This window comes from Oncorhynchus mykiss, chromosome 2, assembly GCF_057628025.1.
Source record: "Oncorhynchus mykiss isolate SJ-2025 chromosome 2, ASM5762802v1, whole genome shotgun sequence".
NCBI lineage: Eukaryota > Metazoa > Chordata > Actinopteri > Salmoniformes > Salmonidae > Oncorhynchus > Oncorhynchus mykiss.
In genome coordinates, this window is record NC_143023.1 from 103,104,013 (window position 1) to 103,176,101 (window position 72,089).

Consider the following 72,089-nt stretch of genomic DNA (forward strand, 5'->3'; position numbering starts at 1 on the left):
ATAATGGCAGGAATAGATGAGGTCTTTATCCTAGTGAGATTGCTAAGGCGAACACCGCCATGTTTAGTTTTGCCCAACCAAGGTCGAGGCACAGACACGGACGGTCTCAATGGGAAAGCTGAGCTGACTACACTGACTGTGCTAGTGGCAGACTCCACTAAACTGGCAGGCTGGCTAACAGATTGCTGCCTGGCTTGCACCCTATCTCATTGTGGAGCTAGTCCTTTCTTTCAACACTACATTTGGTCATTGGTAAACATAGGAAGACCCCACTGCTGAAGGAGACAAGAAAGCCTGATTTGAACTTCTCAAAAACCTAAACAAGCCTAAATCCTGGGGAAAATGTTCTCTGGACCAATGAAACAAAATGAGAGTTATTTGGCAATACAGATCTCCGCTGTGTTAATTTACTGACGACCAAATTAAGCATTCAAAGAAAAGAACAGCCTCCCTACAATCAAAGATGGAGAGGTTTGATAATGGTTTGCTGCGGGTGTTGCTTTGCTGCCTCTGGTACTGAGGGCCTTGACATGGGCAAGACATCTTGAAATTCGCAGATTATCAAGTGTTTTGGAGTCCAATTTGCAGTGCTAGAGGCATCACTACAGACCCGGGTTCGAACCCGGGCTGTATTACAACTGGCCATGATCGGGAGTCCCATTGGGCGGCGTACAATAGCCCAGCGTCGTCCGGGTTAGGGGAGTGTTGCATAGAGCCGCTCAAATATTTCCTTAGGTAAGGGCATACTTAAGGGTTTTTACAGTGGCATGTATGGCATAAAGATTGACTACCTGGTTACCATGGAGATCGCATTTATTTTGTGAGAAAGCAACATTTTATAATTTCTATCAAGATAACCAAATAGCTTCAGAAGATAAACCATTTTCCTGTAGTTACTTTTCTCATCTCGTTTCTTTTACTTTCTAGCAAGGCAAGCTAACTTACAGAGTAGCTAACTTACAGAGTAGCTAACTTGCTGAGTAGCTAACTTGCTGAGTAGCTAACTTGCTGAGTAGCTAATTTACAGAGTAGCTAACTTGCTGAGTAGCTAATTTACAGAGTAGCTAATTTACAGAGTAGCTAACTTGCTGAGTAGCTAATTTACAGAGTAGCTAACTTGCTGAGTAGCTAATTTACAGAGTAGCTAACTTGCTGAGTAGCTAATTTACAGAGTAGCTAACTTGCTGAGTAGCTAATTTACAGAGTAGCTAACTTGCTGAGTAGCTCATTTACAGAGTAGCTAACTTGCTGAGTAGCTAATTTACAGAGTAGCTAACTTGCTGAGTAGCTAATTTACAGAGTAGCTAATTTACAGAGGAGCTAATTTGCGGAGTAGCTCATTTACAGAGTAGCTAACTTGTTGAGTAGCTAATTTACAGAGTAGCTCATTTGGTGAGTAGCTAACTTACAGAGTAGCTCATTTGGTGAGTAGCTAACTTAGAGTAGCTCATTTGGTGAGTAGCTAATTTACAGAGTAGCTAACTTACCAGCTGTGTCATTCCTACAATGCTGTGCCATTTCTGTCCCCTGGAAATGTCACTTGTTATTTTAGTGTAAAAAATGTGCATTCCAAAAGGCTTTAAATATAAGATCAGGTGTCCTTTACCTTAAAAGAGAATTGTATTAATTAAAAAATATATTTTCCCAATGGATGTATACGTTCTTGCCATGACCCGGGTATTAACTTCCACGTCATAATTTTATATTCCTAGGGGTGCGTTCACTCTGGCTATCTACTCCGATTTCAGAGCCCTCGTCTGTGTGCCAGAGTGCACAATAACCGGTCAATTTACAAACCCTCGACACCCGTTGAATATGGCCGGTGTCTGTAAACGTTGGCAAAAATGCGTAATTAAATTGTTGCCAGCAACACAGTTAGTCACCAACGCTCTGGATAACATGTAAACAGCCTAAACAGCTCTGTTAGGGAGAGTAAAATCAAATCAAATGTATTTATAAAGCCCTTCTTACATCAGCTGATGTATCAAAGTGCTGTACAGAATGGTCAAAGTGGGGTGTTCTCTCATTTGTGTCTGGAAGTAGCTAGCCAGCAAGCCAACGTTATCTTGGGTGCTTGACTGCAGCTGAGGTCAGAACGCTCGGATCAACCCTAGTCCCTGGACAGAGCGTCCAGTGTGGTCTGAACACTCAGATCAACCCTAGTACCTGGACAGAGCGTCCAGTGTGGTCTGAACGCTCGGATCAACCCTAGTCCCTGGACAGAGCGTCCAGTGTGGTCTGAACACTCGGATCAAACCTAGTCCCTGGACAGAGCGTCCAGTGTGGTCTAAACGCTCGGATCAACCCTAGTCCCTGGACAGAGCGACCAGTGTGGTCTGAACGCTCGGATCAACCCTAGTCCCTGGACAGAGCGACCAGTGTGGTCTGAACGCTCGGATCAACCCTAGTCCCTGGACAGAACGACCAGTGTGGTCTGAACGCTCGGATCAACCCTAGTCCCTGGACAGAGCGACCAGTGTGGTCTGAACGCTCGGAACAACCCTAGTCCCTGGACAGAGCGACCAGTGTGGTCTGAACGCTCGGAACAACCCTAGTCCCTGGACAGAGCGACCAGTGTGGTCTGAACGCTCGGAACAACCCTAGTCCCTGGACAGAGCGACCAGTGTGGTCTGAACGCTCGGAACAACCCTAGTCCCTGGACAGAGCGACCAGTGTGGTCTGAACGCTCGGATCAACCCTAGTACCTGGACAGAGCGTCCAGTGTGGTCTGAACGCTCGGATCAACCCTAGTCCCTGGACAGAGCGACCAGTGTGGTCTGAACGCTCGGATCAACCCTAGTCCCTGGACAGAACGACCAGTGTGGTCTGAACGCTCGGATCAACCCTAGTCCCTGGACAGAACGACCAGTGTGGTCTGAACGCTCGGATCAACCCTAGTCCCTGGACAGAGCGTCCAGTGTGGTCTGAACACTCGGATCAAACCTAGTCCCTGGACAGAGCGTCCAGTGTGGTCTAAACGCTCGGATCAACCCTAGTCCCTGGACAGAGCGACCAGTGTGGTCTGAACGCTCGGATCAACCCTAGTCCCTGGACAGAGTGACCAGTGTGGTCTGAACGCTCGGATCAACCCTAGTCCCTGGACAGAACGACCAGTGTGGTCTGAACGCTCGGATCAACCCTAGTCCCTGGACAGAGCGACCAGTGTGGTCTGAACGCTCGGAACAACCCTAGTCCCTGGACAGAGCGACCAGTGTGGTCTGAACGCTCGGAACAACCCTAGTCCCTGGACAGAGCGACCAGTGTGGTCTGAACGCTCGGAACAACCCTAGTCCCTGGACAGAGCGACCAGTGTGGTCTGAACGCTCGGAACAACCCTAGTCCCTGGACAGAGCGACCAGTGTGGTCTGAACGCTCGGAACAACCCTAGTCCCTGGACAGAGCGACCAGTGTGGTCTGAACGCTCGGATCAACCCTAGTCCCTGGACAGAACGACCAGTGTGGTCTGAACGCTCGGATCAACCCTAGTCCCTGGACAGAACGACCAGTGTGGTCTGAACACTCGGATCAACCCTAGTACCTGGACAGAGCGTCCAGTGTGGTCTGAACGCTCGGATCAACCCTAGTCCCTGGACAGAGCGACCAGTGTGGTCTGAACGCTCGGATCAACCCTAGTCCCTGGACAGAACGACCAGTGTGGTCTGAACGCTCGGATCAACCCTAGTCCCTGGACAGAACGACCAGTGTGGTCTGAACACTCGGATCAACCCTAGTCCCTGGACAGAGCGACCAGTGTGGTCTGAACACTCGGATCAACCCTAGTCCCTGGACAGAACGACCAGTGTGGTCTGAACACTCGGATCAACCCTAGTCCCTGGACAGAACGACCAGTGTGGTCTGAACACTCGGATCAACCCTAGTCCCTGGACAGAACGACCAGTGTGGTCTGAACACTCGGATCAACCCTAGTCCCTGGACAGAACGTCCAGTGTGGTCTGAACGCTCCGAAACTCTCTGAGTTTAGAAAGGACAATCTGACAACACTCTGAATTGCTTCGTTTTGGCCTTTCTAGGGAGTTTTTCCTAGCCACCGTGCTTCTACACCTGCATTGCTTGCTGTTTGGGGTTTTAGGCTGGGTTTCTGTACAGCACTTTGAGACATCAGCTGATGTAAGAAGGGCTATATAAATACATTTTATTTTGAATTTACGTACGCCCAGAGCGCACTCTGGCACTCCAGATTGAATTTACGAACACACCCCTAGTTAAAATGATCTCATCAAAAGTTACATTTTTTCATGATGATTGTTTTTATTTTATCAAAAATGTTCTGTGTCCCTGATATCACTTTCCGCCCTGTTAGTTTTTTGTAATTCTCCATTTAAGAAAACCCCCCTCTCTAAAACGACACCACATTCAGGAAGTATCATCATTTATTCGGTGGGAAAACAATGGTTTAAAAAGGTACATAAATATAAACCCTTAGTTGTATCGATTTGTCGATGATGTCCACCCTGCTAGGCTAAAATAAAGGAGAAAATTAACCACATTCCAAAACGTTAAAATATGTTTGATAGAGAATCCTGTTCCAAGTGTTCACCATTATGCTAGCTCAATCTTGCTCACTCACAGAGCTATGGCTGATTTGGGCTCCAAATGTCCACCTTGTTATGTTCCACCCTGTTAGGATTATGCACCTAACCGGTTAGAAAATGCACCTTTAAAAAAGTGCCCGAGTTTTAACCAATATTCATTTTTTTAGAAAGAATACTAAAATAAAATATAATTTTCCCCCCAAAAGCGATGAGGTCCAAAAGGCACCACACCGTAAAAATGTCCCATTCTAGATCCTTCCATTGTTCAGTTAAGTACCCATCTAGCTGGCTGGTGGATGTTTCCCTTCTGAACCAGGCCAGAGGAAAGCAACATTCACCTCCACAAAATGCTGTTTACATTGCTATCCATATTGAATGAAGCAGTTAAGAGACCTCATGGCCAACCTGAAACTTTTTTTTCCACTTAATTTAAGGGGTAAATTCACCTTAAAAAAGCTTTGTGCAACTAACTTAAAGTGAAGGAAACTTTCAGGGAAAATATAAGGGGTACATTAAACATAGGGGGTTTTATGCAACCGGGCTAGGTTGCTATGCAGGAGCCGGGACTTCAGGCTCCGTATCGGACACCGGGGACCTGGCCACTAGCTGGCGAGCTAGAAAATAGCGGTCTCGCCTATGTTACTAGCCATCTTTTGGGGGCAATCTGGGATCTTTCAGCCAAAGATTTGATTTAACTAGTTAGTTAACAAGACATTTATTGCGTTTAGCCGTGCTAGATAGCTGTGTATCTTATGCTAATCTCAGCTATGGATGGTTGTCACAGAACATGGATGGTTAGTTATATATTTGTAGTTGTTTACAATGAGCCAGCAGCGCCCACCTGCCGTGCACTGCCTTAACAGACCCAGAGCGATTTAACTCTCTAAATATCACATTTAGGGGCTCCTTACCATCTTGACATTTAGGTTAAGGGTCCTGTTTTGATGCCATTCACTTAACCTATTAAAATATCTGAAAACTCTAATCCAGGCATCGCCAAGCTCGTATTTCATTCAAAACAGTAAAGGTCAGCAAAGCGTCATGGCGACACCATCATCTGAACAGGCAGCATTCAAGAAAAGACGGTTGCACAAAAAACATGCTTCACGTCCGAAGAGCATTCAAGAACAGGAACATAAATGACTTCTGAAAAAGCACCTCGATTCAACCCCTCGTACACAGTGATTTATTGACTAGCTCTACTTCTTGCAGAGGCCAGAGCATACCATTACTTGTCTGTCGTCTTGCTGTATCTATCGGTTTAATTCATACAATTATCAAACAACACAGTAGAGCCCAGAGACCATCAAAATGCTCCAGGCCTCTGTTGTGATATTGACATCATTCAATAGCACAACAGACAGAAGGGGAAAAAAAACTAAAACAGAATTGGTTTGTTACAATGATGCAGATCAAGCGACAATGACCTCTTAAATAGCATGAATCATATAATTACTAAAGAAATATCATAGGACAATAGCAATGCATATTCATGAATCATAGAATTACTAAAGAAATATCATAGGACAATAGCAATGCATATTCATGAATCATAGAATTACTAAAGAATTATCATAGGACAATAGCAATGCATATTCATGAATCATAGAATTACTAAAGAAATATCATAAGACAATAGCAATGCATATTCATGAATCATAGAATTACTAAAGAAATATCATAAGACAATAGCAATGCATATTCATGAATCAACCAAAACTAAGAGAGGAAATAATAAATAATACTAACTGTGTACACAGGAAGAGAACAGAAGGCTAATAGAACGAAGGACAGGATAATGGTATCAAAACCACTATGGCCCATTCCACACTATAGGGCCTAACTGAGCCACGCTGTACTGGGCTGGCCTGGTTCCACATCCACAAAAGTTCTGGAAAGAGCCAAAGAAAACCCCCAAGCCATCACAGTACCGTTCGGGTCGGCCCTTTAGTGTGGATGCGGTGCGTGATGCTGCTGTCACAGACCGTCTCTGTCAGGCATTCAACAGGAACTCTAGCACAGTCACACTGACCACTCTAAATCAGACCACACATTATAGAGCTACTGGACTCTGGTGAGTGAGAGGAGAGCGAGGAGAGACTGACAGAGATAGCAGGCATGAAAAGCCATGCAGTTTGTTCTCTGTTCCAAATGCAACTTCAATATACTTGGGGTTTTGTTTTCCTTGGATGACTCGGTGAAAAAGTGAGTCAAAGATACACCCCGCATGAAAATAGAAGTGCTTACATTTATCAAGGTGCCGTAGTAATACATTGGATTGAAATCATTTTGTCCCCCCCCCCCATAATGAAAATTTGCTGTGTGTAACTATGATGCCAATTTCAATACTATTTTAATAATATTTCTTTAATGTGAAAACAACTAAGGAAGGACGCTGCAGTAAAGTTTCCTCAGCTAAATGAAAGAGATGAGAGAGGGAGCACACCAACCAGAGAAACCACAGTAGTGGATCTATAACCAGCCTGGGTACCAGTCTGTCAGTGCTACCATTCCACGACAACAGACAGACAGCAGCCAGGCTAGCCTGTGTGATCCTAGTGACATCAACAACATGGAGCATAGGGAATGCTTTTTACACAGCACACATGGATCCAACAGAACTTGAAAGCATATTAATAAATAATACCTTGAAAATAATTAAATACAATATTATTGACCACAGTAAGAATGAACGTTTAAAAAAAAGGAAAAATAACTCTACAGTGATGAGGAAACAAACGGACAGATCCCTCTTCTCGCTCCGAAGCACACGGACAGATCCCTCTTCTCGCTCCGAAGCACACGGACAGATCCCTCTTCTCGCTCCGAAGCACACGGACAGATTCCTCTTCTCGCTCCGAAGCACACGGACAGATCCCTCTTCTCGCTCCGAAGCACACGGACAGATTCCTCTTCTCGCTCCGAAGCACGCGGACAGATCCCTCTTCTCGCTCCGAAGCACACGGACAGATCCCTCTTCTCGCTCCGAAGCACACGGACAGATTCCTCTTCTCGCTCCGAAGCACACGGACAGATTCCTCTTCTCGCTCCGAAGCACACGGACAGATTCCTCTTCTCGCTCCGAAGCACAAGTCCAAACATGTTTTGAGACAAAAATAATGCCGTTGACGTGGAATATTGAAATAAAACAGTAGGAACGAAGTACAAAAGGTCAGGGGGGGGTCAGGGGCACGTGAAGGAAGAGGCTGTGAAAAAATCTTCAGTATCCACAGAAAAATATCAACTGAAGTTACTCATCATCATCATCGTCATCATCGTCATCGTCAGGAGCTTATATATAATAAGTCAAATTGAAAATAGAATTTTCCTCTCTGTACATAGCATTGTTTTCTCCTACTTTTTATTTATTATTTATTTGTCCCCTTCCGTTTCTATTTCCTCCCTCAAGTTGTTTTTCCGTTCTGTGTGGACGATCCCCCGCCTCCCTTCAGTCTAACGAGATCACGTCTGGTATGGAGCCATATATGACCGCTGCCGCTGCATCAGACCTGCTCGACTGGCTGTCCCGGTCTCCATCTCTATCCCGCTCTCCATCCCTCTCTACATCCCTCTCTCTTAAACTATTAGATGAAACAAGACTGGAGCTGCTCCCGCTGTTGCTGCCCCCATTGGCTGCTGGCAGGGCGCTGCTCCCGCCCCCGGGGGTCCCTGGTTGGTCCAGAAACATCTGGGAGGAGCTATACGGCAGGAAGCGGTTGAGGAGAAGGTCATGGTCTTCTGAGGCAGAGGCCGCCGCTGCCATCACCATGTTGTAATGCTACAGAGAGAGAGAGAGGAGGGAGGGTCACCACCATGTTGTAATGCTACAGAGAGAGAGAGGAGGGAGGGTCACCACCATGTTGTAATGCTACAGAGAGAGAGAGGAGGGAGGGTCACCACCATGTTGTAATGCTACAGAGAGAGAGAGAGAGAGAGAGAGAGAGAGAGAGAGAGAGGGGGTCACCACCATGTTGTAATGCTACAGAGAGAGAGAGAGAGAGAGCGAGAGAGAGAGGATCACCACCATGTTGTAATGCTACAGAGAGAGAGAGCGAGAGAGAGGAGGGAGGGTCACCACCATGTTGTAATGCTACAGAGACAGAGAGAGAGGAGGGTGGGTCACTACCATGTTGTAATGCTACAGAGAGAGAGAGAGAGAGAGAGAGAGAGAGGAGGGAGGGTCACTACCATGTTGTAATGCTACAGAGAGAGAGAGAGAGAGAGAGAGAGAGAGAGAGAGAGAGAGAGAGAGAGAGAGAGAGGAGGGAGGGTCACCACCATGTTGTAATGCTACAGAGAGAGAGAGGGGAGGGAGGGTCACCACCATGTTGTAATGCTACAGAGAGAGAGAGGAGGGAGGGTCACCACCATGTTATAATGCTACAGAGAGAAAGGAGGGAGGGTCACCACCATGTTGTAATGCTACAGAGAGAGAGAGAGAGCGAGAGAGAGGAGGGAGGGTCACCACCATGTTGTAATGCTACAGAGACAGAGAGAGAGGAGGGTGGGTCACTACCATGTTGTAATGCTACAGAGAGAGAGAGAGAGAGAGAGAGAGAGAGAGAGGAGGGAGGGTCACCACCATGTTGTAATGCTACAGAGAGAGAGAGAGAGAGGAGGGAGGGTCACCACCATGTTGTAATGCTACAGAGAGAGAGAGAGAGAGAGAGAGAGAGGAGGGAGGGAGGGTCACCACCATGTTGTAATGCTACAGAGACAGAGAGAGAGAGGAGGGAGGGTCACCACCATGTTGTAATGCTACAGAGACAGAGAGAGAGAGAGAGGAGGGAGGGAGGGTCACCACCATGTTGTAATGCTACAGAGAGAGAGAGAGAGAGAGAGGAGGGAGGGAGGGTCACCACCATGTTGTAATGCTACAGAGACAGAGAGAGAGAGGAGGGAGGGTCACCACCATGTTGTAATGCTACAGAGACAGAGAGAGAGGAGGGTGGGTCACTACCATGTTGTAATGCTACAGAGAGAGAGAGAGAGAGAGAGAGAGAGAGAGAGAGAGGAGGGAGGGTCACCACCATGTTGTAATGCTACAGAGACAGAGAGAGAGAGAGAGAGAGAGAGAGAGAGAGAGAGAGAGAGAGAGAGAGAGAGAGAGAGGAGGGAGGGTCACCACCATGTTGTAATGCTACAGAGACAGAGAGAGAGAGAGAGAGGAGGGAGGGTCACCACCATGTTGTAATGCTACAGAGACAGAGAGAGAGAGAGAGAGACAGAGAGACAGAGAAAGAGGAGTTGCCAGGTCATATTCATCATCATCAGGTCAATCCTGTGAAGTCATTACCTGATGGTTCTATTCTGTGAAGTCATTACCTGATGGTTCTATTCTGTGTAGTCATTACCCGATGGTTCTATTCTGTGTAGTCATTACCTGATGGTTCTATTCTGTGTAGTCATTACCTGATGATTCTATTCTGTGTAGTCATTACCTGATGATTCCATTCTGTGAAGTCATTACCTGATGGTTCTATTCTGTGTAGTCATTACCTGATGATTCCATTCTGTGAAGTCATTACCTGATGGTTCTATTCTGTGTAGTCATTACCTGATGATTCTATTCTGTGAAGTCATTACCTGATGGTTCCATTCTGTTATAGTCATTACCTGATGATTCTATTCTGTGTAGTCATTACCTGATGATTATATTCTGTGAAGTCATTACCTGATGGTTCCATTCTGTTATAGTCATTACCTGATGATTCTATTCTGTGTAGTCATTACCTGATGATTCTATTCTGTGAAGTCATTACCTGATGGTTCTATTCTGTGTAGTCATTACCTGATGGTTCTATTCTGTGAAGTCATTACCTGATGGTTGTCTCCTGTGAAGTCATTACCTGATGGTTCTATTCTGTGTAGTCATTACCTGATGATTCTATTCTGTGAAGTCATTACCTGATGGTTGTCTCCTGTGAAGTCATTACCTGATGATTCTATTCTGTGAAGTCATTACCTGATGGTTCTATTCTGTGAAGTCATTACCTGATGGTTGTCTCCTGTGAAGTCATTACCTGATGGTTCTATTCTGTGTAGTCATTACCTGATGATTCTATTCTGTGAAGTCATTACCTGATGGTTGTCTCCTGTGAAGTCATTACCTGATGGTTGTCTCCCTGGAGGAATGAGAAGAAGTTGAGGTCCAGGTCATTGGGGGTGTGGTAGTAGTGGCTGTAGTCCTGTATGAGGGGGGGTGGAGGGGGGATATAGCTGGTCTCAACAGGAGGCATGCTGGGAGCTCTGGCCATCGGAGACGCCTGGCTGTGGAGGTTCAACACGCTGTGGGGAGAACACCAGGTCAGAACAGGGTGTAAAAGGCCGACATAAGAGAGACAAGAAAACAGAACAGTCCGGCTGGTGTCCAGTCGCCCCAAAACAGACAGCGGACAGATTGTATTTGTAGGATTTTGTGATTGGACATACCCCTTGCTGACAGGCGGCGAGGCAGGGGACAGCGAGGAGGAGGGACAGGCCCTCTTGAGAGGAGGCTCATCATCCAGATCGTCATCCGAAGAGCTATCTAGAGTCAGATCAATCACCACCACCTTATTGGTACTGCTGTGGGATGAGCTGTTCCTGTGGTGCTCTGATTCTACTGTCCGACACGAGTCTATAGCAGAAAGAGAGAGAGAGAGAGACAGAGACAGAGAGACACGAGACAGACAGAGAGAAAGACAGGGACAGAGAGAGACAGAGAGAAAGACAGAGACAGGGAGAGGTATGTACATAGTCAATGGTAGGCTTCGAGGGGACTCCTATGGTAGGTACACCTACAGCTCGTCTCTTGGCAGTAGTACTGTAGACTACTTTATCACTGACCTCAACACAGAGTCTCTCAGAGCGGTTCTCAGTCACTGACACCCCTATCAGGCCACAGCAAAATCACAGTCTACTTGAACAGAGCAATACTTAATCATGAGGCATCAAAGCCAAATGAACTGAGTAACATTAAGAAATGCTATAGATGGAAGGAATGCAGTTTGGAAACCTACCAATTTACAGCTGTGAGTGTTTCTGGGTAAGTCTCTTAGAGTGATCACAGCTGTGAGTGTTTCTGGGTAAGTCTCCAAGAGTGATCACAGCTGTGAGTGTTTCTGGGTAAGTCTCTAAGAGAGAAACACTCCCAGCTGTAAATCAAAGTCTCTGAGTTTTCCACACCTGGATTGTACAATATTTGCACATTATTCAATTGAACAATTATTGAAGCTCTGTCAAGTTGGTTGTTGCTAATTTCTAGACAGCCATTGTTATGTCTTGACATAGATTTTCATGCAGATTTAAGTCAAAACAGTAACTAGGCCAGCAACATTCAATGTCATCATGGTAAACAACTCCAGTGTATATTTGGCCTTGTGTTTTAGGTTATTGTCCAGCTGAATGGTGAATTAGTCTCCCAGTGTCTGTAGGAAAGCAGACTGAACCAGGTTTTCCTCTAGGATTTTTCTTGTGCTTAGCTCCATTCCATTTATTTTTAACATAGAAAACTCCCTAGTCCCTGCTGATGACAAGCATACCCATAACATGATGCAGCCATAACTGTGCTTGAACATATGGAGAGTGGTACTCAGTAATGTGTTGTATTAGAGAGTGGTACTCAGTAATGTGTTGTATTGGAGAGTGGTACTCAGTAATGTGTTGTATTGGAGAGTGGTACTCAGTAATGTGTTGTATTGGAGAGTGGTACTCAGTAATGTGTTGTATTGGAGAGTGGTACTCAGTAATGTGTTGTATTGGAGAGTGGTACTCAGTAATGTGTTGTATTGGAGAGTGGTACTCAGTAAAGTGTTGTATTGGAGAGTGGTACTTAGTAATGTGTTGTATTGGAGAGTGGTACTCAGTAATGTGTTGTATTAGAGAGTGGTACTCAGTAATGTGTTGTATTGGAGAGTGGTACTCAGTAATGTGTTGTATTGGAGAGTGGTACTCAGTAAAGTGTTGTATTGGAGAGTGGTACTTAGTAATGTGTTGTATTGGAGAGTGGTACTCAGTAATGTGTTGTATTAGAGAGTGGTACTCAGTAATGTGTTGTATTGGAGAGTGGTACTCAGTAATGTGTTGTATTGGAGAGTGGTACTCAGTAAAGTGTTGTATTGGAGAGTGGTACTTAGTAATGTGTTGTATTGGAGAGTGGTACTCAGTAATGTGTTGTATTGGAGAGTGGTACTCAGTAAAGTGTTGTATTGGAGAGTGGTACTTAGTAATGTGTTGTATTGGAGAGTGGTACTCAGTAATGTGTTGTATTGGAGAGTGGTACTCAGTAATGTGTTGTATTGGAGAGTGGTACTCAGTAAAGTGTTGTATTGGAGAGTGGTACTTAGTAATGTGTTGTATTGGAGAGTGGTACTCAGTAATGTGTTGTATTAGAGAGTGGTACTCAGTAATGTGTTGTATTGGAGAGTGGTACTCAGTAATGTGTTGTATTGGATTGGAGAGTGGTACTCAGTAATGTGTTGTATTGGAGAGTGGTACTCAGTAATGTGTTGTATTGGAGAGTGGTACTCAGTAAAGTGTTGTATTGGAGAGTGGTACTTAGTAATGTGTTGTATTGGAGAGTGGTACTCAGTAATGTGTTGTATTAGAGAGTGGTACTCAGTAATGTGTTGTATTGGAGAGTGGTACTCAGTAATGTGTTGTATTGGATTGGAGAGTGGTACTCAGTAATGTGTTGTATTGGAGAGTGGTACTCAGTAATGTGTTGTATTGGAGAGTGGTACTCAGAAAGGTGTTGTATTGGAGAGTGGTACTCAGTAATGAGTTGTATTGGTGAGTGGTACTCAGTAATGTGTTGTATTGGAGAGTGGTACTCAGTAATGTATTGGATTGGAGAGTGGTACTCAGTAATGTGTTGTATTGGAGAGTGGTACTCAGTAATGTATTGGATTGGAGAGTGGTACTCAGTAATGTGTTGTATTGGAGAGTGGTACTCAGTAATGTGTTGTATTGGAGAGTGGTACTCAGTAATGTATTGGATTGGAGAGTGGTACTCAGTAATGTGTTGTATTGGTGAGTGGTACTCAGTAATGTGTTGTATTGGAGAGTGGTACTCAGTAATGTGTTGTATTGGAGAGTGGTACTCAGTAATGTGTTGTATTGGTGAGTGGTACTCAGTAATGTGTTGTATTGGAGAGTGGTACTCAGTAATGTGTTGTATTGGAGAGTGGTACTCAGTAATGTGTTGTATTGGAGAGTGGTACTCAGTAATGTGTTGTATTGGAGAGTGGTACACAGTAATGTGTTGTATTGGATTGGAGAGTGGTACTCAGTAATGTGTTGTATTGGATTGGTGAGTGGTACTCAGTAATGTGTTGTATTGGAGAGTGGTACTCAGTAATGTGTTGTATTGGATAGCGGTACTCAGTAATGTGTTGTATTGGAGAGTGGTACTCAGTAATGTGTTGTATTGGAGAGTGGTACTCAGTAATGTGTTGTATTGGAGAGTGGTACTCAGTAATGTGTTGTATTGGAGAGTGGTACTCAGTAATGTGTTGTATTGGAGAGTGGTACACAGTAATGTGTTGTATTGGATTGGAGAGTGGTACTCAGTAATGTGTTGTATTGGATTGGTGAGTGGTACTCAGTAATGTGTTGTATTGGAGAGTGGTACTCAGTAATGTGTTGTATTGGATAGCGGTACTCAGTAATGTGTTGTATTGGAGAGTGGTACTCAGTAATGTGTTGTATTGGAGAGTGGTACTCAGTAATGTGTTGTATTGGAGAGTGGTACTCAGTAATGTGTTGTATTGGAGAGTGGTACTCAGTAATGTGTTGTATTGGAGAGTGGTACACAGTAATGTGTTGTATTGGATTGGAGAGTGGTACTCAGTAATGTGTTGTATTGGATTGGTGAGTGGTACTCAGTAATGTGTTGTATTGGAGAGTGGTACTCAGTAATGTGTTGTATTGGATAGCGGTACTCAGTAATGTGTTGTATTGGAGAGTGGTACTCAGTAATGTGTTGTATTGGAGAGTGGTACTCAGTAATGTGTTGTATTGGAGAGTGGTACTCAGTAATGTGTTGTATTGGAGAGTGGTACTCAGTAATGTGTTGTGTTGGAGAGTGGTACTCAGTAATGTGTTGTATTGGAGAGTGGTACTCAGTAATGTGTTGTATTGGAGAGTGGTACTCAGTAATGTGTTGTATTGGATTGGAGAGTGGTACTCAGTAATGTGTTGTATTGGAGAGTGGTACTCAGTAATGTGTTGTATTGGATTGGAGAGTGGTACTCAGTAATGTGTTGTATTGGAGAGTGGTACTCAGTAATGTGTTGTATTGGAGAGTGGTACTCAGTAATGTGTTGTATTAGAGAGTGGTACTCAGTAATGTGTTGTATTGGAGAGTGGTACTCAGTAATGTGTTGTATTGGAGAGTGGTACTCAGTAATGTGTTGTATTGGATTGGAGAATGGTACTGATTAATGTGTTGTATTGGAGAGTGGTACTCAGTAATGTGTTGTATTGGAGAGTGGTACTCAGTAATGTGTTGTATTGGAGAGTGGTACTCAGTAATGTGTTGTATTGGAGAGTGGTACTCAGTAATGTGTTGTATTGGAGAGTGGTACTCAGTAATGTGTTGTATTGGAGAGTGGTACTCAGTAATGTGTTGTATTGGATTGGAGAATGGTACTGAGTAATGTGTTGTATTGGATTGGAGAGTGGTACTCAGTAATGTGTTGTATTGGATTGGAGAGTGGTACTCAGTAATGTGTTGTATTGGAGAGTGGTACTCAGTAATGTGTTGTATTGGATTGGAGAGTGGTACTCAGTAATGTGTTGTATTGGAGAGTGGTACTCAGTAATGTGTTGTATTGGAGAGTGGTACTCAGTAATGTGTTGTATTAGAGAGTGGTACTCAGTAATGTGTTGTATTGGAGAGTGGTACTCAGTAATGTGTTGTATTGGAGAGTGGTACTCAGTAATGTGTTGTATTGGATTGGAGAATGGTACTGATTAATGTGTTGTATTGGAGAGTGGTACTCAGTAATGTGTTGTATTGGAGAGTGGTACTCAGTAATGTGTTGTATTGGAGAGTGGTACTCAGTAATGTGTTGTATTGGAGAGTGGTACTCAGTAATGTGTTGTATTGGAGAGTGGTACTCAGTAATGTGTTGTATTGGAGAGTGGTACTCAGTAATGTGTTGTATTGGATTGGAGAATGGTACTGAGTAATGTGTTGTATTGGAGAGTGGTACTCAGTAATGTGTTGTATTGGAGAGTGGTACTCAGTAATGTGTTGTATTGGAGAGTGGTACTCAGTAATGTGTTGTATTGGAGAGTGGTACTCAGTAATGTGTTGTATTGGAGAGTGGTACTCAGTAATGTGTTGTATTGGATTGGAGAGTGGTACTCAGTAATGTGTTGTATTGGAGAGTGGTACTCAGTAATGTGTTGTATTGGAGAGTGGTACTCAGTAATGTGTTGTATTAGAGAGTGGTACTCAGTAATGTGTTGTATTGGAGAGTGGTACTCAGTAATGTGTTGTATTGGAGAGTGGTACTCAGTAATGTGTTGTATTGGATTGGAGAATGGTACTGATTAATGTGTTGTATTGGAGAGTGGTACTCAGTAATGTGTTGTATTGGAGAGTGGTACTCAGTAATGTGTTGTATTGGAGAGTGGTACTCAGTAATGTGTTGTATTGGAGAGTGGTACTCAGTAATGTGTTGTATTGGAGAGTGGTACTCAGTAATGTGTTGTATTGGATTGGAGAATGGTACTGAGTAATGTGTTGTATTGGAGAGTGGTACTCAGTAATGTGTTGTATTGGAGAGTGGTACTCAGTAATGTGTTGTATTGGAGAGTGGTACTCAGTAATGTGTTGTATTGGATTGGAGAATGGTACTGAGTAATGTGTTGTATTGGAGAGAGTAGGACCATGCCTCAGGACTACCTGACATGATGACTCCTTGCTGTCCCCAGTCCACCTGGCAATGCTGCTGCTCCAGTTTCAACTGCCTGTGATTATTATTATTTGATCATGCTGGTCATTTATGAACATTTGAACATCTTGGCCATGTTCTGTTATAATCTCCACCCGGCACAGCCAGAAGAGGACTGGCCATCCCACATAGCCTGGTTCCTCTCTAGGTTTCTTCCTAGGTTTTGGCCTTTCTAGGGAGTTTTTCCTAGCCTCCGTGCTTCTACACCTGCATTGCTTGCTGTTTGGGGTTTTAGGCTGGGTTTCTGTACAGCATTTTGAGATATTAGCTGATGTACGAAGGGCTATATAAATAAATTAGACATTTTGAATTTGACATTTGGTACTGAGTCATGTGTTGTATTGGAGAGTGGTACTCAGTAATGTGTTGTATTGGAGAGTGGTACTCAGTAATGTGTTGTATTGGAGAGTGGTACTCAGTAATGTGTTGTGTTGGAGAGTGGTACTCAGGAATGTGTTGTATTGGAGAGTGGTACTCAGTAATGTGTTGTATTGGAGAGTGGTACTCAGTAATGTGTTGTATTGGAGAGTGGTACTCAGTAAAGTTTGTACTGGAGAGTGGTACTCAGTAATGTGTTGTATTGGAGAGTGGTACTCAGTAATGTGTTGTATTGGAGAGTGGTACTCAGTAATGTGTTGTGTTGGAGAGTGGTACTCAGTAATGTGTTGTGTTGGAGAGTGGTACTCAGTAATGTGTTGTGTTGGAGAGTGGTACTCAGTAATGTGTTGTATTGGAGAGTGGTACTCAGTAATGTGTTGTATTGGAGAGTGGTACTTAGTAATGTGTTGTATTGTAGAGTGGTACTCAGTAATGTATTGGATTGGAGAGTGGTACTCAGTAATGTGTTGTATTGGAGAGTGGTACTCAGTAATGTATTGGATTGGAGAGTGGTACTCAGTAATGTATTGGATTGGAGAGTGGTACTCAGTAATGTGTTGTATTGGATTGGAGAGTGGTACTCAGTAATGTGTTGTATTGTAGACTGGTACTCAGTAATGTGTTGTATTGTAGACTGGTACTCAGTAATGTGTTGTATTGTAGACTGGTACTCAGTAATGTGTTGTATTGTAGACTGGTACTCAGTAATGTGTTGTATTGTAGACTGGTACTCAGTAATGTGTTGTATTGTAGACTGGTACTCAGTAATGTATTGTATAGGATTTGCCCCAAACATAACACTTTGTATTCGGTCATAAAGTGAAATGCTTTGCCACATTTTTTTGAATATTTGTATTCTGTACAGGCTTCCTTCTTTTCACTCTGTCAATTATTATTATTATTTTTTAATTTCACCTTTATTTAACCAGGTAGGCCAGTTGAGAACACCTTTATTTAACCAGGTAGACTAGTTGAGAACACCTTTATTTAACCAGGTAGACTAGTTGAGAACACCTTTATTTAACCAGGTAGGCTAGTTGAGAACACCTTTATTTAACCAGGTAGACTAGTTGAGAACACCTTTATTTAACCAGGTAGGCCAGTTGAGAACACCTTTATTTAACCAGGTAGGCTAGTTGAGAACACCTTTATTTAACCAGGTAGGCTAGTTGAGAACACCTTTATTTAACCAGGTAGACTAGTTGAGAACACCTTTATTTAACCAGGTAGGCCAGTTGAGAACACCTTTATTTAACCAGGTAGACTAGTTGAGAACACCTTTATTTAACCAGGTAGACTAGTTGAGAACACCTTTATTTAACCAGGTAGGCCAGTTGAGAACACCTTTATTTAACCAGGTAGGCCAGTTGAGAACACCTTTATTTAACCAGGTAGGCCAGTTGAGAACACCTTTATTTAACCAGGTAGGCCAGTTGAGAACACCTTTATTTAACCAGGTAGGCCAGTTGAGAACAAGTTCTCATTTACAACTGCGACCTGACCAAGATAAAGCAAAGCAGTGTGACACAAACAACACAGAGTTACACATGGAATAAACAAACGTACAGTCAATAACACAATAGAAAAATCTGTATGCAGTGTGTGCAAATGCAGTAAGGAGGTAAGGCAATAGGCCGTAGTAGCGAAGTAATTACAATTCAGCAGATTAACACTGGAGTGATAGATGAGCAGATGATGATGTGCAACTAGAGATACTGGTGTGCAAAAGAGCAGAAAAGTAAATAAAAATAGTATGGGGATGAGGTAGGTAGTTGGATGGGCTATTTACCGATGGACTATGTACAGCTTCAGCGATAGGTTCGCTGTTCAGATAGCTGATGTTTAAAGTGAGCAATTTTTGCAATTCGTTCCAGTCACTGGAAGCAGAGAACGGGAAGGAAAGGCAGCCAAAGGAGGTGTTGGCTTTGGGGATGACCAGTAGGATATACCTGCTGGAGCGCGTGGTACGGGTGGGTGTTGCTATGGTGACCAGTGAGCTGAGATAAGGCGGAGCTTTACCTAGCAAAGACTTATAGATGACCTGGAGCCAGTGGGTTTGGCGACGGATTTGTAGTGAGGGCCAGCCAACGAGAACATACAGGTTGCAGTGGTGGGTAGTATATGGGGCTTTGAGTAGAGTGTTGGAGGCTATTTTGTAAATTACATCGCCGAAGTCAAGGATCGGTAGGATGGTCAGTTTTACGAGGGTATGTTTGGCAGCATGAGTGAAGGAGGCTTTGTTTGCGAAATAGGAAGCTGATTCTAGATTTAATTTTGGATTGGAGATGCTTAATGTGAGTCTGGAAGGAGAGTTTACAGTCTAACCAGACACCTAGGTATTTGTAGTTGTCCACATATTCTAAGTCAGAACCGTCCAGAGTAGTGATGTTGCTGGGCAGGTGCTGGTAGCGATCAGTTGAAGACGATGCATTTAGTTTTACTTGCATTTAAAAGCTGTTGGAGGCCACAGAAGGAGAGTTGTATGGCATTGAAGCTCATTTGGAGGTTAGTTAACACAGTGTCCAAAGAAGGACCAGAAGTATACAGAAAATTGTGTCGTCTGCGTAGAGGTGGATCAGAGAATCACCAGCAGCAAGAGCGACATCATTGATATATACAGAGCCCGAGAATTTAACCCTGTGGCACGCTCATAGAGACTGCCAGAGGCCCGGACAACAGGCCCTCCGATTTGACACACTGAACTTCATCAGAGAAGTAGTTGGTGAATCAGGCGAGGCAGTCATTTGAGAAACCAAGGCTGTTGAGACTGCCGATAAGAATGTGGTGATTGATGGAGTCGCAAGCCTTGGCCAGGTCGATGAAGACTGCTACACAGTAATGTATTTTATTGATGACGGTATACCAGACAGACGGGACATACCTGACTAACAGAGACTATAAGCATATACCAGCTACATGAGCTGATATTAATTTTCGGTCTCTGTGGATGTTAAAGGATCCCTGTCGCCCCAAGGTGTTTGACAGGTAAAAGACAAGGCAAGGCTGTTGAGTCTGCCGATAAGAATAAGGTGATTGAGAGAGTCGAAAGCCCTGGCCAGGTCGATGAAGACGGCTGCACAGTACTGTCTCTTATCGATGGCGGTTATGATATCGTTTAGAACCTTGAGCGTGGCTGAGGTGCACCCATGATCAGCTCTGAAACCAGATTGTATAGTGGAGAAGGTACGGTGGGATTCGAAATGGTCAGTGATCTGTTTATTAACTTGGCTTTTGAAGACCTTAGAAAGGCAGGGCAGGATGAATATAGGTCTGTAACAGTTTGGGTCTAGAGTGTCTCCCCCTTTGAAGAGGGGGATGTCCGCGGCAGCTTTCCAATCTTTGGGGATCTCAGACGATACGAAAGAGAGGTTGAACAGGCTGGTAATAGTGGTTGCAACAACGGCGGGGGACAATTTTAGAAAGAGGGTCCAGAATGTCAAGCCCAGATGATTTGCAGGGGTCCAGGTTTTGCAGCTCTTTCAGAACATCTGCTATCTGGATTTGGGTGAAGGAGAAGCTGGGAGGCTTGGGCAAGTAGCTGCGGGGGGTGCAGTGCTGTTGACCGGGGTTGGGGTAGCCAGGAGGAAAGCTTGGCCAGCCGTAGAGAAATGCTTGTTGAAATTCTCAATTATAGTGGATTTATCGGTAGGAATCACCACCTACCGTCCTCCCCGTTGAATGAAGCAGATACCTCTGTGACCTCCTTCTTCGACCTCATGGGATACCAGTTCCCGTCCTCTTTAAACTGGATCTCATCACAGTCCTCACAGCTGTTCAGGATCTCCATGAACAACCTGCAGAGACAGGCAGACAGGCACACACGCACACACACACACACACACACACACACACACACACACACACACACACACACACACACACACACACACACACACACACACACACACACACACACACACACACACACACACACACACACACACACACACGGGGGTTCAGAAACAGTGTGTGATACTGTACTGCAATGCAATACAATACAACGTGTAGCATCCCCAGAGAGGTGAAGCAGAACGAACCCGTCGATGATGAGGTGTTGGTAGGGGGCCTTCTGATCACAGACAGGACACACCCACGTGGGTTTCTTCTCATTCATCTGGATGTAAAGCGTAGCGTCGAAACACTGGAGGTGGGAACACGTCAGCGCTCTGCACGGGATCATCAGACGCATCTTCCCCAGCTAGACAGGAAACAGGAAACGGAAGGATGAGTATTGTGCTGTTTGTAGCAGAACTTCTGATTGTGATGTGGTTGTTTTACCTAATCTACCTACTTTTACCCAAGTTGATCACTGATTGATCGATTCTGATTAAGAACGTCTGCTAAATTACTCAAACGTAAATGAGTGTACGTACCGGACAGAGTAGAGAGACTCGTAGACTGGTGGTCGCAATCTCACTGTCAGGGTCTGCTGTTAACTTCTCTTTGACTGTAGAGAGAGAGAGACAACACAATCTCACTGTCAGCTGTTAACTTCTCTCTGACTGTGGAGAGAGAGAGAGACAACACAATCTCACTGTCAGCTGTTAACTTCTCTGACTGCAGAGAGAGAGACAACACAATCTCACTGTCAGCTGTTAACTTCTCTCTGACTGTGGAGAGAGAGAGAGACAACACAATCTCACTGTCAGCTGTTAACTTCTCTTTGACTGTGGAGAGAGAGAGACAACACAATCTCACTGTCAGCTGTTAACTTCTCTGACTGTGGAGAGAGAGAGAGACAACACAATCTCACTGTCAGCTGTTAACTTCTCTGACTGCAGAGAGAGAGACAACACAATCTTACTGTCAGCTGTTAACTTCTCTTTGACTGTAGTAGAGAGCGAGACAACACAATCTCACTGTCAGCTGTTAACTTCTCTGACTGCAGAGAGAGAGACAACACAATATCACTGTCAGCTGTTAACTTCTCTGACTGTGGAGAGAGAGAGAGACAACACAATCTTACTGTCAGCTGTTAACTTCTCTTTGACTGTGGAGAGAGAGAGAGACAACACAATATCACTGTCAGCTGTTAACTTCTCTGACTGCAGAGAGAGAGACAACACAATCTCACTGTCAGCTGTTAACTTCTCTTTGACTGTGGAGAGAGAGAGACAACACAATCTCACTGTCAGCTGTTAACTTCTCTGACTGCAGAGAGAGAGACAACACAATCTCACTGTCAGCTGTTAACTTCTCTTTGACTGTGGAGAGAGAGAGACAACACAATCTCACTGTCAGCTGTTAACTTCTCTGACTGTAGAGAGAGAGAGACAACACAATCTCACTGTCAGCTGTTAACTTCTCTTTGACTGTAGTAGAGAGAGAGACAACACAATCTCACTGTCAGCTGTTAACTTCTCTTTGACTGTAGTAGAGAGAGAGAGAGACAACACAATCTCACAGTCAGCTGTTAACTTCTCTTTGACTGTGGAGAGAGAGAGAGACAACACAATATCACTGTCAGCTGTTAACTTCTCTTTGACTGTGGAGAGAGAGAGACAACACAATATCACTGTCAGCTGTTAACTTCTCTTTGACTGTGGAGAGAGAGAGACAACACAATATCACTGTCAGCTGTTAACTTCTCTTTGACTGTGGAGAGAGAGAGAGACAACACAATCTCACTGTCAGCTGTTAACTTCTCTTTGACTGTGGAGAGAGAGAGAGACAACACAATCTCACTGTCAGCTGTTAACTTCTCTTTGACTGTGGAGAGAGAGAGACAACACAATCTCACTGTCAGCTGTTAACTTCTCTTTGACTGTGGAGAGAGAGAGAGACAACACAATATCACTGTCAGCTGTTAACTTCTCTGACTGCAGAGAGAGAGACAACACAATCTCACTGTCAGCTGTTAACTTCTCTTTGACTGTGGAGAGAGAGAGAGACAACACAATCTCACTGTCAGCTGTTAACTTCTCTTTGACTGTGGAGAGAGAGAGACAACACAATCTCACTGTCAGCTGTTAACTTCTCTTTGACTGTGGAGAGAGAGAGAGACAACACAATCTCACTGTCAGCTGTTAACTTCTCTGACTGTAGAGAGAGAGAGACAACACAATCTCACTGTCAGCTGTTAACTTCTCTTTGACTGTAGTAGAGAGAGAGAGAGACAACACAATCTCACTGTCAGCTGTTAACTTCTCTTTGACTGTGGAGAGAGAGAGAGACAACACAATCTCACTGTCAGCTGTTAACTTCTCTGACTGTAGAGAGAGAGAGACAACACAATCTCACTGTCAGCTGTTAACTTCTCTGACTGTAGAGAGAGAGAGACAACACAATCTCACTGTCAGCTGTTAACTTCTCTTTGACTGTAGTAGAGAGAGAGACAACACAATCTCACTGTCAGCTGTTAACTTCTCTTTGACTGTGGAGAGAGAGACAACACAATATCACTGTCCGGGTCAGCTGTTAACTTCTCTGACTGTAGAGAGAGAGACAACACAATATCACTGTCAGCTGTTAACTTCTCTGACTGTAGAGAGAGAGACAACACAATAACACTGTCAGCTGTTAACTTCTCTTTGACTGTGGAGAGAGAGAGACAACACAATCTCACGGTCAGCTGTTAACTTCTCTGACTGTAGAGAGAGAGACAACACAATCTCACTGTCAGCTGTTAACTTCTCTGACTGTGGAGAGACAGACAACACAATATCACTGTCAGCTGTTAACTTCTCTGACTGTGGAGAGACAGACAACACAATCTCACTGTCAGCTGTTAACTTCTCTGACTGTGGAGAGACAGACAACACAATCTCACTGTCAGCTGTTAACTTCTCTTTGACTGTGGAGAGAGAGAGACAACACAATTTCACTGTCAGCTGTTAACTTCTCTGACTGCAGAGAGAGAGACAACACAAAATCACTGTCAGCTGTTAACTTCTCTGACTGCAGAGAGAGAGACAACACAAAATCACTGTCAGCTGTTAACTTCTCTGACTGCAGAGAGAGAGACAACACAAAATACCTGTCAGCTGTTAACTTCTCTGACTGCAGAGAGAGAGACAACACAAAATCACTGTCAGCTGTTAACTTCTCTGACTGCAGAGAGAGAGACAACACAAAATACCTGTCAGCTGTTAACTTCTCTGACTGTGGAGAGAGAGAGAGACAACACAAAATCACTGTCAGCTGTTAACTTCTCTGACTGTGGAGAGAGAGAGACAACACAATATCACTGTCAGCTGTTAACTTCTCTGACTGCAGAGAGAGAGACAACACAATCTCACTGTCAGCTGTTAACTTCTCTGACTGCAGAGAGAGAGACAACACAATCTCACTGTCAGCTGTTAACTTCTCTGACTGTGGAGAGAGACAACACAATAACACTGTCAGCTGTTAACTTCTCTTTGACTGTGGAGAGACAGACAACACAATCTCACTGTCAGCTGTTAACTTCTCTGACTGTGGAGAGACAGACAACACAATCTCACTGTCAGCTGTTAACTTCTCTTTGACTGTGGAGAGAGAGAGAGACAACACAATCTCACTGTCAGCTGTTAACTTCTCTTTGACTGTGGAGAGAGAGAGACAACACAATTTCACTGTCAGCTGTTAACTTCTCTGACTGCAGAGAGAGAGACAACACAATCTCACTGTCAGCTGTTAACTTCTCTGACTGCAGAGAGAGAGACAACACAATCTCACTGTCAGCTGTTAACTTCTCTGACTGTGGAGAGAGACAACACAATAACACTGTCAGCTGTTAACTTCTCTTTGACTGTGGAGAGACAGACAACACAATCTCACTGTCAGCTGTTAACTTCTCTGACTGTGGAGAGAGAGAGACAACACAATCTCACTGTCAGCTGTTAACTTCTCTTTGACTGTGGAGAGAGAGAGACAACACAATTTCACTGTCAGCTGTTAACTTCTCTGACTGCAGAGAGAGAGACAACACAAAATCACTGTCAGCTGTTAACTTCTCTGACTGTAGAGAGAGAGACAACACAAAATCACTGTCAGCTGTTAACTTCTCTGACTGTGGAGAGAGAGAGACAACACAATCTCACTGTCAGCTGTTAACTTCTCTGACTGTAGAGAGAGAGACAACACAATCTCACTGTCAGCTGTTAACTTCTCTGACTGCAGAGAGAGAGACAACACAATCTCACTGTCAGCTGTTAACTTCTCTGACTGCAGAGAGAGAGACAACACAATCTCACTGTCAGCTGTTAACTTCTCTGACTGCAGAGAGAGAGACAACACAATCTCACTGTCAGCTGTTAACTTCTCTTTGACTGTGGAGAGAGAGAGAGACAACACAATATCACTGTCAGCTGTTAACTTCTCTGACTGTGGAGAGAGAGAGACAACACAATCTCACTGTCAGCTGTTAACTTCTCTTTGACTGTGGAGAGAGAGAGAGACAACACAATATCACTGTCAGCTGTTAACTTCTCTGACTGTAGTAGAGAGAGAGACAACACAATATCACTGTCAGCTGTTAACTTCTCTGACTGTGGAGAGAGAGAGACAACACAATCTTACTGTCAGCTGTTAACTTCTCTGACTGTAGAGAGAGACAACACAATATCACTGTCACAATCTCACTTGGTTTATGGGACCATGCAGCACCATCTAATATCAGAGAGCCACCTACTGAGAGCTCTGGAGTGGTCTGGGTTGCGGATGCCTTTGGCTCGTAGTCTCTGTAGCAGGGTTGTGGATGTCTGCTGTCTGACCAGGTAGACTGCCATGGAGAAACTCTGAGAGAGGAGACAACAGGAGGGTCACAACAAACCATGATGACTCAACACCATACATGAAACCCATGATTTACCCTTCATACTACTGACTGGGGTTATTTTGGGCATTGAATTGAGAAAAAAATAAATGCTCCCAAATACTCTTGACCACCCGCCAAAATGGCTGGTATGAATATTGTTCTACCAGCCAATGCCAAAATATACCCCCCTGGTAAAAACCTGTATCCGTGATTTTGATCTGATAGATCATCTGCAGAGATGAACACACAAGTACTTTTCTATACCACGTATCGTATGACTATACAAAAATCAACTCATTTTTCTACATATCAAAAATTGGCAAATGGTATACAAACTCTGCCAATGGTATAAATATTTGATTCAACTAAAATATAGAACTCAGATCCACCCCACATTAGGACTGACCCAATATAGAACTCAGATCCACCCCACATTAGGACTGACCCCATATAGAACTCAGATCCACCCCACATTAGGACTGACCCCATATAGAACTCAGATCCACCCCACATTAGGACTGACCCCATATAGAACTCAGATCCACCCCACATTAGCACTGACCCCATATAGAACTCAGATCCACCCCACATTAGGACTGACCCCATATAGAACTCAGATCCACCCCACATTAGGACTGAACCCATTTAGTTGACTGGACCATTGTTTGATTGAAAGGTTGTTGGTCGACCAAGATATTTTTACTTGAGCAGTGGCAAATATATACAATAATTTATGAGCACTAGTTTTGGCCCAGACCAAGTTAATAGTTGATACAATGTTTCATGTTCATTGCAGACTGGCCATGCGTAGCCACTCTGATTTATAGGATATTTATTTTTAAAAATCAGGATATTTTCTACCTGCAGGATGCAATGTTTTACATATTGGCAATAGAAGTTACTTTTAGATTTGTATAATTTTCCATTTAGATATACAGCGCATTCAGAAAGTATTCAGACCCTTTGACTTTTTCCACATTTTGTTATGTTACAGCCTTATTCAAAAATGTATTAAATTGTTTATTTCCCTCATCAATCTGCACACAATACCCCATAATGACATCACAATACCCCATAATGACATCACAATACCCCATAATGACATCACAATTCCCCACTGTGAGTAGAAGCATCCTGCCATAGGCCCTCCCACTCCCATTGTTTCATTAGCAGCCATGATAATGCTGTGGCTTGAATAAAGAAAACTAAGCCATACCTTTGGTCATTGTTTCACTAGCAGCCATGATAATGCTGTGGCTTGAATAAAGAAAACTAAGCCATACCTTTGGTCATTGTTTCACTAGCAGCCATGATAATGCTGTGGCTTGAATAAAGAAAACTAAGCCATACGTTTGGTCATTGTTTCACTAGCAGCCATGATAATGCTGTGGCTTGAATAAAGAAAACTAAGCCATACCTTTGGTCATTGTTTCATTAGCAGCCATGATAATGCTGTGGCTTGAATAAAGAAAACTAAGCCATACGTTTGGTCATTGTTTCACTAGCAGCCATGATAATGCTGTGGTGTGAATAAAGAAAACTAAGCCATACGTTTGGTCATTGTCTTTCAGGATCAATGGATGAAACACTGTCAATAAAATTACAGAAAGTATTCACACTAACTTATTCCACATTTTGTTGTGTTATAGCCTGAATTATAAACAGACTTAAAAAAAAGAAAAATAAGGTCTTACCCATCTACACACAATAGCCCATAAAAACAAAGTGAAAACATGTTTTTAGAAATGTTTTCAAAAGTATAGAAAATGTTAAATGAAATCTAATTTACAGTACATTTACATTTACTCATTTACAGAACCAGTCAACAGTTTGGACACACCTACTCAGGGTTTTTCTTTATTTTTACTATTTTCTACATTGTAGAATAGTTGATGAAGACGTTAAAAACTATGAAATAACACATATGGAATCATGTAGTAACCAAAAAAGTGTAAACAAATCAAAATATATTGTATATTTGAGATTCTTCAAAAGCCACCCTTGCCTGGATGACCGCTTTGCACACGCTTGGCATTTTCTCAACCAGCTTCACGAGGTAGTCACCTGGAATGCATTCTAATTAACAGGTGTGCCTTTTTAAAAGTCAATTTGTGGAATTTCTTTCCTTCTGAATGCATTTGAGCCAATCAGTTGTACTGTGATAAGGTAGGGATGGTATACAGAATATAGCCCTATTTGGTCAAATACAAAGTCCATATTATGGCAAGAACAGCTCAAATAAGCAAAGAGAGACTACAGTCCATCATTACTTTAAGACATGAATGTCAGTCAATCTGGAACATTTCAAGAACTTTTAAAGTTTCTTTAAGTGCAGACACAAAAACCATCAAGCGCTGTGATGAAACTGGCTCTCATGAGGACCGCCACAGGAAAGAAAGACCCAGAGTTACCTCTGCTGCAGAGGATAAGTTCATTAGAGCTACCAGTGTCAGAAATTACAGCCCAAATAAATGCTTCACAGGGTTCAAGTAACAGACACATCTCAACATCAACTGTTGAGAGGAGACTGCTTGAATCAGACCTTCATGATCAAATTGCTGCAAAGAAACACTACTAAAGGACACCAATAAAAAGAAGAGACTTGTTTGGGCCAAGAAACACGAGCAATGGACATTAGACCGGTGGAATTAGAATTAAAGGCACACTTAACCAGCATGGCTACCACAGCATTCTGCAGCGATACGCCATCCCATCTGGTTTACAGTTTTTCAACAGGACAATGACCCAACACACATCCAGGCTGTGTAAGGGCTATTTGACCAAGAAGAGTGATGGAGTGCTGCATCAGATGACCTGACCTCCACAATCACCCGACCTCAACCCAATTAAGATGGTTTGGGATGAGTTGGACCGCAGAGTGAAGGAAAAACAGCCAACAAGTGCTCAGTATATGTGGGAACTCCAAACGCATTCCAGGCGAAGCTGGTTGAGAGAATACCAAGTGTGTGCAAAGATGTCATCAAGGCAAAGGGAGGCTACTTTGAAGAATCTCAAATATAAAATACATTTTGATTTGTTCAACACTTATTTGGTTACTACATGTTTCCATATGTGTTATTTCATAGTTTCGATGTCATCAGTATTATTCTACAATGTAGAAAATAGTAAAAATAAAGAAAAACACTGGAATGAGTAGGTGCGTCCAAACTTGACTGGTACTGTAAGTAGTCACACCCCTTTGCTGTGACACTCCAAATTGAGCTCAGGTGCATCCAATTTCCTTTGATCATCCTAGAGATGTCACTACAACTTGATTGAAGTCCACCTGTGGCCAAGTCAATTGTTTGGACATGATTTAGAAAGAAACACACCTGTCTATATAAAGTCCCAGAGTTGACAGCGCATGTCAGAGCACAAACTACAGTATATACCATGAAGTCCAAGGAACTGTCCATGCAGCTCCGAGATAGAATTATGATGAGGCATATATCTGGGAAAGGGTATAAAACTATTCCTAGAGTGTTGAAAGCTTCCAAGAGCACCGTGGTCTCTTCATCATAGGGAAATAGAACAAATATGGAACTACCCAGACTCTTGCCTAGAGCTGGTCGTCTGACCAAACTGGGCAACGGGGCAAGAAGGGCCTCGGTCAGGGAGGTGACCGAGAACCCAATGACCACTCTGACAGAACTCCAGATTCCCTTGGCTGAGATGGGAGAACCTGCCAGAAGGACAACAGTCTCTACAGCATTTCACCAATCTGGGCATTATGGGAGAATGGCCAGACGGAAGCCACTCCCGAGAAAAAGGCACATGACAGCACGCCTGGAATTTACAAAAAGGCAGGTGAAAGTCTCACAGCACAAGGCAAATGATTGTGATCTGATGAGACATTCAATTGAACTCTTTGGCCTGAATGCAAAGAGCTACGTCTGGAGGAAACCAGGCATTACTCGTCTAACACCCTCCCTACTGTGAAGCATGGTGGTGGCAGCATCATGCTATGGGGATGCTTTTCAGCAGCGGGGACTGGGAGACTGGTAAGGATAGAGGGAACAATGATTAGAGACAGAAGCAAATTCTTGATGAGAACCTGCTTCAGAGTGCAAACAACCTTAGACTGGGGGGTGAAGATTTACGTTCCAACAGGACAATGACCCCAAGCATACACCCAAAGCAATGCTGGAATGGCTTCAAACAAGAATGGGAAAGTCCTTGAGTGGCCTAGCGAAAGCACAGACTTGAATCCCATTGGAAATCTGTGGAAAGGCTAAGATTGCTGTTCACCACCACTGACTTAACAGACCTTGAAAAAATCTGCAAGAAATAATGGAAGAAAATCCCCAAATCCAGATGTGCAAAGCTGATACAGACATACCCAAGATGACTCAGAGCTGAAACAGACACACCCAAGACGACTCAAAGCTGATAGACATACCCAAGATGACTCAAAGCTGATACAGACATACCCAAGACGACTCAGAGCTGATACAGACATACCCAAAAGGACTCAACGATGATACAGACATACCCAAGACGACTCAGAGCTGATACAGACATACCCAAAAGGACTCATAGCTGATCCAGACATACCCAAGATGACTCAAAGCTGTAATCCCTGCCAAAGGTGCTTCTACAAAGTACTGACTCAGGGGTGTGAATACTTACGTAAATTAGATATGTTTGTATTTCAAATTCAATAAATTTGCAAAATGCTCTAAAAACCATGTTTGTCATTATAGGGTATTGTGTGTAGATGACAGAGAAAAAAAACGATCAAAAAGCGATTTTGAATTCAGGCTGTAACAACAAAAGTCATGAATACTTTCTGAAAGCACTAAGTATATTTCACAGTTTGGTGTTCAACCCTTTTAAACGGCAGATGGTTTTACTTCAGAAATATGATCATTTATAGTTACTTAAAAATTCTAAAAACAAAATGATACTAAAAATCGAATTATGGTAAATCAACGTTTTAGTACTAATGTGGATTGAAAAAAGCTAGACTGTTTATATATATATATATATATATATATATATATATATATATATATATATTGCAAATTAACAGTTGGTATTCCATGGTCATAAAATATATTGGTAGTAGAAGGGTTAATAAGGATAAAATGGAAATTTTTTTATCCATGCAATCTGGAAATGTGCCTTTGGATTCACAGTGGCAAATACCTACAACACAACCTATCATGTTCTCATGCCACAGCTCTCCTTCACAGTGGCAAATACCTACAACACAACCTATCATGTTCTCATGCCACAGCTCTCCTTCACAGTGGCAAATACCTCAAACACAACCTATCATGTTCTCATGCTACAGCTCTCCTTCAACAGTCAGTCAATCAGCCAGTCATCTTCAGGGAGCCAAAATTATGGGAACTTTACAAAAAATCCTTGTTGGAGGATTCTGGATGTCCTGCTTATTTCATTCCCTTTTGATTACGTGAATCTACCAACCAGATTTGTTTATTTGTTTCATTATTTAACCTTCATTACCCTGTCAATCTATTACATCACCCTCCATTACATCACCCTCACCCCTATCTAATACATCACCCCCCATTCATTACCCTGCATGTCCATGACATCACCCTCCATTCATTACCCTGCATGTCCATGACATCACCCTCCATTCATTACCCTGCATGTCCATGACATCACCCTCCATTCATTACCCTGCATATCCATGACATCACCCTCCATTCATTACCCTGCATGTCCATGACATCACCCCCCATTCATTACCCTGCATGTCCATGACATCACCCCCCATTCATTACCCTGCATATCCATGACATCACCCTCCATTCATTACCCTGCATGTCCATGACATCACCCTCCATTCATTACCCTGTCCATCCATGACACCACGATAGATTCCTTATACCCTGCCTATCTCTGAGGTCCATGACACCACGATTAGATTCCTTACCCTGCCTATCTCTGAGGTCCATGACACCACGATTAGATTCCTTACCCTGCCTATCTCTGAGGTCCATGACACCACGATTAGATTCCTTACCCTGCCTATCTCTGAGGTCCATGACACCACAATAGATTCCTTATACCCTGCCTATCTCTGAGGTCCATGACACCACGATAGATTCCTTATACCCTGCCTATCTCTGAGGTCCATGACACCACGATTAGATTTCTTACCCTGCCTATCTCTGAGGTCCATGACACCACGATAGATTCCTTAAACCCTGCCTATCTCTGAGGTCCATGACACCACGATAGATTCCTTAAACCCTGCCTATCTCTGAGGTCCATGACACCACGATTAGATTTCTTACCCTGCCTATCTCTGAGGTCCATGACACCACGATAGATTCCTTATACCCTGCCTATCTCTGAGGTCCATGACAGCACGATAGATTCCTTATACCCTGCCTATCTCTGAGGTCCATGACACCACTATAGGTTCCTTATACCCTGCCTATCTCTGAGGTCCATGACACCACGATAGATTCCTTACCCTGCCTATCTCTGAGGTCCATGACACCACGATTAGATTCCTTACCCTGCCTATCTCTGAGGTCCATGACACCACTATCTCTGATGTCCATGACACCATGATAGATTCCTTACCCTGCCTATCTCTGAGGTCCATGACACCACTATAGGTTCCTTATACCCTGCCTATCTCTGAGGTCCATGACACCACGATAGATTCCTTACCCTGCCTATCTCTGAGGTCCATGACACCACGATTAGATTCCTTACCCTGCCTATCTCTGAGGTCCATGACACCACTATCTCTGATGTCCATGACACCATGATAGATTCCTTACCCTGCCTATCTCTGAGGTCCACGACACCACGATAGTGTTGGGTACTGTGGTGGACAGTCTGACCAGTGACGTGATGTTGATGGGGCGACTCGGCCGTTTGGGTTCCACTCCGTTTTTGGTTGGAGGAAGGTAGCCCTGAGGAGGAAGAAGAGACAACAGGGTCAACGTCAGTTGGTTTAAGTTGACGCAAGCAACTCCAAGGTTGTGGGTTCAATTCCCGCGAAGGGATCACAAACATACAAAAAAAATGTACGTACTGTAAAACCCTTTGGATAACAGCGTCTGTAGTTATAACAGTGATATTATACAGAGCATTCAGAAAGTATTCAGACCCATTGACTTGTCCCACATTTTGTTACGTTACAGCTAGAGGTTGACCGATTAATCGGAATGGCCGATTAATTAGGGCCAATTTCAAGTTTTCATAACAATCAGAAATCGGTATTTTTGGACACCATTTTTTAATTTATTTTTTACACCTTTATTTAATCTTTATTTAACTTGGCAAGTCAGTTAAGAACATTCTTATTTTCAATGACGGCCTAGTGGGTGGGTTAACTGCCTTGTTCAGGGGCAGAACGACAGGTTTTCACCTTGTCAGCTCGGGGGATCCAATCTTGCAACCTTACAGTTAACTAGTCCAACGCAATAACGACCTGCCTCTCTCTCGTTGCACCCCACAAGGAGACTGCCTGTTACGCGAATGCAGTAAGCCAAGGTAAGTTGCTAGCATTAAACTTATCTTATATAAAACAATCAATCATAATCACTAGTTAACTACACATGGTTGATGATATTACTAGAAATGATCTAGCGTGTCCTGCGTTGCATATAATCTGACTGAGCATACAAGCATAGAAGTATCTAAGTATCTGACTGAGCGGTGGTGGGCAGAAGCAGGCGCGTAAACATTCATTCAAACAGCACTTCCGCGCGTTTTGCCAGCAGATCTTCGTCGTGCGTCAAGCATTGCGCTGTTTATGACTTCAAGCCTATCAACTCCCGAGATGAGGCTGGTGTAACCGAAGTGAAATGGCTAGCTAGTTAGCGCGCGCCAATAGCATTTCAAACGTCACTCGCTCTGAGCCTTGGAGTGGTAGTTTCCCTTGCTCTGCATGGTTAACGCTGCTTCGATGGTGGCTGTTGTGTTGCTGGTTCGAGCCCAGGGAGGAGCGAGGAGAGAGACGGAAGCTAGTGTTACACTGGCAATACTAAAGTGCCTATAAGAACATCCAATAGTCAAAGGTTAATGAAATACAAATGGTATAGAGGGAAATAGTCCTATAATTCCTATAATAACTACAACCTAAAACTTCTTACCTGGGAATATTGAAGACTCATGTTAAAAGGAACCACCAGCTTTCATATGTTCTCATGTTCTGAGCAAGGAACTGAAACGTTAGCTTTCTTACATGGCACATATTGCACTTTTACTTTCTTCTCCAACATTGTTTTTGCATTATTTAAACTAAATTGAACACGTTTCATTATTTATTTGAGGCTAAATTGATTTTATTGATGTATTATATTAAGTTAAAATAAGTGTTCATTCAGTATTGTTGTAATTGTCGTTATTACAAATAAATCAAATATAAATTGGCCGATTAATCAATCAATCAAATGTATTTATAAAGCCCTTTTTACATCAGCTGATATCACAAAGTGCTGTACAGAAACCCAGCCTAAAACCCCAAACAGCAAGCAATGCAGATGTAGAAGCACGGTGGCTAGGAAAAACTCCCTAGAAAGGCAGGAACCGAGGAAGGAACCAGGCTCTGAGGGGTGGCCAGTCATCTTCTGGCTCATGGTTGTAGAGGGTGCAATAGGTCCGCACCTCAGTAGTGTCAGTTGGCTTTTCATAGCCGATCATTCAGAGGTAGAGACAGCAGGTGCGGTAGAGAGAGAGTCGAAAACAGCAAGTCCGGGACAAGGTAGAATGTCCGCTGAACAGGTCAGGGTTACATAGCCGCAGGCAGAACAGTTGAAACTGGAGCAGCAGCATGACCAGGTGGACTGGGGACAGCAAGGAGTCATCAGGCCAGGTAGTCCTAAGGCATGGTCCTAGTGTAACGGTTTTCTTGAGTTGAAGGAGAGGCGGACCAAAATGCAGCGTGGTTACTTGTATACATCTTTAATAAAGATGAAAACACAAACAGTATACAAAAACAATAACCGTGAAAAACCCTAAACAGCCTATCTGGTGCAAACAAACACAGGGACAGGAACAATCACCCAATCGGCATCGTCTTTTTTGGTCCTCCAATAATCGGTATGGGCGTTGAAAAATCATAGTTGGTAGACCTCTAGTTACAGCCTTATTCTAAAAAGTATGAGGGGGGGAAATAAGGCCGTAACGTAATAAAATGTGGAAAAAGTGAAGAGGTCTGAAAACTTTCCACATGCCCTGTATATTATATTAGTACATTTTCCTAGAGTATTTCTTAATGCAGCGTTTCCTATCCTGGTCCTAGGGAACCTAAAGGGTTGATTCAACTAACGGCTTGATGAGGAGCTGATGAGTGAAATCAAACCCAACAACGCGCAGCCCTTTAGGTCCCCAGGACCAGGATAGGAAACACCGGCTTAATGAGTAGTACTTAGCGGTTGGCTGTCAGACAGACTCACCGGGAGGTTGCAGGGCTTGCTGTTGACTTTAACACACAGGTTGGACGGGAAATGATCCTCCTGGGTACAACTCGTCTCTGATAAACAAAACCTGGGACAGAAAATACAGAGATCAATAACTAATAGAACAGAACAATATGACACATCCCATAACCAATTCAGATGACAGACCCAGGAATACACAGTAGTCAGTCAGTAGTCAGTCAGTAGTCAGTCAGTCGTCAGTCATCTCATGAAGCCGCTTATTAGTGCAGGCATGTCTCAATTTTACTTAGTGAACACGAGTCCTACTGTGAACACGAGTCCTACAGTGAACACGAGTGCTACAGTGAACACGAGTGCTACAGTGAACACGAGTCCTACAGTGAACACGAGTCCTACAGTGAACACGAGTCCTACAGTGAACACAAGTCCTACAGTGAACACGAGTCCTACAGTGAACACGAGGTCTACTGTGAACACGAGGTCTACTGTGAACACGAGGTCTACTGTGAACACGAGGCCTACTGTGAACACGAGGCCTACTGTGAACACGAGGCCTACTGTGAACACGAGCCCTACAGTGAACAGAGGTGAAATAAAGAACAGGCTAGAACACCAAAGGAGCCTTACCTTAACTGAACCTGGACCGCAAAGTCACACTTGGTCCCAGAGATATCCCTGTAGACAGAGACAGACAGACAGACAGACAGACAGACAGACAGACAGACAGACAGACAGACAGACAGGCAGGCAGAGAGACAGACAGACAGGCAGAGACAGACAGAGACAGACAGGCAGACAGACAGACAGAGACAGACAAGCAGACAGAGACAGACAGACAGAGACAGACAGGCAGAGACAGACAGGCAGAGCCAGACAGACAGACAGACAGACAGGTAGAGTTAGGTGAGAAGTCCAGCAAAGTGAGAAAAATAAACATGACTTCCAAATAGAACATGCATTATCCAATCGACTTGCAGTTTATAAACTGTATTTCTTCCATGTCTATGTTATTTTTCATAAGGAGAATAACTCCTAGTGCGAGTATGAATTGAAACCAGTCACATCCTTATCTGAGGGAGATACTGTAAAGACAGACACGCTCTGTGGTTCTGTGTGTTTTATTGCTTTAGATAGGGGCATCATGTACAGCGGTCAGTCCTTAGTTCTCCTTTCCCCCTCCCCCACTCTCTTATTCTCTCCCCCTCCCCCATTCTCCCCGCCACTCCCTTCCCCCCTCCTATTCTCTCTCCTCCCGCCCCCCCCTCAACTCTCTTTCCCTTTCCTCCCGGTCCCCACTCCTCCCCTCTCCTTCCTGTCCCCTATCCTCTAACCCCCCCTCCCCAATCCTCAAACTATTCTCCACTCCCCTCCCCCTTCCACTCCCCTATTCTCCCCACCACCCTCCACTCTCCTATTATCTCTCCTCCCGCACCCCCCCCCCTTCCACTCAACTCTCTTTCCCTTTCCTCCCCTCCCGTCCCCTCTCCTATTCTCTCCTCACCTTCCCCTAATCCCTTCCACTCTCCTTCATGTCCCCATCCTCTAAGCCCCCCATCCTCTAACCCCCCCAATCCTCTAACTCTCCCCCATCCTCTAACCTCCCCCCCATCCCCTAACCCCCTATCCTCTAACCTCCCCCCATCCCCTAACCACCCCCCTCCGCCATCCCCAAACCACCCCCATCCCCATCCTCTAACAACCCTCTCCCCCATTCTCTAACCTCCCCTCCCCATCCTCTAACCCCCCCTAACCATCCTCTAACCCCCCCCTCCCCATCCTCTAACAACCCCACATCCTCTAACGGCAGGTAGCCTAGTGGTTAGAGCGTTGGACCAGTAACCAGCAGGTAGCCTAGTGGTTAGAGCGTTGGACCAGTAACCAGCAGGTAGCCTAGTGGTTAGAGCGTTGGACCAGTAACCAGCAGGTAGCCTAGTGGTTAGAGCGTTGGACTAGTAACTGAAAGGTTTCTAGATAGAATCCCGAGCTGACAAGGTAAAAATCTGTCGTTCTGCCCCTGAACAAGGCAGTTAACCCACTGTTCCTAGGCCGTCATTGAAAATAAGAATTTGTTCTTAACTGACATGCCTAGTTAAATAAATAAAATAAATCACCCCTCACCCATCCTCTAATCACCCCCTCCCCCATATTCCCCTCCCCCAGTCTTACATGGAGCTGCTGATCTGCTGGACCTGCTGAGGTGTCAGTGCAAAGGCATAACACGTCTCCTGAAACCGCTGACTGTTGTCTGAGGCTGGGGACAAAAGCACACAGAGAGAGGATGAAGACTCAGCCAACTCACCATACCAAGACAGACAATGACATGGAAGCACATTTAGTCCATCCACTTAATTGCAGGTGCAGAGTACAAACGGTAAATTGATTAAAGAAAGATACCTGCACACTGTTGAATTCTATCACATGAGAAGCCGACCCAATGATGGCCTAACAGACAGACATGCACCAGACTACTCACCCAGGCTGGTGGGTTTGATGAGCTCATCCAGCATGTCATAAAAGGGCAGTCTCTGCAGCTTGACGTCAGGGTGTACGGGGTGAAGGGAGGAGGGCAGGTGGGGCAGGCCCAGCTCGTGTTTGGGCCCAAGCAGGGAGAGGGGCGAGGGGGACCCGTGGCTGTCAAACCCCAGTGACGTGAGGCCTCCAGACAGGGTGGAGTGGACACTGGGCAGGGCCATGTCCACCGGAGACACCATCTTGGTGGGGAAGCGGCGTCTGTACAGCTCCTTCACCTTCATCTGGACAGCGGGGCTGCAGCCGGCCTTAAGGAGGTGCAGGGCTTTGGTCAACAGTTCGTGTTTGCGGCCGTGTTTGTTGCGTCCTGCGTAGCCTAGTAACACTTGTAGCTCTGAAACACGAAGGCTCATCACCATTTGCTTTGGGAGGAAGGAAATGATAAGTATTATTGCAGGATTAGGACAGATCAACAGAACATGCTGGCATTACACTCTGGCTTTGTCTCACTGCAAAGCTACATTTTGGGGAACACAACTTGTGTGAGTAAAGGGACAATCAACAGGTATTTTACAACTTCTGAAATAGTCAATTATGTTGTGGTGGCAAGTATGTTTTATTTCACCAGCGACAGCTAGGCTGGCAGGCTCTAGACACCATAGGAGTCTACAGTCTTGTCTCTAGGCTGGCAGGCTCTAGACACCATAGGAGTCTACAGTCTTGTCTCAAGGCTGGCAGGCTCTAGACACCACAGGAGTCTATGGTCTTGTCTCTAGGCTGGCAGGCTCTAGACACCATAGGAGTCTACAGTCTTGTCTCAAGCAGCACTCCTACACTAAGATGCTTCATGGATAGATTTATTCGGTGGTGATCTGAGGGCAAGGGTCTCTCTTCTACACAAATTACAACCGGAACCTAGCCTTCACTAGACAAAATAGCATTCACTCAAAAAGCAACCGGAAAGAGATTTGACACCGACCATCTCAGATTGTTCTGAAATCCTTTATGTAGTTAGAAACAGATTAGCATTCCAGAGAGACAATTTGCACTCAAATTGGCCATCTTCATTTATAGGATAATCTTCATTAAATATAGTAATTAACATCCAAGTTATTGTTATCATGAGCTATTCTACCCAAAGTTGCAAAGAGAACATTAAAATTGATAAAAAGGTGTGGTTGCCACAGTAACAGGAACAGAGCCATGTAGTTGGCAAAACATGGTACTTTCACAGTCATTTACCCATAAAGAATGAAATAAATGGCCAATTTCTCTGAACAGGGGAAGAAAATCATCACCAGACTCAAAGGGAATTACATTACAGAGGATGAAGGAGCAATACTCTTAGCAACAGTTCCATAATACAGTTTATTTAACTAGGATAGTCAGTTAAGAACATTAAGAACAAATTCTTATTTACTATGACAGCCTACCGGGTAACTGCCTGGTTCAGGGGCAGAAGGACAGATTTGATCTAGCAACCTTTCAGTTACTGGCCCAACGCTCCTACCACTAGGCTACCTGCCTGTCAGTCATGGAAAACTGATACTGTCTACTGGTTGGTTGGGTTGGGGTGTGCCGGGGTCTGTGGGTGGCTATTGATCATTTTATTTGATTCCTCATGTCTTACTCATTGTTAGGAAGAATTATGGTCCAAAATCAGATGTTATGTACTATATTTATTGAAGATTATATGAATCCTATAAATTAAAATTGTACAAAATAACAAAATAATGTTTCAGGAATGCTAATATTATGTTTCTAAATGACATGGAAGTGAAGTGAATACATGGAAAAATAAGTGCTGCGGTAGCCTACAAAGTATATAGCTTTACATTAAAATAGGTTGGTGTTGACCGGCATCCGTGTTAAATAAAAGGCTAAATCAAATTTGAAAAAAGTATCACTCACAAACACCAAATCATTACAGGTGTACAGACGCTTCTGTGTTATTTGGTTTCACTGTACAGGCAAAAGCATGGAGAGTGCTTCTGATCACACATTAACTGGCCTACTAATAGTTCTGCCATTGTCACTCCGTAATTCATATTTCACGGCTAACCGTGATAGCCACTCCAGTTAGCTACGGCTAACCGTGATAGCCACTCCAGTTAGCTACGGCTAACCGTGATAGCCACTCCAGTTAGCTACGGCTAACCGTGATAGCCACTCCAGTTAGCTACGGCTAACCGTGGTAGCTACACCAGTTAGCTAGATACGGCTAACCGTGGTAGCTACACCAGTTAGCTAGTTACGCTACGGCTAACCGTGATAGCCACTCCAGTTAGCTACGGCTAACCGTGGTAGCTACACCAGTTAGCTAGCTACGGCTAACCGTGGTAGCTACACCAGTTAGCTAGTTACGGCTAACCGTGGTAGCTACACCAGTTAGCTAGTTACGGCTAACCGTGGTAGCCACTCCAGTTAGCTACAGCTAACCGTGGTAGCCACTCCAGTTAGCTACGGCTAACCGTGGTAGCCATAGCTACGGTAACCACCACCCACCTGTAGTGACCAATCTTTGACGTCACCATCGTCATTCTAAATCAGCTGATTATCAAAACTGCTTAAAAAGTCGACACGTTCAACTGTTATCAGCTAACTACACATTCTTTAAGGCCGTCTGGTCCAGGACCAATGCTACAGAGCTAGCTTATTAGCTAACCTTACATTGGGGCCGAGCAATGGCTCCTTGGTTTGGTTGGAAAATGCTGACTGGCGGGAAAAACATATGCAGTTCTGGCTGGTATAACAAGGTTCTGGCAATGTATTACACATTTATGTGAAATATTAACTGGCGAAATTGGTAAGCTAACCACACAACAACTAGTTAGCTAGCTAGTTTACTACTGTAATTCGCTAGCATCAAGCTGCGAGGCAGGCAATACTCAATCGTAGCTAGCTAACAATAACAATGCTACCTACGACTTCCACTGAGTTTTCTACAAAAATGAAAAACATAACCAATAGCTAATAAAGTAAATACATCAAATAAAGAAGATTCCAACTACATGTAACCCACGGGTATGACTTAAAAACAAAATACAGCCTTTTTTTGTCAAATGTAATTTTGGCCTACGCTTTACCTTCAGTTCCGCACTCTCCGCCATCTTGTAACTCTGAGCGCAGGCGTGAAAGCGAGGAGACTAGGAGGCAGACTAGTCCGCAGAGTGAATCTCAATAGTTGTTTTGATACCTTGACTCTACTATTTAAATTGCTCTCACAATTGACCTGTAGATGGCAATCTCGCACTACATAAATCCATTGACTTTATATTTAAATACATCCCTTACAACCATTATACAATATTTGCGACTTAATTTCAAATGATGAAGAAACGCATTAGGTTACAAGTGTGTAAAAAGTTACATTTGAGGATAAAATCACCAGTCTGTCTATATCTGTCTGTCTATATACCCACTATTAACAGTCTGCCACCACTATGACAAGCTATAGCCCCGCTATTACCAGTGCATTAGAGTAATTCTCATCAGTAGGCTTTGTCGCTGCCCGCACCCGCCCGCCCATCCAGCATCACTATGACTTAGAATATGTGGACAACTACAAATACCTAGGTGTCTGGTTAGACTGTAAACTCTCCTTCCAGACTCACATTAAACATCTCCAATCCAAAATTAAATCTAGAATCAAACATACCTTCGTAAAACTGACCCTACTATCGATCCTCGACTTCGGCGATGTCATTTACAAAATAACCTCCAACACTCTACTCAATAAATTGGATGCAGTCTATCACAGTGCCATCCGTTTTGTCACCAATGCCCCAAGTACTACCCATCACTGCGACCTGTACTCTCTCGTTGGCTGGCCCTCGCTTCATACTCGTTGCCAAACCCACTGGCTCCAGGTAATCTACAAGCCTTTGCTAGGTAAAGCCCCGCCTTATCTCAGCTCACTGGTCACCATAGCAGTACCCACCTGTAGCACGCGCTCCAGCAGGTGTATCTCACTGGTCACCCCCAAAGCCAATTCCTCCTTTGGCTGCCTTTCCTTCCAGTTCTCTGCTGCCAATGACTGGAACGAACTGCAGAAATCACTGAAGCTGGAGACTCTTGCCTCCCTCACTAGCTTTAAGGACCAGCTGTCAGAGCAGCTCACAGATCACTGCACCTGTACATAGCCCATCTGTAAATAGCCCATCCCCATACTGTATTTATTTATTTATCTTGCTCCTTTGCACCCCAGTATCTCTACTTGCACATTCATCTTCTGCACATCTACCATCTAGTGTTTAATTGCTACATTGTAATTACTTCGCCACCATGGCCTATTTATTGCCTTAACTCCCTTATCTTACCTCATTTGCACACACTGTATATAGACTTTCTTCAACTGTATTATTGACTGTATGTTTGTTTTACTCCATGTGTAACTCTGTGTTGTTGTATGTGTCGCACTGCTTTGCTTTATCTTGGCCAGGTCGCAGTTGAAATGGTTAAATAAAGGTGAAATAAAAAATAAATAAAATAAAAACCACTATGACAAGCTATAGCCCCTCTATTAACAGTCTGTCACCACTATGACATTCTATATACCCACTATTAACAGTCTGTCACCACTACGACAAGCTATAGCCCCACTATTAACAGTCTGCCACCACTATGACATTCTATATACCCACTATTAACAGTCTGTCACCACTATGAAATTCTATATACCCACTATTAACAGTCTGTCACCACTATGACATTCTATATACCCACTATTAACAGTCTGTCACCACTATGACATTCTATATACCCACTATTAACAGTCTGCCACCACTATGACAAGCTATATACCCACTATTAACAGTCTGCCACCACTATGACAAGCTATAGCCCCTCTATTAACAGTCTGTCACCACTATGACATTCTATATACCCACTATTAACAGTCTGTCACCACTATGACATTCTATATACCCACTATTAACAGTCTGTCACCACTATGACATTCTATATACCCACTATTAACAGTCTGCCACCACTATGACAAGCTATATACCCACTATTAACAGTCTGTCACCACTATGACATTCTATATACCCACTATTAACAGTCTGTCACCACTATGACATTCTATATACCCACTATTAACAGTCTGTCACCACTATGACAAGCTATAGCCCCACTATTAACAGTCTGCCACCACTATGACATTCTATATACCCACTATTAACAGTCTGTCACCACTATGACATTCTATATACCCACTATTAACAGTCTGTCACCACTATGACATTCTATATACCCACTATTAACAGTCTGTCACCACTACGACAAGCTATAGCCCCACTATTAACAGTCTGCCACCACTATGACATTCTATATACCCACTATTACCAGTGCATTAGAGTAATTCTCATCAGTAGGCTTTGTCTATGATGTTGTGCAATGTTATTGTTTTACAAAAATAGCAACAAATGAATCCCAAACCACAGATTTTAATACACATATAAATAATTTAGGGTGCTACTTTAAAGTGAATTACATATACAAAGTTGCTGATTAGCAGAGAGCGAACAATGGTAATTAGTTGACAACATTGAGAAATGAAATCAAACAAACTACTTACATTAAGATAATAGCACTTAAATAGCAACATTGAAATAACAAAACTATCACAGGATATATATTATTCAATGCACTTTTGCCACCAAATATATACAGAACCAGTCAAAAGTTTGGAAACACCTACTTCTTCAAGGGATTTTCATTATTTTTTAAAACTATTTTCTACATTGTAGAATAATAGTGATGACATCAAAACTATGACATAACACATATGGAATCATGTATTAACCAAAACGTGTTAAACAAATCAACATTTATTTTACATTTGAGATTCTTCAATGTAGCCACCCTTTGCCTTGATGACAGATTTGCACACTCTTGGCATTCTCTCAACCAGCTTCACCTGGAATGCTTTTCCGACAGTCTAGAAGGAGTATATCCCATATATGCTGAGCACTTGTCGGCTCACTCTGCGGTCCAATTCATCCCAAACCATCTCAATTGGGTTGAGGTCGGGTTATTGTGGAGGTCAGGTCATCTGATGCAGCACTCCATCACTCTCCTTCTTGGTCAAATAGCCCTTACACAGCCTGGAGGTGTGTTGGGTCATTGTCCTGTTGAAAAACAAATGATAGTTCCACTAAGCGCAAACCAGATGGGATGGCGTATCGCTGCAGAATGCTGTGGTAGCCATGCTGGTTAAGTGTGCCTTGAATTCTAAATAAATCACTGACAGTGTCACCAGCAAAGTACCCCCAAACCATCACACCTCCTTCTCCATGCTTCACAGTGGGAAACACACATGCAGAGATCATCCATTCAACTGCTCTGCATCTCACAAAAACACGGCAGTTCGAACCAAAAATCTCAAATTTGGACTCATCAGAACCAAGGACATATTTCCACCGGTCTAATGTCCATTGCTCGTGTTTCTTGGCCCAAGCAAGTCTCTTCTTATTATTGGGGTCCTTTAGTAGTGGTTTCTTTGCAGCAATTCGACCATGAAGGCCTGATTCAAGCTGTCTCCTCTGAACAGTTGCTGTTGAGATGTGTCTGTTACTTGAACTCTGTGAAGCATTTATTTGGGCTGCAATCTGAGGTGTTGTTAACTCTAATGAACTTATCCTCTGCAGCAGAGTTAACTCTGAGTCTTCCTTTCCTGTTCTCATGAGAGCCAGTTTCATCATAGCCCTTGATGGTTTTTGCAACTGCACTTGAAGAAACTTTCACATGTTTTGACATTTTACAGACTGACTGACCTGAATTTCTTAAAGTAATGATGGACTGTCGTTTCTCTTCACTTATTTGAGCTGTTCTTGCCATAATATGGACTTGTTCTTTTACCAAACAGGGCTATCTTCTGTATACCACCCCTACCTTGTCACAACACAACTTGTTGGCTCAAATGCATTCAGAAGGAAAGAAATTACACAAATTAACTTTTAACAAGGCACACCTGTTTACTGAAATGCCTTCCAGGTGACTACCTCATGAAACTTGTTGAGAGAATGCCAAGAGTGTGCAAAGCTGTCATCAAGGCAAAGGGAGGCTACTTTGAAGAATCTCAAATATAAAATATATTTAGATTTGTTAACACTTTTTTGGTTACTACATGATTCCATGTGTTATTTCATAGTTTTGATGTCTTCACTATTATTCTACAATGTAGAAAATATAAAAATAAAGAAAAACCTTTGAAGAAGTAGGTGTGTCCAAACTGTTGACTGGCACTGTATATTAATGATTTATAAAAGTTATGGTCATATTTTCATTTAAACATATAATATTTTTCATGTTGTACTTTATAACTTTATATAAATTATACACAGAGTCTGAAGACACACTCTCTCATATGTTACAATTAATATCATTAAATGCAGTGGCTAATGACGGCTCTAGGTTTTTTTATGCAGTGGCTAATGACGGCTCAGGGTTTTTTTATGCAGTGGCTAATGACGGCTCTAGGTTTCCTTCACGCCAAGGCATTGCTCTGGTACAATGATGTGTTCATTTGATAGAGGCCAGGTGTCGGATTCCTAAAGCCTCTCAGAGTAAAACAGTGCTGACCTAGGATCCGGTTCTCCATGTCCATATAATATAATGTATTATGATCTCAAATGCTGATCACATCATTTCTCAGACAAGGTTTGCAAAATTCCGGTAGCTTTCCCAAAATGTCCAGCTTTCCCAGAAATCCTGGGTTTCCTGCTTATTCCTTTCTGATTCTAGGAATCTTCCAACCAGGATTTCTGGAAAAACTTTTGGAAAGTTACTGGGAATAGTCTACCCTAACTCCTACCCTGCCTCTCTTGTGTTAAATTGTCTACCCTAACTCAGACCCTGCCTCTCTCGTGTTAAATTGCCTACCCTAACTCAGACCCTGTATCTCGTGTTAAATTGTCTACCCTAACTCAGACCCTGCCTCTCTCGTGTTAAATTGTCTACCCTAACTCAGACCCTGCCTCTCTCGTGTTAAATTGTCTACCCTAACTCAGACCCTGTCTCTCGTGTTAAATTGTCTACCCTAACTCAGACCCTGTCTCTCGTGTTAAATTGTCTACCCTAACTCAGACCCTGTCTCTCTCGTGTTAAATTGTCTATCCTAACTCAGACCCTGCCTAGAATTTTGGATACTGTACGCCTAGTCTTCAGGGTGGTAGTAGTCCTGATTTCCAGACTGATGGGGCTCCACGGTGGACTGTGGGAAGGGACTAGGGTGGTAGTAGTCCTGCTTTCCAGACTGATGGGGCTCCACAGTGGACTGTGGGAAGGGACTAGGGTGGTAGTAGTCCTGCTTTCCAGACTGATGGGGCTCTACAGTGGACTGTGGGAAGGGACTAGGGTGGTAGTAGTCCTGCTTTCCAGACTGATGGGGCTCTACAGTGGACTGTGGGAAGGGACTTAGGGTGGTAGTAGTCCTGCTTTCCAGACTGATGGGGCTCCACGGTGGACTGTGGGAAGGGACTAGGGTGGTAGTAGTCCTGCTTTCCAAACGGATGGGGCTCCACGGTGGACTGTGGGAAGGGACTAGGGTGGTAGAAGAGGAGGTTTGAAGGAGCAGGTTCCAGTGCAGTGACGAGGAGTCAGCATCTTACAGGAGAATTGGTGTAGCGCGTCGTGAGCTTCTGGGAAGAAAGGGAATAGACACTAAATAGATCCACTAGATGTGTGTGTGTGTGTGTGTGTGTGTGTGTGTGTGTGTGTGTGTGTGTGTGTGTGTGTGTGGTCCTCACAATGCACAATTACTTTCTGTTGATGTGTTTTCAAAACGCATTTAAGTTCATTCTCTTTTTCCTCAGTAAATGTAACTTGACAAACCTATTTGAATTCAAAAGTGGTTAAAGGCAGTTGTGGGTCAACTTGAATCAAGGCCATGCTCTAAAATGTAATACAACTTCATTAACAGCTTGCATGTTTATGGACAGGAGCCTTCGGGAAGCATTCAGACCCCTTGACTTTTTACACATTTTGTTACGTTACAGCCCAATTCTAAAATAGATTCAATAGTTTGTTCCTCCTCATTAATCTACACACAATACCCCATAATGACAAAGTAAAAACAGTGTTTTTGAAATGTTTGCTAATTTATAAAATAAAATAATAAAAAAAGAAGAAATATTACATTTACATTAGTATTCAGACCCTTTACTCAGTACTTTGTTGAAGCACCTTTGGCAGCTATTACATCCTCGAGTCTTCTTGGGTATGACGCTACAAGCTAATCACACCTGTATTTGGGGAGTTTCTCCCATTCTTCTCCGCAGATCTTCTCAAGCTCTGTCAGGTGGGGAGCGTCGCTGCACAGCTATTTTCAGGTCTCTCCAGAGATGTTAGATCGGGTTCAAGTCCGGGCTCTGGCTGGGCCACTTAAGGACTTGTTCCAAACCCACTCCTGCGTTGTCTTGGCTGTGTGCTTAGGGTCATTATCCTGTTGGAAGGTAAACCTTCACCCCAGTCTGAGAGTTCTGAGCACTCTGGAGCAGGTTTTCATCAATGATCTCTCTGTACTTTGCTCCGGTCATCTTTCCCTTGATCCTGACTAGTCTCCCAGTCCCTGCTGCGGAAAAACATCCCCACAGCATGATGCTGCCACCACTATGCTTCACCGTAGGGATGGTGCCAGGTTTCCTCCAGACGTGATGCTTGGCATTCAGGTCAAAGAGTTGAATCTTGGTTTCATCAGACCAGAGAATCTTGTTTCTCATGGTCTGAGAGTCCTTTAGGTGCCATTTGGCAAACTCAAAGCAGGCTGTCATGTGCCTTTTACTGAGGAGTGGCTTCCGTCTGGCCACTCTACCATAAAAGGCCTGATTGGTGGAGTGCTGCAGAGATGGTTGTCCTTCTGGAAGGTTCTCCCAGCTCCACAGAGGAACTCTGGAGCTCTGTCAGAGTGACCATTTGGGATGTTGGTAACTTCCCTGACCAAGGCCCTTCTCCCCCGATTTCTCAGGTTGTCTGGGCAGCCAGCTCTAGGAAGAGTCTTGGTGGTTCCAAACTTCATCCATTTAAGAATAATGGAGGCCCGTGTGTTTTTGGGGACCTTCAATGCTGCAGACATTTTTTGGTTCGCTTCCCCAAATCTGTGCCTCGACACAATGCTGTCTCTGAGCTCTATGGACCTCATGGCTTGGTGTTTTCTCTGACATGCACTGTCAACTGTGTGATCTTATATAGACAGGTGTGTGCCTTTCAAAATCATGTCCAAACAATTTAATTTACCACAGGTGAACTCCAATCAAGTTGTAGAAACATCTCAAGAATTATCAATGGAAACAGGATGCACATGAGCTCAATTTCGAATCTCATAGCAAAGAGTCTGAATACTTATGTAAATAAGGTACTTCCGTTTTTTTTTATTTTTGTTATAAATGTCCAAGAAATAAAAACCTGTTTTCGTGTTGTCATTATGGGGTGTAGATTGACAAGGCACACATGTAATTGAATCTATTTCAGAATAAGGATGTAACATCACAAAATGTGGTAAGGTCAAGAGGTGTGAATGCATTGCATGTCTGAAGAATACAAACCCTTTAGCCACAGCAAGACTGTCTGTTCACAGGTTCACATTCCTATGTGTGTCCCTTGTGTATGAAAACTGCAGTAAAGATGTTTTTTTAGATATATTTTTTTATATTTTATGTAAACTGCAGATTTCATTCAAAAGGACACACCTAGTTCGGAATGTTTACCTATGAACAGGCAGTTTTGCTGTGGCTAAAGGGTTAGATGTCTTCACATGTTGCGTTATAATTTTTGTTCAGCGTATATATATATATATATATATATAGCACCAGTCAAAAATGTGGACACACCTACTCATTCAAGGGTTTTTCTTTATTTTTTACTATTTTCTACATTGTAGAATAATAGTGAAGACATCAAAACTATGAAATAACACAAAAAAGGGTTAAACAAGTCTAAATATATTTTATAGCCACCCTTTGCCTTGATGACAGCTTTGCACACTCTTGGCATTCTCTCAACCAGCTTCACCTGGAATGCTTTTCCAACAGTCTTGAAGTAGTTCTCACATATGCTTTTCCTTCACTCTGCGGTCCAACTCATCCCAAACCATCTCAATTGGGTTGAGGTCAGGTAATTGTGGAGGTCAGGTCATCTGATGCAGCACTCCATCACTCTTATTGGTCAAATAGCCCTTAAACAGCCTGGAGGTGTGTTTGGTCATTGTCCTGTTGAAAAACAAATGATAGTCCCACTAAGCACAAACCAGATGGGATGGAGTATCGCTGCAGAATGCTGTGGTAGCCATGCTGGTTAAGTGTGCCTTGAATTCTAAATAAATCACTGACAGTGTCACCAGCAAAGCACCCCCAAACCATCACACCACCTCCTCCATGCTTCACGGTGGGAACCACACATGCGGAGATCATCCATTCAACTGCTCTGCATCTCACGAAGACACGGCGGTTGGAACCAAAAATCTCAAATTTGGACTCATCAGAACCAAGGACAGATTTCCACCGGTCTAATGTCCATTGCTCGTGTTTCTTGTCCCAAGCAAGTCCCTTCTTCTCATTGGTGTCCTTTAGTAGTGGTTTCTTTGCAGAAATTCGACCATGAAGGCCTGATTCAAGCAGTCTCCTCTGAAAAGTTGACGTTGAGATGTGTCTGTTACTTGAGCTGTGAGAAGCATTTATTTGGCCTGTAATCTGAACTTATCCTCTGCAGCAGAGTTAACTCTGTGTCTTCCTATCCTGTCCTCATGAGAGCCAGTCTCCTCGTAGCGCTTGATAGTCTTTAAAACTGCACTTGAAGAAACTTTTAAAGTTCTTGAAATGTTCCGGATTGACTGACCTGACTTTCTTAAAGTAATGATGGACTGTCATTTCTCTTTGCTTATTTTGAGCTCTTCTTGTCATAATATGGACTTGGTCTTTTACCACAGGGCTACCTTCTGTATAGGCACACCTGTTAATTTAAATGCATTCCAGGTGATTACCTCATGAGCTGGTTGAGAGAATACCAAGAGTGTGCAAAGCTGTCATCAAGGCAAAGGGTGGCTACTTTGAAGAATCTCAAATATAAAATATATTTTGATTTGTTTAACACTTTTTTGGTTATTTCATGATTCCGTATGTGCAATTTCATAGTTTTGATGTCTTCAATATTATTCTACAATGTAGAAAATAGTCCAAATAAAGAAAAACGCTTGAATGAGTAGGTGTGTCCAAACTTTTGACTGGTATTGTATATATACACACTGAACAAAAATAATAACACAACATGTAAAGCGTTGTTCTCGTGTTTCATGAGCTGAAACAAAAGATCCCAGAAATGTTCAATATGCACAAAAAGCTGATTTCTCTCAATTTTTTTTGCACAAATGTGTTCACATCTGTTAGTGAGCATTTTTCCTTTGCCAAGATTATCCAACCACCTGACAGGTATAGCACATTAAGAAGCTGATTAAACAGCATGATCATTACACAGGTGCACCTTGTGCCATGGACAATAAAACTTCTCTGTCTCAGAGCTCTACGGACAATTGCGTCGACCTCATGGCTTAGCATTTGCTGAGACATACACTGTCAACACTGTAGACTATGTGACCTTATATAGACAGGTTTTTGGCTTTCCAAATCATGTCCAATCAATTGAATTTACTACAATTAGACTCCAATCAAGTTGTAGAAACATCTCATGGATGATCAATGGAAACAGGATGCACCTGAGATCAATTATCATGTCTCATAGCAAAGGGTCTGAATACTTTCCGAATGCACTGCATATTTATTTATTAGCATATTCCTACAAGCTTCATATCAGTTACCTTTCAACTTGTGTTGAATAGCATAGCAAGCCTTTTTCTCTCGCTCCAGCTCACTGCATAATGTGTCTATATGTAAGGGACAGAAGAATATATTAAGAGCTAGGATTTACATCAGTGGCTTTCAAACTTTGGGGACAGTTCACCATGTTGTTTTAGCCCTGAACTAACTCACGTGATTCGCCTAGTCAAGGGTTTGATGATTAGTTGACAAGTGGAATCAGGTAGGGTAGCTGTGGAATAGACCAAATGTATTGAATTGCTGGGAGTGCACGAGGAGAGGTTGGGGAACCCCTGATTTACATCACTCTTTTAGTGATGTAAATTTACAGTTATGGCCACATACAGTGGGGCAAAAAAAGTATTTAGTCAGCCACCAATTGTGCAAATTCTCCCACTTATAAAGATGAGAGAGGCCTGTAATTTTCATCATAGGTACACTTCAACTATGACAGACAAAATGAGAAAAAATTATCCAGAAAATCACATTGTAGGATTTTTAATGAATTGATTTGCAAATTATGGTGGAAAATAAGTATTTGGTCACCCACAAATAAGCAAGATTTCTGGCTCTCACAGACCTGTAACTTCTTCTTTAAGAGGCTCCCTTGTCCTACACTCATTACCTGTATTAATGGCACCTGTTTGAACTTGTTATCAGTATAAAAAGACACCTGTCCACAACCTCAAACAGTCACACTCCAAACTCCACTATGGCCAAGACCAAAGAGCTGTCAAAAGACACCAGAAACAAAATTATAGACCTGCACCAGGCTGGGAAGACTGAATCTGCAATAGGTAAGCAACTTGGTTTGAAGAAATCAACTGTGGGAGTAATTATTAGGAAATGGAAGACATACAAGACCATTGATAATCTCCCTCGATCTGGGGCTCCACGCAAGATCTCACCCCGTGGGGAGAATGTCATATGGTCTGATGAAACCAAAATATAACTTTTTGGTAAAAACTCAACTCGTCGTGTTTGGAAGACAAAGAATGCTGAGTTGCATCCAAAGAACACCATACCTACTGTGAAGCATGGGGTGGAAACATCATGCTTTGGGGCTGTTTTTCTGCAAAGGGACCAAGACGACTGATCCGTGTAAAGGAAAGAATGAATGGGGCCATGTATCGTGAGATTTTGAGTGAAAACCTCCTTCCATCAGCAAGGGCATTGAAGATGAAACGTGGCTGGGTCTTTCAGCATGACAATGATCCCAAAACTCCACCCGGGCAAAAAAAGGAGTGGCTTCGTAAGAAGCATTTCAAGGTCCTGGAGTGGCCTAGCCAGTCTCCAGATCTCAACCCCATAGAAAATCTTTGGAGGGAGTTGAAAGTCCATGTGAAACAGTGTGTGACAACATTGTGTGAAAACCTTGTGAAGACTTACAGAAAACGTTTGACCTCTGTCATTGCCAACAAAGGGTATATAACAAAGTATTGAGATAAATAAGTATTTGGTCAATAACAAAAGTTTTCCACCATAATTTGCAAATAAATTCATAAAAATCCTACAATGTGATTTTCTGGATTTTTTTTTCTCATTTTGTCTGTCATAGTTGAAGTGCACCTATGATGAAAATGACAGGCCTCTCTCATCTTCTTAAGTGGGAGAACTTGCACAATTGGTGGCTGACTAAATACTTTTATGCCCCACCTCCATATGTTCTGAGTTTATCGAGATACAATTAGAGGATAGATTATTCATCAATTTATTTATTTAGCAAACAATTACATTTGATCAATCAACCAATTATATGTATTCATATAACCCTTTTTACATCAACACTTGTTGATGTTGTTTAATGGTCCCACTTTACTAACAAAGTTGTTTTATACCAGTATGGCTCCGTGTGAATGTTTGGTATGTTCTCACCTCTCACAATATGAAGCTGCTGAACCATCTCCTCCCTGTAGGACAGCTCCCTTTTCATCTGATGATTGAAATTATCTGGGGAGAAATTACAATAGCTTAGTCATCTTTAGTATAGCCAAAAAAGTAGCCTACTTGGCTATTCTTTTAATATGCCAGCCTATACACTCTGGCATCCTACTCGGGCAAAATGGAATCTAGCTTCCTAAATTACCCCCCCCCCCCCCCCCCCTTAGCACGACACAACGCCGAGTGCCTGGATACAGCCCTTAGACGTGATAAATAGCTAAATTACCATTGCAGCCATATGCGTTTGACAGCAACATCAATTATAATCGAACCATGCAATACAAAATTAGCATGTACTAATGCCGCGTTCACATGCTAGTCGTAAAAAAAAGGAAACTCAGAAATGTCCGACTTGCTAACTAGTTGAACACGGTACGTATATAACTACAACCAGATAGCAAGTCAAAATGTCAGAGTTTCCTAGATCCGACTAGCATGTGAACGCAGCATGTCAAATATAACGCAGTGCAAAACCTACTCGAACTGTTTTTGTTCAGCGTTCAAGATGCTGATCACGACAAGCATGACATTAAGAGAAACTCTCTCTAACCCGTTGGAATCAAAAAACTATAAACCTGTGACATTTGATCACAATAGCTATGTTTCCATTAACTTGCCCAGTGATTTATTTTTTTGTCGACATTTAGAAAGTTCGCATTGAAAATAGATGCGACATTTGCCTGCTAGGATGCATTTACAACCATTTAACTACATTGTGTCAATAAAAACGGGGCGGGCGCAATGACGTCACAAAAAGATACAACCTTTTCGCAAAAGCCATACAATGTCGAATAAAAATTTAGTGGTTGAAGTGTTTCCATTACCTAGTTAGGCAAATTGCGCATTAATAAATTGGCGACAGCCTGTTTGCCCTCCCACCTATCCAGCCCAATTTGCTGAAATGCAGTTTGCACATATATGCACGAATTGATTGTGAGACTGTGTTGACCTATCTGTTTCATGTCTCAGGTAGCCCGTGAAAGTCAGCATGGATAGAATGCAATAGTTGACTAATATTTGCCACATTCTAATAATGGTCATGTGTCTAACGTATCGCCACAGATCTAGAGCCCATTCACTCCGTATTCGGCAATCATCATTTATCCGAAAACACCGTTTCCGCCATCATTTGTATGATATAAAGTTAGTTCGACAAAAAGAGAAATAAACCGTCGAACGGATAAAAATGTTGTTGATTTTTATAAAATGTCTCCTATATCTGCCGTTTCCATTACACATGTCGCAATTAGATATTTTGTTTGCGACATTGCTTTTGTCCAGCCAGCCAGCAGCCAGCCAGCGTCGAATAAACCTGGATCAATGGAAACATGCCTGCTGAATTATACCTTTTAAATGTTGGAATTCTCGTTCCAATTTCTTCCTTAGCTCCACTTGCTCCATGAGTTGTTTCTGCAATTCGTCTGTAGAAAAGGAACGAAACAACGTGTTAAAAATAGAATATTAATACGGGTTTGAAAATTGCTTCGGGGTTTAGACTAAATGGTATAGAGTAAATGTTGTAGGTTAAATGGTATAGACTAATTTATGTTAAACGATTCATGTTAAGCGATTTGGTAAATGGCCTCGGGGGAAGCTGTTCTAATTCTTCTAACCTATTCTGTAGGGATCAATCCAATTATTAAAGAAAGTATATAATAAACAATAACATATTTAAACTAAATAGACCAACATGTATTATTAATAATAATATTAATATTAATTATAATTGTTATTTAATGGTCTTATATTTAGCCAGTGTTCTATGTTTGTCTGAGATTATGCTAACATTGTGTGTAGCTTCCTCGCCTGAATGCACACAGAGACAACATTTATAACAGTACAAAAAAAAGATACAAATAGGCAATAAAATATAGGCTTAAATACTTGTATATTTAAAGTTCTGACAGAAAATGTAAAATTATCGTATTATCAACTGACAAGTGTAGCGCTTAAACGTACCCTCGTTCAGTGCTTCTCTCGGGCCCTCCTCCCGACTTTGGCCCTTATACGACTTCGTTTCAACCTCCTTCACTGTCGAAGATGGCTCCTCTCTACTGGCACAGTCATCTGAATAAACAACAAATAAGTGTCATTCCTTTTCACAACATCTATTTTATTATTTTTAAAAAATATATTAACAGAACAACATCCAACCTTTCGATTTCACATTGTCTGTCTGGTAATTCGTTGCTGAACCAAAAGCATATGGACTGCTCCTGTCCGGTGAACACACCTAGATAAATCAGACAGGATAATTGGTCATTTGCATACAATAACGCTCTGTGACATTGGGAACACATTCTCCTATTGGACAGTGTATTTGAACGGCCTTTTATTCTCTGCTATTCACACAAACAAAACAAACATGCGCATACAAGTGAAAAAATAAGCCCAATATGTGTGTAAAAACAAGAGGATGATGAATTTTTAATGAATCAATGAATTGATCACAATTAAATAGTATATTCCTTAGTATGTAAATAGCCATCTAATAGAATGAGACGGACCATATCAATCACTCACTTCATCAAAAGACGTGGTCTTATTGCAGACCGGCAGCTGTATGCCCTGTCTATCTCTATTTGAAGACAGCACCACCTGTATAGGTAGGTTCATTCTCTGTGACTCGACCACAGCGGCCTGCTCTGACTCAGGTATGGATTCAAGACCGTTTGGTGAACCTGCACCGCGCGACAGGCTTAGAACAGGGACAGAGGGGCTCCTGCAGTCCTCAATGGAGTGCGGAAGTGACTCCTCATCCTCCTGTGACTTATTGGTCTCCACGTCCACATCTGTCTCGCCAACGCTCTCCACGCTGCCTGGCGATAAGGACCTGTAGCTCGAGCTCTCGCTTAGGAAATCAGGTGTCAGATACCCAGCTCGAGCCCTGTTGTACTTCACCCGGTTACCGTATAGTTTGGCTATACTCTCCGCGTCTTTGATGACGGGTCTGAATGCGGAGACATAGCTAATCTTCCGGGGTAGAACGGGCATTTTACCGTCCATTGACCTCGCCTCATCCCCGGACTTGTCATCCTCATTCCGGGTGGACTGAGTGCTGGAGCACCGCTCACTATCCCCCACACTGTCCTTTGGAGTGTTGCTATTTCTGTCACTCTGCTCGGATGCGTCCTGCTCACTCTGTCTGGCGCACAGGACCTCCGATGGCTGTTTGGGCTGGGCCTGGTGCTGTGGCTGGGCCTGGTGTTGTGGTTGGGGGTGGGGGAAGGACGGTATGGGCAGGCCGTCTGCAGTAGGCCAGAACATGGGGAAAGAGTGGTAGGCGCTGTCCTTGGTGCTCGGCCAGGAGAAGACGCCAGAGAGGTGGGCTTTATTCGGCTCCCCCATCACACCACTGTCATCCTTCTTCTGACACAACCCGAAGGCCGGAAACCCGTATGGGTGTGGGAAGAGAGGTGGAGGGATCTTCACGTTCTGCAGCATCCCGTAGCTTTTGCTGGGCACCGGGATAATGGGATAGCTGCGCGTGATGCTCGCTATACTCCCCATGCCTCCCCGGTTGTCCTCGCAGCGGAGGATTTTAGGGGGGATCTCCGGTGAGTCTCTCCGGGGCAGGTTGGAAGGTCCTTGGTGAGGTTTTAACGGAGAGGAACGTTCGGGCCCGTGGCGGTGCATGGGCAGCGTCCTCTTCCGGCTGCCCCCGTTGAACATGGCTTTGACGTCCTCCCACGCATGAGCTAAATCATCAGGCGAGCCCTTGTCGGTCAGTTTGAGGTGTCTCCTCCAGGAGTTAAAGTTAGCAGCGTCTGGCTGGGTATACTTGGATTCTGATGTTCGGTGAGAGTGGAATATGAACTTATTGGGAGAAAAATACATATTGCAGAAGGAGCACTTGATGCACTTGGCTCGGGAGCTGTTGTACCTGGCTGGTATAAAGTTACCACGGCTCCCCCACGTGCACTCGTGGGAAACATCAAACGCGAAATTCTCCGGTAGTTTTGGAGGGTTGTGGGCTCCGATAAACGATTTACAAAGCCTCTCTGCTTCGCGCTTTGTGATCATCCCACAGCGCCTCGAGGAGATGGGCATGGCGCCCGCACGCCTCAGAATCTCCAGCTGGACCGGGGTGCACTGCACGCAGGTGATGCCCAGAGCCACGCGCCGGTTGTGGATCTCGTTATAGCTGTAGTTCTTCAGCAGAGTGTTGGAGATCTGCGCCAGGCACAGTCTCTCCTGACCGTCCAGCACCAGACAGACTATGGGTATTCCATACAGGGCGGTCTCGCTGACCTGGTTGGGTTTCATGTTGGGGTTGAATGTTGGGAGGTCCTGTTTGGAGCTCGGTGGAGAGCAGCTGGAGTCCCGTGTCGCAGGTAACTGAGGAGGATTACACTCCATTACTGGAAGTCTGCAGAAGACAAAAAACAGTTATTATCATGATAATTCAAATGTTTGTTGATTATTTTCGTTTCCCCCCTTTTTTTAACCAATGAACGCTAGTTAATAAACAATCCTCTTTCCAGATTAAAAAACATCAACAGTATTGTTATAACAATAGCCTAAAACAACAGAAAATAATACAAATATTATTATTATTAATAATAATGATTTTAACATTAACACTATCCCTTATCATAATAATGACCAAATAGACCTAATTAGTTCATACTAATAATAAACAGGTTAGAAAAAATGCTTCTATACTTAAATGCAATAGGCAAAATAATAACAATTTCACGAGAAAGGTTTTGTAGTTCCTCCGGATGTAATTTTTTTGGGGGATATTGGTCTATTAACCGCCTGCACAAGTCATTAACCGATGAGAGCTGAATTTAGCCGGGCCCAGAGATATATGAATATAGCTTAGCAGGGACAGCTAAGAGGCTAACACGGTACAGAGCAAAAGGAGAAAACACATTTAGCAATGCCAAGAAGCTTTAAACCAAGAGGATAGAACCTGTGAGCACATTTCTTTGTAATTACCAAGGTTCAGAAAAAAACAGTCACTGAAAAGAGATACAATTAAGATGTTTCAAGAAAATATTAGTTTATTTTTTCGATGAAGTGACATGTAAGATTCACTTTTAATTCTGCATGAAATATATAATGCAATTGATACTAATTTTACAAAAGGCCATCAATGAGCACGCAGATTAATATTCCTGATTGCGTCAATAGATTGATTGTTGTATGAAATTAAATGTATGGTTCTGAATGTACCCCAATGCATTAGGAAATAATGTGATTTTCAATGACACAACATGGTAAAACGGATAAAACACGTTAATCCTTCCTTACAGCGAAGCTTACCTTTTTGGACAGTGGAAAAACAAACACTCCTTTGTGCCAGGGACAACAAAACAGCTATACACTGTGGTAGTCTAATTACACGAAGAGCAACATTCACTCGGTATATTCCCGTTGTTTGAGCAATACATTGAATTCTACTGGAAGGTTTCTCCAATAATGATGTACCTGCCTCTGACTGCGCTCACTCGAGACAGACTCGCTCTGTGTGTGTGTGCGTGCGGTGTGTGTGCGTGTGTGTGTGTGCGGTGTGTAAAGACAGTGTCCACGAGGTAGATCGGAGCAGCCACCTCCACTACAAAGACATTTCCCGCGACGCCCGCGACGCAGATCAAGTGACAGCTGAAATAATGGCAAGGCACTCCCACTTAGTGCCAGCATCTTTACATTAACCGTTTGCCTTCGCGATCAAAACTACCGGTGCTGTTATCGGCCTGAGTACAATTACATTCGGCCCTGAAACCTTTTCCATAAAATGTTAGGAGAAAGAGACAATAAAGACATACAGGGTTTGAACAATGATAATAACTGACTTGATGGCTTCCAATATTATTTCAAGGTTAGTGGTACCTATGATTGATTGTCTCATATCCCCTCGCTTCACATATGAAATTCGTTATTAACAGGAGGCAACTGTGTAATATTTTTAAGCAACAGTCCATGGAAAGTGTATGTGTTAGCTAATGACTGTCCTATTTGGGTCCTTTAATTATTTAAAACTCTTTATGCTGCGATCAATCACAGACGTTTCTCTCCCGCAGTCTCGTGATGAGAAATTAAAAGGCAATATAAAAAAAATCATATAAAATGTGCATTTAAAATGTATTTATTATCATTATCAAAATAAATAAATCAACTAAACTGAAAAGTTCTTGAAATATTTGATATCAAAAACAAATGAGTTTATAAATAAGACCTCTGCCATTTAATATATCCTATTCCAATTTGTAGATTTTCTCAAATAGGCCGATTCACATCCATAGACCTATAGACAGAGTCCATGTTTAGCTTATTCATATATTTTATGTATACATTATCAACGGTCTCTGACATGCTACAAGGTGTTCTAACCAGTATTTTATTTTATTTAACTAGACAAGTCAGTTAAGAACAAATTCTTATTTTCAATGAACGGTTAACTGCCTTGTTCAGGGGCAGAACGACAGACTTTTATCATGTCAGCTCGGGGATTCGATCTTGCAACTTTCCGGCCACTAGTCCAATGCTCTAACCACTAGGCTACGCTGAAACAGAATGTTTGACATGCTACAAGATGTTGTAACAAGCATAGTGTTTTCTGAAAGCGCTTTACCCAATCAGGGTGGTGATAATGACGACAACACAACCAGCCTCTAGCTGTTGCTGCAGCTATGCAATACATCATTCACCTAAATAAAACATGCATTGTTATTGAAATGACATGTGTACAGGGATTTGGCATGTGGTAAAGTGGACTGGCAGCGAAGACACATTGATATTGAATGTAGATTCACAAGATGGGGTACGGGGTACAGGCCACTGGGTACAGGCCATATGTTGAGTTCCCACGGACTCCCACAGCCCAGCAGCCACCGCCTCCAGAGAGCTATGCGTTTTGACAATGATCCGGCTGTTTTAAAGGCCGTTCAATCATTAGGCAGCTATCAAATGTTATAAGCAACATATAACACCCCCCCCCCCCCCCCCCCATAACGTTAAACGATTTACAGACAAACTTAATACAGATTGGTTAAAGAAGCATGTTGCTTTAGTAAGGTGTAAAAAAAATAAGGTGTAAAGTGAAGGATGGTTTGCCTCTAAACATTGACAATCCATTGTAGCCTAAACGTTTTCGTTGACCAAAGCAGTCCCCTGTAATGTTGATGCAGTTGTGTAACCGGAATGTTGATGCAGGTGTGTAACCGGATAGGTCACCGCGGAATGCCGTTAGCCCGGGTCCTCTGTAACGTTGATGCAGGTGTGTAACCGGATAGGTCACCGCGGAATGCCGTTAGCCCGGGTCCTCTGTAATGTTGATGCAGGTGTGTAACCGGATAGGTCACCGTGCACCCACCGGTCCATATTGACTTTCACGAGAATGATACTTTCCTCCTCCCTTCCGATAATAATTACAATTTTGTTCTGTAAGGATTTATCTCTCTAAATGATTAGCAAGGTGGATTCCGTACTGTCAGCCATTATCTTGTAGGATCAGGAAGAACTGGGTGTTTAAGTTTAGCTGTAGTTTAGCACAGCTGCATGTTCTGAAACAGCACGTTTTGACAGTTTAAATCAGGACAATCTCTTTGTTTTGAAGCTATATGTCTGATATTAACTTGGTCCATATGTAACCTAGAGAATCAACTGCACCGGAACACCTGTATTGTTGGAACGGATTACGTTTTTAAAATATTTACGTGCACAATTTGACATCGAAAAAGTGTGAATCAATAGTCTTAATGATAATAGTATAAAATTGTCAAATAAAATAATTTAAATGTTCATGAAATTGTGATTAAAATGAACACAATCTTGATGTCTTGTAAAATGGCACCAAATGCTACATGTTCCCAACGTCTAAACTGGTGATAGGCTACACAAATAAGTAGAATGCATATTAAAGGGTCAATCCGCAGTTGCTACATCCATTTTTTTGTAAACAAATTAATAATATGTACCCATAGATTGTTGAAGAATATAACTCATGAGTTCAACGGTCATGTAAACAAAGTCAATTTACTTTGAAAAACAAAGTAAATGCAAACAAACAGTATATAACCTCAAAATATGGTTCAAACTAACGTTGACATCATGGATGTCGCTCTGACAGATGGGACCACCACTGACTGACAAAACGGTACAACTCAATGTGTCCCTGAATCCAGGGCTCTGTCTATGCATTTGAGAGTGGTTACATTTCTCCAGCCCCATCTCTCATATTTTTACCGAAACATGGGCGGGGATGCGCTTTGTTATTGTTTCAAGTGCTGATTGCTGCTTTAGAGAATAGAAGGAAAAAAACACAAATAATAAACTCCTAAACCCTTTTAAACCTGAAAAATAATAACCATATAAGAATATCATGCAAAATGTTCTCGTGCTGTTAAATCGATAAAAAGCTAACGGAAGTTATCCTTTGCTAGACAAGCAGAGGGCTGCCTGTGACTAATAACACATTGAGTTGTACCGTTTTGTCAGTCAGTGGTGGTCCCATCTGTCAGAGCGAGGCGTCACACCGCCTGAATGGAGGAGAAATTGCATTGTCAGGTCGTCGGCTGCATGCGCCTCAGGTCAATAGGGATTGTAGCCTAATAGCCTACCTCCACGTTGGAAGAGATGCTTCTCCTCTTTAGTACAATGAAAGCGGTGAGAAAAAAAGGTTAACCAATGTATGTTATTAAACCGCCAATTTAATAATAGTACATATCAATTACATCAATATTCATTAAGCCCATAAGAACCATGAAATGCTGACCCATTTCTTAAAGCTGGCTTCAATGGCATTAGCATTAATTACATTTATTTATCCATAATCATTCCTCACTATTTGTGAAATGTTAAACCTTAGGCTACCAATATTCGCTTTAGGAATACATATTTAGAATTAATTAATAAATCAGGAAAAACCTCAGGTGTTTCAGAATTTTTGTGTTACTGTAAAATAACAACATATTTATTTAAAATGTTATAATGTTATATGTTATAACAGTCTTCTCCTGGATCCACGTGCAGAACATAATTTATGCCACAGCAGGTTAGGGGATGTTATGACACAGCAGGTTAAGGGAAGTTATGACACAGCAGGTTAAGGGAAGTTATGACACAGCAGGTTAAGAGAAGTTATGACACAGCAGGTTAGGGGATGTTATGACACAGCAGGTTAGGGGATGTTATGACACAGCAGGTTAGGGGAAGTTATGACACAGCAGGTTAGGGGAAGTTATGACACTGAGTGGAGATAACATTTTGCAGTTTTAAAGCTAATTTCTTGCAATTCACACACGCACATACACACACGCACATGCACACCACAATGTACCCTCTGGTTCTGAGAAAGAAAAGCTGTTTTAAAAGTGTATCTTCTCTTCAGGCTCTCAAGTGGCTAGAGGCTAGTGGCTAGAGGCGAGAGACGAGCGGCGAGAGACGAGAGGCGAGAGCCTAGTGCCTAGAGGCTAGAGGCGAGAGGCTAGAGGCTAGAAGCTATAAGCTAGAGAATAGTGGCTAGAGGTAGGAGGCGAGAGGCTAGAAGCTATAAGCTAGAGGCTAGTGGCTAGAGGCGAGAGGCGAGAGGCAAGAGCCTAGTGCCTAGAGGCTAGAGGCGAGAGTCTAGAGGCTAGAAGCTAGAAGGTATAAGCTAGAGGCTAGTGGCTAGAGGTGAGAGGCGAGAGGCGAGAGCCTAGTGCCTAGAGGCTAGAGGCTAGAGGCTAGAGGCTATAAGCTATAAGCTATAAGCTAGAGGCTAGTGGCGAGAGGCGAGAGGCTAGAGGAGCCTCTACCCTACAAGCTATAAGCTAGAGGCTAGTGGCTAGAGGTGAGAGGCGAGAGGCGAGAGCCGAGAGCCTAGTGCCTAGAGACTAGAGGCTAGAAGCTAGAGGCTAGTGGAGAGAGGCGAGAGGCGAGAGGCGAGAGCCTAGTGCCTAGAGGCGAGAGACTAGAGGCTAGAAGCTATAAGCTAGAGGCTAGTGGCTAGAGGCGAGAGCCTAGTGCCTAGTGGCTAGAGCCTAGAGGCTAGAGGAGCCTCTACCCTACCCTGGTTCCATTCTAGGCTGTATGACAGCGGCTAGAGGAGTCACTACAGACCCTGGTTCCATTTCAGGCTGTATGACAGCGGCTAGAGGAGTCACTACAGACCCTGGTTCCATTTCAGGCTGTATCACAGCGGCTAGAGGAGTCACTACAGACCCTGGTTCCATTTCAGGCTGCATTACAGCGGCTAGAGGAGTCACTACAGACCCTGGTTCCATTCCAGGCTGTATCACAACGGCTAGAGGAGTCACTACAGACCCTGGGTCCATACCAGGCTGTATCACGGCGGCTAGAGGAGTCACTACAGACCCTGATTCCATTCCAGGCTGTATCACAGAGGCTAGAGGCGTCACTACAGACCCTGGTTCCATTCCAGGCTGTATCACAGCGGCTAGAGGAGTCACTACAGACCCTAGTTCCATTCCCGGCTGTATCACAGAGGCTAAAGGCTAGAGGAGTCACTACAGACCCTGGTTCCATTCCAGGCTGTATCACAGCGGCTAGACCCTGATTCCATTCCAGCCTGTATCACAGCGGCTAGAGGCTAGAGGAGTCACTACAGACCCTGGTTCCATTCCAGGCTGTATCACAGCGGCTAGAGGAGTCACTACAGACCCTAGTTCCATTCCAGGCTGTATCACAGAGGCTAGAGGAGTCACTACAGACCCTGGTTCCATTCCAGGCTGTATCACAGCGGCTAGAGAATAGAGGAGTCACTACAGACCCTGGTTCCATTCCAGGCTGTATCACAGTGGCTAGAGGCTAGAGGAGTCACTTGAGACCCTGGTTCCATTCCAGGCTGTATCACAGCGGCTAGAGGAGTGACTACAGACCCTGATTCCATTCCAGGCTGTATCACAGAGGCTAGAGGAGTCACTACAGACCCTGGTTCCATTCCAGGCTGTATCACAGAGGCTAGAGGCGTCACTACAGACCCTGGTTCCATTCCAGGCTATATCACAGCGGCTAGAGGCTAGAGGAGTCACTGCAGACCCTGGTTCCATTCCAGGCTGCATCACAGCGTTTAGAGGAGTCACTACAGACCCTGGTTCCATTCCAGGCTGTATCACAGCGGCTAGAGGTTAGAGGAGTCACTACAGACCCTGGTTCCCTTCCAGGCTGTATCACAGCGATTAGAGGCTAGAGGAGTCACTACAGACCCTGCTTCCATTCCAGGCTGTATCACAGCGGCTAGAGTTTAGAGGAGTCACTACAGACCCTGGTTCCATTCCAGGCTGTATCACAGCGGCTAGAGGCTAGAGAAGTCACTACAGACCCCGGTTCCATTCCAGGCTGTATCACAGCGGCTAGAGGAGTCACTACAGACCCTGATTCCATTCCAGGCTGTTTCACAGAGGCTAGAGGCGTCACTACAGACCTTGGTTCCATTCCAGGCTGTATCACAGAGGCTAGAGCAGTCACTACAGACCCTGGTTCCATTCCAGGCTGTATCACAGAGGCTAGAGTTTAGAGGAGTCACTACAGACCCTGATTCCATACCAGGCTGTATCACAGAGGCTAGAGGCGTCACTACAGACCTTGGTTCCATTCCAGGCTGTATCACAGAGGCTAGAGGAGTCACTACAGACCCTAGTTCCATTCCAGGCTGTATCACAGAGGCTAAAGGCTAGAGGAGTCACTACAGACCCTGGTTCCATTCCAGCCTGTATCACAGCGGCTAGACCTTGATTCCATTCCAGGCTGTATCACATCGGCTAGAGGCTAGAGGAGTCACTACAGACCTTGGTTCCATTCCAGGCTGTATCACAGTGGCTAGAGGCTAGAGGAGTCACTACAGACCCTGGTTCCATTCCAGGCTGTATCACAGCGGCTAGAGGAGTGACTACAGACCCTGATTCCATTCCAGGCTGTATCACAGAGGCTAGAGGAGTCACTACAGACCCTGGTTCCATTCCAGGCTGTATCACAGCGGCTAGAGGTTAGAGGAGTCACTACAGACCCTGGTTCCATTCCAGGCTGTATCACAGAGGCTAGAGGTGTCACTACAGACCCTGGTTCCATTCCAGGCTGTATCACAGCGGCTAGAGGCTAGAGGATTCACTACAGACCCTGGTTCCATTCCAGGCTGTATCACAGCGGCTAGAGGTTAGAGGAGTCACTATAGACCCTGGTTCCATTGCAGGCTGTATCACAGCGGCTAGAGGTTAGAGGAGTCACAATAGACCCTGGTTCCATTCCAGGCTGTATCACAGCGACTAGAGGCTAGAGGAGTCACTACAGACCCTGGTTCCATTCCAGGCTGTATCACAGAGGCTAGAGGAGTCACTACAGACCCTGGTTCCATTCCAGGCTGTATCACAGCGGCTAGAGAACAGAGGAGTCACTACAGACCCTGGTTCCATTCCAGGCTGTTTTACAGTGGCTAGAGGCTAGAGGAGTCACTACAGACCCTGGTTCCATTCCAGGCTGTATCACAGAGGCTAGAGGCTAGAGGAGTCACTACAGACCCTGATTCCATTCCAGGCTGTATCACAGCGGCTAGAGGCTAGAGAAGTCACTACAGACCCCAGTTCCATTCCAGGCTGTATCACAGCGGCTAGAGGAGTCACTGCAGACCCTGGTTCCATTTCAGGCTGTATCACAGAGGCTTGAGGAGTCACTACAGACGCTGGTTCAATTCCAGGCTCTATCACAGAGGCTAGAGGCTAAAGGCGTCACTACAGACCCTGGTTCCATTCCAGGTTGTATCACAGAGGCTAGAGGAGTCACTACAGACCCTGGTTCCATTCCGGTGTAAATCACAGCGGTTAGAGGAGTCACTACAGACCCTGGTTCCATTCCAGGCTGTGTCACACCGGCTAGAGGCTAGAGGAGTCACTACAGACCCTAGTTCCATTCCAGGCTGTATCACAGAGGCTAGAGGAGTCACTACCGACCCTGGTTCCATTCCAGGCTGTATCACAGCGGCTAGATAATAGACGAGTCACTACAGACCCTGGTTCCATTCCAGGCTGTATCACAGTGGCTAGAGGCGTCACTACAGACCCTGGTTCCTTTCCAGGCTGTATCACAGCGGCTAGAGGAGTGACTACAGACCCTGATTCCATTCCAGGCTGTATCACAGAGGCTAGAGGAGTCACTACAGACCCTGGTTCCATTCCAAGCTGTATCACAGCGGCTAGAGGTTAGAGGAGTCACTACAGACCCTGGTTCCATTCCAGGCTGTTTCACAGAGGTTAGAGGCGTCACTACAGACCCTGGTTGCATTCCAGGCTGTATGACAGCTGCTAGAGGCTAGAGGAGTCACTACAGACCCTGGTTCCATTCCAGGCTGTATCACAGCGGCTAGAGGTGTCACTATAGACCCTGATTCCATTCCAGGCTGTATCACAGCGGCTAGAGGCTAGAGGAGTCACTACAGACCCTGGTTCCATTCCAGGCTGTATCACAGCGGCTAGAGTTTAGAGGAGTCACTACAGACCCTGATTCCATTCCAGGCTGTATCACAGAGGCTAGAGGCGTCACTACAGACCTTGGTTCCATTCCAGGCTGTATCACAGCGGCTAGAGCAGTCACTACAGACCCTGGTTCCATTCCAGACTGTATCACAGAGGCTAGAGGCTAAAGGCGTCACTACAGACCCTGGTTCCATTTCTGGCTGTATCACAGAGGCTTGAGGAGTCACTACAGACGCTGGTTCCATTCCAGGCTCTTCACAGAGGCTAGAAGCTAGAGGAGTCACTACAGACCCTGGTTCCATTCCAGGCTGTATAACAGAGGCTAGAGGCTAGAGGAGTCACTACAGACCCTGATTCCATTCCAGGCTGTATCACAGCGGCTAGAGGAGTCACTACAGACCCTGATTCCATTCCGGTGTAAATCACAGCGGTTAGAGGAGTCACTACAGACCCTGGTTCCATTCCAGGCTGTATCACAGCGGCTAGAGGAGTCACTACAGACACTGGTTCCATTCCAGGCTGTATCACAGCGGCTAGAGACGTCACTACAGACCCTGGTACCATTCCAGGCTGTATCACAGCGGCTAGAGGAGTCACTACAGAGCCTGGTTCCATTCCAGGCTGTATCACAGCGGCTAGAGGCGTCACTACAGACCTTGGTTCCATTCCAGGCTGTATCACAGAGGCTAGAGGCGTCACTACAGACCCTGGTTCCATTCCAGGCTGTATCACAGCGGCTAGAGGCTAGAGGCGTCACTACAGACCCTGGTTCCATTCCAGGCTGTATAACAGAGGCTAAAGGCTAGAGGAGTCACTACAGACCCTGGTTCGATTCCAGGCTGTATCACAGCGGCTAGACCCTGATTCCATTCCAGGCTGTATCACAGCGGCTAGAGAATAGAGGAGTCACTACAGACCCTGGTTCCATTCCAGGCTGTATCACAGCGGCTAGAGAATAGAGGAGTCACTACAGACCCTGGTTCCATTCCAGGCTGTATCACAGCGGCTAGAGAATAGAGGAGTCACTACAGACCCTGGTTCCATTCCAGGCTATATCACAGTGGCTAGAGGCTAGAGGAGTCACTACAGACCCTGGTTCCATTCCAGGCTGTATCATAGAGGCTTCACTACAGACCATGGTTCCATTCCAGGCTGTATCACAGCGGCTAGAGGCTAGAGGATTCACTACAGACCCTGGTTCCATTCCAGGCTGTATCACAGCGGTTAGAGGAGTCACTAGAAACTCTTGTTCCATTCCAGGCTGTATCACAGCGGCTAGAGGCTAGAGGAGTCACTACAGACCCTGGTTCCATTCCAGGCTGTATCACAGCGGCTAGAGTTTAGAGGAGTCACTACAGACCCTGGTTCCATTCCAGGCTGTATCACAGCGGCTAGAGGAGTCACTACAGACCCTGATTCCATTCCAGGCTGTATCACAGAGTCTAGAGGCGTCACTACAGACCTTGGTTCCATTCCAGGCTGTATCAAAGAGGCTAAAGGCTAGAGGAGTCACTACAGACCCTGGTTCGATTCCAGGCTGTATCACAGCGGCTAGACCCTGAATCCATTCCAGGCTGTATCACAGCGGCTAGAGAATAGAGGAGTCACTACAGACCCTGATTCCATTCCAGGCTGTATCACAGCGGCTAGAGAATAGAGGATTCACTACAGACCCTGGTTCCATTCCAGGCTATATCACAGTGGCTAGAGGCTAGAGGAGTCACTACAGACCCTGGTTCCATTCCAGGCTGTATCATAGAGGCGTCACTACAGACCATGGTTCCATTCCAGGCTGTATCACAGCGGCTAGAGGCTAGAGGAGTCACTACAGACCCTGGTTCCATTCCAGGCTGTATCACAGCGGTTAGAGGAGTCACTACAAACCCTGGTTCCATTCCAGGCTGTATCACAGCGGCTAGAGGCTAGAGGGGTCACTACAGACCCTGGTTCCATTCCAGGCTGTATCACAGCGGCTAGAGTTTAGAGGAGTCACTACAGACCCTGGTTCCATTCCAGGCTGTATCACAGCGGCTAGAGGCTAGAGGAGTCACTACAGACCCCGGTTCCATTCCAGGCTGTATCACAGCGGCTAGAGGAGTCACTACAGACCCTGATTCCATTCCAGGCTGTATCACAGAGTCTAGAGGCGTCACTACAGACCTTGGTTCCATTCCAGGCTGTATCACAGCGGCTAGAGCAGTCACTACAGACCCTGGTTCCATTCCAGGCTGTATCACAGAGGCTAGAGGCTAAAGGCGTCACTACAGACCCTGGTTCCATTCCAGGCTGTATCTCAGCGGCTAGAGGAGTCACTACAGACCCTGGTTCCATTCCAGGCTGTATCACAGCGGCTAGAGGAGTCACTACAGACCCTGGTTCCATTCCAGGCTGTATCACAGCGGCTAGAGGCGTCACTACAGACCCTGGTTCCATTCCAGGCTGTATCACAGCGGCTAGAGGCTAGAGGAGTCACTACAGAGCCTTGTTCCATTCCAGGCTGTATCACAACGGCTAGAGGAGTCACTACAGACCCTGGTTCCATTCCAGGCTGTATCACAGCGGCTAGAGGCTAGAGGAGTCACTACAGAGCCTGGTTCCATTCCAGGCTGTATCACAGCGGCTAGAGGAGTCACTACAGACCCTGGTTCCATTCCAGGCTGTATCACAGCGGCTAGAGGAGTCACTACAGACCCTGGTTCCATTCCAGGCTGTATCACAGCGGCTACAGAGTCACTACAGACCCTGGTTCCATTCCAGGCTGTATCACAGCGGCTAGAGGAGTCACTACAGACTCTGGTTCCATTCCAGGCTGTATCACAGCGGCTAGAGGTTAGAGGAGTCACTACAGACCCTGGTTCCATTCCAGGCTGTTTCACAGAGGTTAGAGGCGTCACTACAGACCCTGGTTGCATTCCAGGCTGTATGACAGCTGCTAGAGGCTAGAGGAGTCACTACAGACCCTGGTTCCATTCCAGGCTGTATCACAGCGGCTAGAGGTGTCACTATAGACCCTGATTCCATTCCAGGCTGTATCACAGCGGCTAGAGGCTAGAGGAGTCACTACAGACCCTGGTTCCATTCCAGGCTGTATCACAGCGGCTAGAGTTTAGAGGAGTCACTACAGACCCTGGTTCCATTCCAGGCTGTATCACAGCGGCTAGAGCAGTCACTACAGACCCTGATTCCATTCCAGGCTGTATCACAGAGGCTAGAGGCGTCACTACAGACCTTGGTTCCATTCCAGGCTGTATCACAGCGGCTAGAGCAGTCACTACAGACCCTGGTTCCATTCCAGACTGTATCACAGAGGCTAGAGGCTAAAGGCGTCACTACAGACCCTGGTTCCATTTCTGGCTGTATCACAGAGGCTTGAGGAGTCACTACAGACGCTGGTTCCATTCCAGGCTCTTCACAGAGGCTAGAAGCTAGAGGAGTCACTACAGACCCTGGTTCCATTCCAGGCTGTATAACAGAGGCTAGAGGCTAGAGGAGTCACTACAGACCCTGATTCCATTCCAGGCTGTATCACAGCGGCTAGAGGAGTCACTACAGACCCTGATTCCATTCCGGTGTAAATCACAGCGGTTAGAGGAGTCACTACAGACCCTGGTTCCATTCCAGGCTGTATCACAGCGGCTAGAGGAGTCACTACAGACACTGGTTCCATTCCAGGCTGTATCACAGCGGCTAGAGACGTCACTACAGACCCTGGTACCATTCCAGGCTGTATCACAGCGGCTAGAGGGTAGAGGAGTCACTACAGAGCCTGGTTCCATTCCAGGCTGTATCACAGCGGCTAGAGGCGTCACTACAGACCTTGGTTCCATTCCAGGCTGTATCACAGAGGCTAGAGGCGTCACTACAGACCCTGGTTCCATTCCAGGCTGTATCACAGCGGCTAGAGGCTAGAGGCGTCACTACAGACCCTGGTTCCATTCCAGGCTGTATAACAGAGGCTAAAGGCTAGAGGAGTCACTACAGACCCTGGTTCGATTCCAGGCTGTATCACAGCGGCTAGACCCTGATTCCATTCCAGGCTGTATCACAGCGGCTAGAGAATAGAGGAGTCACTACAGACCCTGGTTCCATTCCAGGCTATATCACAGTGGCTAGAGGCTAGAGGAGTCACTACAGACCCTGGTTCCATTCCAGGCTGTATCATAGAGGCGTCACTACAGACCATGGTTCCATTCCAGGCTGTATCACAGCGGCTAGAGGCTAGAGGATTCACTACAGACCCTGGTTCCATTCCAGGCTGTATCACAGCGGTTAGAGGAGTCACTAGAAACTCTTGTTCCATTCCAGGCTGTATCACAGCGGCTAGAGGCTAGAGGAGTCACTACAGACCCTGGTTCCATTCCAGGCTGTATCACAGCGGCTAGAGTTTAGAGGAGTCACTACAGACCCTGGTTCCATTCCAGGCTGTATCACAGCGGCTAGAGGAGTCACTACAGACCCTGATTCCATTCCAGGCTGTATCACAGAGTCTAGAGGCGTCACTACAGACCTTGGTTCCATTCCAGGCTGTATCAAAGAGGCTAAAGGCTAGAGGAGTCACTACAGACCCTGGTTCGATTCCAGGCTGTATCACAGCGGCTAGACCCTGAATCCATTCCAGGCTGTATCACAGCGGCTAGAGAATAGAGGATTCACTACAGACCCTGGTTCCATTCCAGGCTATATCACAGTGGCTAGAGGCTAGAGGAGTCACTACAGACCCTGGTTCCATTCCAGGCTGTATCATAGAGGCGTCACTACAGACCATGGTTCCATTCCAGGCTGTATCACAGCGGCTAGAGGCTAGAGGAGTCATTACAGACCCTGGTTCCATTCAAGGCTGTATCACAGCGGTTAGAGGAGTCACTACAAACCCTGGTTCCATTCCAGGCTGTATCACAGCGGCTAGAGGCTAGAGGGGTCACTACAGACCCTGGTTCCATTCCAGGCTGTATCACAGCGGCTAGAGTTTAGAGGAGTCACTACAGACCCTGGTTCCATTCCAGGCTGTATCACAGCAGCTAGAGGCTAGAGGAGTCACTACAGACCCCGGTTCCATTCCAGGCTGTATCACAGCGGCTAGAGGAGTCACTACAGACCCTGATTCCATTCCAGGCTGTATCACAGAGTCTAGAGGCGTCACTACAGACCTTGGTTCCATTCCAGGCTGTATCAAAGAGGCTAAAGGCTAGAGGAGTCACTACAGACCCTGGTTCGATTTCAGGCAGTATCACAGCGGCTAGACCCTGAATCCATTCCAGGCTGTATCACAGCGGCTAGAGAATAGAGGAGTCACTACAGACCCTGGTTCCATTCCAGGCTGTATCACAGCGGCTAGAGAATAGAGGATTCACTACAGACCCTGGTTCCATTCCAGGCTATATCACAGTGGCTAGAGGCTAGAGGAGTCACTACAGACCCTGGTTCCATTCCAGGCTGTATCATAGAGGCGTCACTACAGACCATGGTTCCATTCCAGGCTGTATCACAGCGGCTAGAGGCTAGAGGAGTCACTACAGACCCTGGTTCCATTCCAGGCTGTATCACAGAGGCTAGAGGCGTCACTACAGACCCTGGTTCCATTCCAGGCTGTATCACAGCGGCTAGAGGCTAGAGGCGTCACTACAGACCCTGGTTCCATTCCAGGCTGTATAACAGAGGCTAAAGGCTAGAGGAGTCACTACAGACCCTGGTTCGATTCCAGGCTGTATCACAGCGGCTAGACCCTGATTCCATTCCAGGCTGTATCACAGCGGCTAGAGAATAGAGGAGTCACTACAGACCCTGGTTCCATTCCAGGCTGTATCACAGCGGCTAGAGAATAGAGGAGTCACTACAGACCCTGGTTCCATTCCAGGCTGTATCACAGCGGCTAGAGAATAGAGGAGTCACTACAGACCCTGGTTCCATTCCAGGCTATATCACAGTGGCTAGAGGCTAGAGGAGTCACTACAGACCCTGGTTCCATTCCAGGCTGTATCATAGAGGCGTCACTACAGACCATGGTTCCATTCCAGGCTGTATCACAGCGGCTAGAGGCTAGAGGATTCACTACAGACCCTGGTTCCATTCCAGGCTGTATCACAGCGGTTAGAGGAGTCACTAGAAACTCTTGTTCCATTCCAGGCTGTATCACAGCGGCTAGAGGCTAGAGGAGTCACTACAGACCCTGGTTCCATTCCAGGCTGTATCACAGCGGCTAGAGTTTAGAGGAGTCACTACAGACCCTGGTTCCATTCCAGGCTGTATCACAGCGGCTAGAGGAGTCACTACAGACCCTGATTCCATTCCAGGCTGTATCACAGAGTCTAGAGGCGTCACTACAGACCTTGGTTCCATTCCAGGCTGTATCAAAGAGGCTAAAGGCTAGAGGAGTCACTACAGACCCTGGTTCGATTCCAGGCTGTATCACAGCGGCTAGACCCTGAATCCATTCCAGGCTGTATCACAGCGGCTAGAGAATAGAGGAGT

General features: G+C 44.4%; 2 protein-coding genes across 2 annotated transcripts; both read right to left on the minus strand.

Annotated features, from left to right (window-relative positions):
• Positions 1 to 5,712: 5,712 nt before the first annotated feature.
• On the minus strand, positions 5,713 to 40,648 carry pias1b (protein inhibitor of activated STAT, 1b). Its single transcript, XM_090214709.1, has 13 exons — positions 40,549 to 40,648; positions 37,467 to 37,884; positions 37,160 to 37,244; positions 35,621 to 35,668; positions 35,009 to 35,099; positions 32,384 to 32,518; positions 25,488 to 25,593; positions 21,250 to 21,323; positions 20,914 to 21,074; positions 20,540 to 20,670; positions 10,986 to 11,172; positions 10,664 to 10,841; positions 5,713 to 8,331 (listed from the first exon to the last, which is right to left on the minus strand). Exons 1-13 carry the CDS (start codon positions 40,570 to 40,572, stop codon positions 8,002 to 8,004), a joined length of 1,968 nt encoding a protein of 655 aa, XP_090070835.1. The 5' UTR covers positions 40,573 to 40,648; the 3' UTR covers positions 5,713 to 8,001.
• A 5,255-nt stretch (positions 40,649 to 45,903) lies between these two features.
• skor1b (SKI family transcriptional corepressor 1b) lies at positions 45,904 to 56,574 on the minus strand. The gene is made up of 6 exons (XM_021618547.3): positions 54,733 to 56,574; positions 54,364 to 54,442; positions 54,169 to 54,276; positions 53,556 to 53,630; positions 52,144 to 52,218; positions 45,904 to 46,104 (listed from the first exon to the last, which is right to left on the minus strand). Exons 1-6 carry the CDS (start codon positions 56,566 to 56,568, stop codon positions 46,007 to 46,009), a joined length of 2,271 nt encoding a protein of 756 aa, XP_021474222.2. The 5' UTR covers positions 56,569 to 56,574; the 3' UTR covers positions 45,904 to 46,006.
• Positions 56,575 to 72,089: the final 15,515 nt, after the last annotated feature.

Coding starts and splice junctions, on each gene's coding strand:
- pias1b (XM_090214709.1), bottom strand. CDS start 40,572: ATGGCGGAGAGTGCGGAACTGAAG. Junction 37,885..40,548: donor CGGAGAGTGCGGAACTGAAG/GTAAAGCGTAGG, acceptor TTCCTCCCAAAG/CAAATGGTGATGAGCCTTCG. Junction 10,842..10,985: donor TCGCCGCCTGTCAGCAAGGG/GTATGTCCAATC, acceptor TTCTCCCCACAG/CGTGTTGAACCTCCACAGCC.
- skor1b (XM_021618547.3), bottom strand. CDS start 56,568: ATGGAGTGTAATCCTCCTCAGTTACCTGCGACACGGGACTCCAGCTGC. Junction 53,631..54,168: donor GAGAGAAGCACTGAACGAGG/GTACGTTTAAGC, acceptor CCTTTTCTACAG/ACGAATTGCAGAAACAACTC. Junction 46,105..52,143: donor GCAGCTTCATATTGTGAGAG/GTGAGAACATAC, acceptor CTTTCTTCCCAG/AAGCTCACGACGCGCTACAC.